Source organism: Dermochelys coriacea, chromosome 13 (assembly GCF_009764565.3).
Source record: "Dermochelys coriacea isolate rDerCor1 chromosome 13, rDerCor1.pri.v4, whole genome shotgun sequence".
Classification (NCBI taxonomy): Eukaryota; Metazoa; Chordata; order Testudines; family Dermochelyidae; genus Dermochelys; species Dermochelys coriacea.
The window spans coordinates 33,929,007-34,001,095 of record NC_050080.1 but is presented as its reverse complement, the minus strand read 5'-3'; the positions used below and the strand labels follow the sequence as shown (position 1 = coordinate 34,001,095).

At 42.6% G+C, this 72,089-nt stretch overlaps 2 protein-coding genes and 2 pseudogenes across 2 annotated transcripts; 2 read left to right on the top strand and 2 right to left on the bottom strand.

Moving 5' to 3' along the window:
- Positions 1-12,529: 12,529 nt before the first annotated feature.
- Positions 12,530-13,428, bottom strand: LOC122456545 (annotated as a pseudogene).
- A 15,015-nt stretch (positions 13,429-28,443) lies between these two features.
- On the top strand, positions 28,444-44,522 carry LOC119842195 (olfactory receptor 10K2-like). The gene is made up of 4 exons (XM_043496149.1): positions 28,444-28,709; positions 28,992-29,157; positions 42,982-43,185; positions 44,499-44,522. The coding sequence occupies exons 1-4, from the start codon at positions 28,444-28,446 to the stop codon at positions 44,520-44,522; spliced, it is 660 nt and encodes a 219-aa protein (XP_043352084.1).
- A 4,129-nt stretch (positions 44,523-48,651) lies between these two features.
- LOC119842354 (olfactory receptor 502-like) lies at positions 48,652-52,577 on the bottom strand. Its single transcript, XM_038370361.2, has 2 exons — positions 52,355-52,577; positions 48,652-50,085 (listed from the first exon to the last, which is right to left on the bottom strand). Exon 2 carries the CDS (start codon positions 50,074-50,076, stop codon positions 49,123-49,125), a length of 954 nt encoding a protein of 317 aa, XP_038226289.1. The 5' UTR covers positions 50,077-50,085; positions 52,355-52,577; the 3' UTR covers positions 48,652-49,122.
- Positions 52,578-58,213: 5,636 nt separating this feature from the next.
- LOC119842165 lies at positions 58,214-59,053 on the top strand (annotated as a pseudogene).
- Positions 59,054-72,089: the final 13,036 nt, after the last annotated feature.

The window sequence follows — 72,089 nt, the reverse complement described above, 5'->3', positions numbered from 1 at the left end:
GCAAAAATTGGGGAGTGGTTGTGCTTTGAGCAGGGGCTTGGATTAGATGATCTCCTGAGGTCCCTTCCAACCCTGATATTCTGAGATACCACTAAGCAAGGGAGTTTTTTTCCTTCTAAACATTCTCTCCAGCTAAAGGGAAAGGGAACAAGAGAACTAACAGAACTTACCAGATCGCAGGCCCTGTTCTCATGGGAGACTTCAATCACCCTGATATCTGCTGGGAGAGCAACACAGCGGTGCACAGAGAATCCAGGACGTTTTTGGAAAGTGTAGGGGACAATTTCCTGGTGCAAGTGCTGGAGGAACCAACTAGGGGCAGAGCTCTTCTTGACCTGCTGCTCACAAACCGGGAAGAATTAGTAGGGGAAGCAAAAGTGGATGGGAACCTGGGAGGCAGTGACCATAAGATGGTCGAGTTCAGGATCCTGACACAAGGAAGAAAGGAGAGCAGCAGAATACGGACCCTGGACTTCAGAAAAGCAGACTTTTCAGAAAAGCAGTTCCTCGGGGAACTGATGTACAGGATCCCCTGGGAGAATAACATGAGGGGGAAAGGAGTCCAGGAGAGCTGGCTGTATTTTAAAGAATCTTTATTGAGGTTAAAGGGACAAACCATCCCGATGTGTAGAAAGAATAGTAAATATGGCAGGCGACCAGCTTGGCTTAACAGTGAAATCCGTGCTGATCTTAAACACAAAAAAGAAGCTTATAAGAAGTGGAAGATTGGACAAATGACCGGGGAGGAGTATAAAAATATTGTTTGGGCATGCAGGAGTGAAATCAGGAGGCTTTTTTTGCCTCTGTCTTCACGAACAAGGTCAGTTCCCAGACTGCTGCACTGGGCAGCACAGCATGGGGAGAAGGTGACCAGCCCTCTGTGGAGAAAGAATTGGTTGGGGACTATTTAGAAAAGCTGGACGAGCACAAATTCATGGGGCTGGATGCACTGCATACAAGAATGGTAAAGGAGTTGGCGGATGTGATTGCAGAGCCATTGGCCAATATCTTTTAAAACTCATGGTGATCCCCTCGATCCCGGACAACTGGAAAAAGGCTAATGTAATGCCCATCTTTAAAAAAGGGAAGAAGGAGGATCCGGGGAACTACAGGCCAGTCAGCCTCACCTCAGTCCCTGGAAAAATCATGAAGCAGGTCCTCAAGGAATCAATTCTGAAGCACTTAGAGGAGAGGAAAGTGATCAGGAACAGACAGCATGGATTCACGAAGGGCAAGTCATGCCTGACTAATCTAATTGCCTTCTATGAAGAGATAACTGGCTAGTGGATGAGGAGAAAGCAGTGGACGTGTTATTCCTTGACTTTAGCAAAGCTTTTGATATGGTCTCCCACAGTATTCTTGCCAGTAAGTTAAAGAAGTATGAGCTGGATGAATGGCTTATAAGGTGGATAGAAAGCTGGCTAGATTGTCAGGCTCAACGGGTAGTGATCAATAGCTCCATGTCTAGTTGGCAGCCGGTATCAAGTGGAGTACCCCAAAGGTCAGTCCTGGGGCCGGTTTTGTTCAATATCTTCATTAATGTTCTGGAGGATGGCATAGATTGCACCCTCAGCAAGTTTGCAGATGACACTAAACTGGGAGGAGAGGTAGATACGCTGGAGGGTAGGGATAGGATATGGAGGGACCTAGACAAATTAGAGGATTGGGCCAAAAGAAATCTGATGAGGTTCAACAAGGACAAGTGCAGAGTCCAGCACTTAGGATGGAAGAATCCCACGCACTGCTACAGACTAGGGACCGAGTGTCTAGGCAGCAGATCTGCAGAAAAGGACCTAGGCATTACAGTGAATGAGAAGCTGGATGAGTCAACAGTGTGCCCTTGTTGCCAAGAAGGGTAATGACATTTTGGGCTGTATAAGTAGGATCATTGCCAGCAGCTCAAAGGACATGATCATTTCCCTCTATTCGGCATTGGTGAGGCCTCATTTGGAGTACTGTATCCAGTTTTGGGCCCCACACTACAAGAAGGATGTGGAAAAATTGGAAAACGTCCAGCGGAGGGCAACAAAAATGATTAAGGGACTGGAACACATGACTTATGAGGAGAGGCTGAGGGAACTGGGATTATTTAGTCTGCAGAAGAGAAGAATGAGGGGGGATTAGATAGCTGCTTTCAACTACCTGAAAAGGGGGTTCTAAAGCGGATGGATCTAGACTGTTCTCAGTGGTAGCAGATGACAGAATGAGAAGTAATGGTCTCAAGTTGCAGTGGGGGAGGTTTAGGTTGGATATTAGGAACAACTTTTTCACTAGGAGGGTGGTGAAGCACTGGAATGAGTTACCTAGGGAAATGGTGGAATCTCCTTCCTTTGAAGTTTTTAAGGTCAGGCTTGACAAAGCCCTGTCTGGGATGATTTAGTTGGGGATTGGTCCTGCTTTGAGCAGGGGGTTGGACTAGATTAGCTCCTGAGGTCCCTTCCAACCCTGATATTCTATGTCGCTAAAATAAAAGCTTACTTAATTCTTCAGATGTCAAACGCTTTCAATGTTTTTCCTTCATTTCTTCACACAATGTACAGGGAATCTGTGGAACTCTTTGCCAGTGGATGTTGTGAAGGACAAGACTATAACAGAGTTCAAAAAAGAATTAGATAAGTTCATGGAGGGTAGGTCCACCAATGGCTATTAGCCAGGATGGGCAGAGATGGTGTCCCTAGCCTCTGTTTGTCAGAAGCTGGGAATGGGTGACAGGGGATGGACAACTTGATGATTGTTAGGGTTAGGGTTAGGGTTACCTGTAGCTCATGAAAGCTTATGCTCAAATAAATTTGTTAGTCTCTAAGGTGCCACAAGTATTCCTTTTCTTTTAACTTGATGATAGTCCCTTTTCTTCGTTCCCTCTGGGGCACCTGGCATTCCCTTTGGGGCACCCTCTGGGGCACCTGTCAGAAGACAGGATACTGGGCTAGATGAACCTTTGGTCTGACCCAATATAGCCATTCTTATGTTCTTATATTCTGAATACTAAAAAAGTTTAAAAGGATTTTTAATACTGCATTTGTCATGGGACTAAGCAGGGTGAGGTCTGTTTATTACCAAACTCCAGAACTTGTTTAAAACTTTAATGTTGGACAGTGACTGAGTCAAGTGAACATTTTTGGCCCATATATTACATCTAAATTAATAACAGGTTTCAGAGTAGCAGCCGTGTTAGTCTGTATTCGCAAAAAGAAAAGGAGTACTTGTGGCACCTTAGAGACTAACAAATTTATTAGAGCATAAGCTTTCGTGAGCTACAGCTCACTTCATCGGATGCATTTGGTAGAAAAAACAGAGGGGAGATTGATATACACACACAGAGAACATGAAACAATGGATTTATCATACACACTGTGAGGAGAGTGATCACTTAAGATAAGCCATCACCAGCAGCGGGGGGGGGGGGGAAGGAGGAAAACCTTTCATGGTGACAAGCAAGGTAGTCTATTTCCAACAGTTAACAAGAATATCTGAGGAACAGTGGGAGGTGGGGTGGGTGGGAGGGAGAAATAACATGGGGAAATAGTTTTACTTTGTGTAATGACTCATCCATTCCCAATCTCTATTCAAGCCTAAATTAATTGTATCCAGTTTGCAAATTAATTCCAATTACATTCCTACAACTACAATACCCACCTGCTGAAGTGAAGAAACAGATTGACAGAGCCAGAAGAGTACCCAGAAGTCACCTACTACAGGACAGGCCCAACAAAGAAAATAACAGAACGCCACTAGCCATCACCTTCAGCCCCCAACTAAAACCTCTCCAACGCATCATCAAGGATCTACAACCTATCCTGAAGGACGACCCATCACTTTCACAGATCTTGGGAGACAGGCCAGTCCTTGCTTACAGACTGCCCCCCAATCTGAAGCAAATACTCACCAGCAACCACACACCACACAACAGAACCACCAACCCAGGAACCTATCCTTGCAACAAAGCCTGTTGCCAACTCTGTCCACATATCTATTCAGGGGACACCATCATAGGGCCTAATCACATCAGCCACACTATCAGAGGCTCATTCACCTGCGCATCTACCAATGTGATATATGCCATCTTGTGCCAGCAATGCCCCTCTGCCATGTACATTGGCCAAACGGGACAGTCTCTACGTAAAAGAATGAATGGATATAAATCAGACGTCAAGAATTATAACATTCAAAAACCAGTTGGAGAACACTTCAATCTCTCTGGTCACTCAATTACAGACCTAAGAGTGGCTATGCTTCAGCAAAAAAGCTTCAAAAACAGACTCCAACGAGAGACTGCTGAATTGGAATTAATTTGCAAACTGGATACAATTAATTTAGGCTTGAATAGAGACTGGGAATGGATGAGTCATTACACAAAGTAAAACTATTTCCCCATGTTATTTCTCCCCTCCACCCCACCCCTCACTGTTCCTCAGATATTCTTGTTAACTGCTGGAAATAGCCTACCTTGCTTGTCACCATGAAAGGTTTTCCTCCTCCCCCCCCCCCGCTGCTGGTGATGGCTTATCTTAAGTGATCACTCTCCTTACAGTGTGTATGATAAACCCATTGTTTCATGTTCTCTCTGTGTGTATATCAATCTCCCCTCTGTTTTTTCCACCAAATGCATCCGATGAAGTGAGCTGTAGCTCACAAAAGGTTATGCTCTAATAAATTTGTTAGTCTCTAAGGTGCCACAAGTACTCCTTTTCTTTTTATCTAAATTAATACAACACCTCCTATGTGCACTAATCATACAAATAATAAAAATAATCTAATATTTGATCCCCTGTACCACTCACTGTCAGAAGTTTCAAAGGAAAGTGCACATTAATAGCATAATGGCACGAACTGCCCATAAAGAACTCAGACTGCAGAAAGCCTGCAAGTTTCCAGGCAGGTGATAGAAAGAGCAGTCTTTGCTGATTAAGAAAAAAATAGGCACAGAGTAAGTTCCAAAGATGCTCAGAATGGTAATTTCCTATGTTGTTTTCACAGGGACCAATCTGTGTTTTCTGTCTCACAGTAAATGTCTGCCTCTGCTAAGTATTGATAAAGGGCTGAGATTCTGCATGTGTGGAGAAAGAAGATGGCATGAAGGGACTGTACTGTTCAGCCACAGATGCATAGTGTATGTTAGACTTATAGTGATAGATAGATAGATAGATAGATAGATAGATAGATAGATAGATAGATAGATAGATAGATAGATAGATTAAGGAGATTTCATGCCTGGAAGTTTCCGTGCCATTGAGCAACAGTGAGTTATTTTTAAAGAGATGATCTTTTCTTTAGCAGGGCAGATTTGCTTCTCTTTTCAACTGGTATCAACCAAAGTAACTCCTTGCCCCACACTGAGGACTCAGAAGTTACTCTGGAATGACCTGGTGGGACTGACATCAATGCTAACAAAAATTATGGTTTCTCTGTAGGTTGCTCTTCTCCTCCCCCTGCACCAAACAGAATAGTAAATGGAAAAAGAAAATCCAAAGTTCATTTCCCAGAACTTACATTTCCTTGTCAATCAAATCCGATTTACAAGATCATTTGTTACCTTTGTCTCCTCAGTGCCCTTGTTTTAAAGACAAGAACATTCAGCAAATAACACCGATTTGACTGGGATTTTCAAAGCAATCAAACAGGAATTGGGTGCCTCATCTCTGAAAATCCTCACTGCAGGCTTTGCTCTCTTTAATGGGGCTCGCTCTTCTCTCACACCTCCCCGCATACATCAGGAGTAACTCCACTGGAATCAGTGGGGTTGTTTCCCCTTTTCATTTATATGGGTGCAAAACACTATTAAATGTAACCTGCTAACCTTTTGCCATTTCAATCCGTGGCAGAACACTAACCAACGTACTATGCAGCTTCCTTCACAGCTTCTGGAGAGTGGCTTTATCAAGTTTGTTTTGGCAATCCAAATACATTTGATGTACTCCTGTCATCCACCTCTTGCTTGACTCTCTGTCTCTCTCTTTCTTACACAGCACACATAATGTGCTGAGGTACATTATGATGTTATAGAAGCCATACATCATTCTTCTTATCAAGTGCCATTCTTCTCAGTGTTCTAGAACTCTCTCTCTCATTATTGCTTTAATTAGTGTGCTGGTACTGAACAGTGTCACTGGTCTATAAGACCCTGGGATGGCCTTTTGCACTGCTTTGATAAGGATTGGCTAGGAACAACATTGTGCAAATATAAACAAGCGCCAAGTGGTGCCAATTTTTCCAAGCAACTTGTTGAATGATCCCTTTCAGAAATAAACATTCTGAAATGATTTTTTTCGTCAAGAAAGTAATTCATAAGCATATGTCCCATGCCATCAGTTCCACAGCTTATGAGTTTGCACCTGCCAGCACTAAATGCACTGTGTTGTCCTGGTCTCCTGATAAGCACAAAACCTGGTTGTCAGTGCTGATACACCTGAACCATCTGATATTGCACCTGAATAGTATCAGGTCAAGAAATCCCTGAGTGACGATAACAGAGTTATGTGAATAGATTGACATGGCATGTACTTGAATCATTGATTGATTCTCATATCACATTCCCAGCCATTTAAGCCATCCACGCCTCCTGTTCTTCTACCCAGTGGTGGCTAGATACTTATCAGATATGTGTGGAGCTGCCCCTGATTGCTGCTGCTGCTAGCGAGAGGAGAATCATGCTAGCTGATTTCTTTTAGAAGCACTGGGATTGCCAGCTGATCAGATCCAAGGTTCAGATAGCCTAGTATCCTGTCTCTGAGAGAGGCCAGCACAAGATGCTTTTTGCATTAAGCAGATATCAGATAATCTGCTTCCCTGGTGGTCTCTATTATTAGAGATTGCTTTAATCCCTGCAACAAGAGGTTTTCTATCTCTTCCAGATCTGTTGTTACCCTGAATTGTGATAGCCGTGAAACTCATTGTCCCAATAATAGAGGCAGAACCGAGAAGCTTTTACCCATTTGAAAAGGCAACAAAATTGCTTTTCCACCTACCTGGGGAGCAGAGCTGTGTCTCTTCAATTCAATCCAAAAGCCAGATGTTGGAACATAGGCAGAGACCTTTTATCTGCTTTGGCGACTGTTTGAGGCTTAGTGTCTGAAGACCTTTCCATGATGCATGCATGACACATGGGATTATAGTGCAAAGTGTATCTCACGGAGAGTTTGTGAGGTCAAAGTTAAGGAGACATGGTTGATGGAAAACAACATGGCAATGAAGATCTAAAATTACACCTCCCTACGGAAGAGGGAGAGTATATTTCTCTGTGGTCTGCAAATGGCTTGGATGAATTTTTATGGGACTTTATCAGCTTAGGCACAAACTTTCCTATGAAGATAGAGATTCATCCAAATCCCATGGAAGTCAATGGCAGCCTTTCAAAGGATTTGGATAGTGCACATGAAAATATGAATATACCTTTAGATATTTTACTAACAAAATAAATAATAATAAAATAAAATAATTATACTAAAATTAGGTGAAGAATTTTGATGGTATTTAGGTGTTGTTTCACTCAGTGTTGCAACATGTAAGTGATTTAGGAGCCTAAATCTCATTTTAAAAAGGGATTTAGGTACTTCAGAGTCAAGGCCCCATCAACAGTCAGTGGGATTTTGGCTCCTAGGTTCCAAAATCCTTTCTGAAAATGTGAGTTAAGCTGTAAAATAAGTTAGGCATTCCAATGCTGAGCATAGCTACTCCTGCATATGTAAGCAGAATAATGGTCCTGCTATTGTGGGGAACTTTCCTCATAGACTACCTTGGTGAAATGGGCTAGCGAAAGGAGGTGAGGGCTCGCTCCCACTTCCTTTACCCAGAGGTCTGCCTGACCTAGAGGAGCCCCCTTCCACTCTCCTGTGCAGCAGAGTCCTCGTAACCCCAACAAGGCAGGGCCCAGGATTCCTGAGGGGCTCAACCCCCAACATTGTCATGGTCATCTAGAGCAAGGGCTAGAGTGTCCCCACTCCGGGGTGCTCTCTCTGCACCGGATGCTTCCCTGACCCCCTGAACATTACATGGAGTTTATTAAACAGCAACCAAATTTAAAAAAAATAAGGAAAAAATAGTAAAGGTGAAAGGAAAACACGTCACCCCTCTCTGTGGCATGGGGACATCACAACCAGCGTCTCTGGAATGTCAGGGCACCTCAGTCTGTTCCTCACATGTCCCATGCCTTCTTCTCAGGTCCTGGCTGTGCTGCAGGGATGCTGAGGATCGGACATTTGCTCTGGCGGTTGCCACATGCCTTCAGGCTCTGGGTGGCAGGACCCGACTTCCCAGCATCACCCCCATCCCGTCGGGGTTATGATCCCCCTCCACGTCTGGCCTGCAAGGCCTCTCAGCTGGGGGCATCTCCCTGTGCTCAGCCCACTGCCCAGGGTCCCCCTTGCTCTCCCCAGCTGCTCACCGCACCTGGTTCTGGACTGCTTCAGCCCCAGCTCCAGCTTCACCGCTCTGCCTCCAGCTCCCTGGGCTGATTCTCTGGCCCTCCTGGCTCTGGTTGCTGCCTCTCTGCTCCCAGCATATGTCTGCTCTGTGGGCTGCTTCTGTGACTCTGCTCCTAGCACTGACTTGCTTCCTGGGATGCATCTCTGGGTCTCTCTGGATCTGGCACAGCTCTGCTCCCCAGCTCAGCTCGGGCCCCTGCTTTCTCCTTACCTCAGTCCCACTCTGTCTGACCCACGTAATTCCAGCTCCCATGGCGGACGAGCACCCCTCATTAGCCTGCCCACCCTATCAGTCAGGCTGAACTGAAGCATCGACCTCTCCCCATTGTTCCTGGGGACTGTCAGTCTCAGGGTCCTGATTTCCCATCGACCTTTCCCCTTCCTTTTAGTACTGGGAGCTAGCCAGCCAAAACACCCTCACTGAGTTTTAGTAAGAGACCAGCAGTCCCCTTACACATAACTTCAAACATCTGGGCCTCAGTCTTGCAATTTACACTGTGAGGCACTGAATTATATTACTACTATTATTTTATTGCTCTTGTAGTGTATATGACTCCCAGTCATGGTGAGAACCCCAACAGGCATGGTGCTATATAAACATTTGGTGTGACATATCTGGCAAGTAGCTACCATATCACTGGAAGATCTTACTGAGATAAGTTTATGTATCACTGTAGACCGGGAACTGTGTGTAATTCCATGGAGAAGGGTGATTACAGCCGTCCAGGAACTAAGAAAAGGTGGATGGGGGGATTTATACAAATTCACTCAGTCTGTAACACCTCCAGAGAGGTACCCTCATATACTGGCTCAGACTGGATTCTCCTGAGGCTCACAGACAATGGAAGGACTTCTGGAGAACTAGCCTGAGTTTAAACTGACACGGGGTCTGATTTCTGATCCAGCAAATGGACAGGACCTTCTGTCCTGTGGAGGCCACGATCCTTAGGGATTGGTTGGAAGGATTCACCTGGACCAGAGCCCAAGGTGGGAGTTGGGGTGATTTCTGCTAACCTTATTAGCATGCTCATAGGTTCTTTTCTTGTTTTGAAGAGGTTTTCTCTGCAATGTTTTAACTGTGCTTGCCGCATGGTGACTTATAACTGCTCTCAATTACAGTAGTTCATAGCCTTGGAATAGAAAGCCAAGCCAAGACGCCAACCTGGTAAGGCAGTCTGGCTTGCTGGGAGTAACATAGTGCAGGCAGGGGACTGTGCAGCCTGGAAATACCCCAGTCAGGAGGGAGAGAGACATGCAGCTCTTCAAAGAGCATCCTCCATGCAGTAAGACCTCTCGCGTATGGTGCATGTGAAGTCATGTCATGCAGAGGATGCCATTTTGAGCACAACATGGCGTTCTCCATGTGGCAATATTACCGGTATGCTGTTTTGATGCCATCTGGCTCCACTACAGCACGTGGGGCGGGGGGGGAGGGGAGGCCAATTTCATGGCTCTATAGAAAAAATGTTGATGACCATGATGATAATGGTGAAATCTTATTATTATTATTTATTTAATACCAACAATTAACTCAGTGTTAGTACAGGTGACATAAAACAAAGGCATTCCTCAAGCAGGACAGATAACAGAAGAAATGGACGCTATTCTTTTAATCAAAATAGGGTGAGATTTTCCAAAGTTACAAAGACCTGTTAAGTGCCTTTGGATGTTGCATTGTTCTTTGTGCCACCCACATGGTGTTTATTTTTCTCTAATGGCTGTTTCAAACTACAGTTTTAAGGCTGGGATGTCCAAAGGGCCTAATGGACACAGAGAGGAAGTTCAGAAGACTGCATTGTTTTGGGAGACTTCAACACCATGCAAACTACCCCTCTAATAAAATAGCCCAGCATCTCCTGTTCAATTAGCCTTTGTCACTGATTTCAAAAGATTTCATGCAGGCCACAATTTTCAAAAGTGACTGTTGATTTCAGGTGTCTTCATTTTAGCCCACCCAATGTATTGTTCTGGGGTATAGGCATCCAGATGCCTAATGTGCAGCAGCAGTGTACATACCCAGAGGCAGAAAACTAGATGTTTAAGAGCTTTTTTACTGCAAAACCTTGGATGCTAAACAAATTTAGGCACTTACAGTATTCAGTGGTAACTGAGGGGGGCTTTGTGAATCCCAGTAGGGACAGATTCTGAGATTTAGGCACCTAAACCCCATTGTGAATCGAGCCTGAAGCCTCTTTTGAAAATAGAAGGCATGCACTTTCATTTTCCCATAGGTAACTTACACAAAGCCACACATAGAGTCTGTATCGGAACCAGGAACTGATCTCCCATTTCCTGAATCCCTGGGCAATTCCTGTCGACTAGATAGACCTCATTTCCTAATGACAGAGTCCTCTATCCCTCGAGCCAAAGAACAACTTCAGTGGCAGTGAATATAAGGGGGATTCTTCATGGAGGCAGCTGAGAGACCCAGCAGCCTACTCACTAGTCCGTCCTTTCTATCCATAAATATTAAAGACATGGCCTGGGATATTCAGGGTCCCAGAGGAGTTGGATGCCTTGCTCTGCTGACATCCAATGGGATTTGGGATCCAGACTGGCCTCTTCTTTGAAAATCCCATCCTTAATTATTTATTACAGAGTAAAGCTAAAATTAACATACGTCCACAGTTCCCAGTACAGGTGTTTCACCCGGAACTCTAGGCATACAAGCGAGCAGTGGCAGGACCAACAAAGGAGATGAGACACTACTTGGAGACTGAGTCATGGAGCAGTAGAATGGTGAATGAGGCCATAATGTTGTAGACAGTGTTAAATGTCATCATGAAGAGAAGTGCCAGAACCAACAGTTAGGTGTTAGGCCAGAAATGAGATGCAAATCCAAGAGAGGATGAGATTGATAGCATGAATCCATTCCACATGGGACCTGAAAACCCTCTCCAGGATGTTAAGAAAAAAGAAACAAAAGTAGAATAAAATAACCATTTTATTATCTCTCCTCTTCTGAGCGGTAGCAGAGATAGGGTCCTTCCAGTTTAGTTGGAGGAAAAGTCAGTAATGTGGAGTCTGGATTTATTCTCATTGTAATTTGTTTGTGTACGTTATATGCACCAGTCATGGAGTAAAGGTGGTCACAAACGGCATATAGACAATCCCCTGTCTCAGAAACTTCTGCCCAGATTTCAGTGCCCATTTTCCAGAGAACAACAAATATAGGATTGAAAAGCATTTTCTCCATAGCTGTTTTTCGTATTTTTACTTGACATTGCTTTTGTTGTTGTTGTTATAAAGAGATGTTCTAACAAAACAAACAAACAAAATAATCACATCACTTATTTATTTATTTTGATAGCCAGTAATCTGTTAAGGAACTTTTACGCTTTTTAATCATTGCAATAGAACATATATTTAGAAAGACCAGTACAGTCTTCCCACATGTAAAATTATGCAGCATTTGGGAATCCAGGACACCAAGAGGAGACAAAATATGATAACAAGCCACACCCACACCCAGGAATGCAAGACTTGTGCCATGTAAAATGTGCCAATCAAACAGAGCAGAAAAGCTGATAAAACACATAACTAAAATCTTGAATTGCCCTGTGTAGAATGCAGAGTTATTGATAGCCATTGAGGGACTTATTCTCCAGAAACCTATCTCATTCTTTTTTTAACATGCCCCAAACTGTACCTGGGTTTAAAAAAGAATGAGATAAATTCTTGGAGGATAGGTCCATCAATTAATCTCCGTGACCAGGGATGAAATTCCATGCTCTGGTTATCACTAAACTTCTGACTGCCAGATTCTGGGCCTGGACAAAAGGGGATGGATAACTCAATAATTTCCCTGCTCTGTTCATTCCCTTTGAAGCACCTGGCATTGGTCACTGTTGGAAGACAGGACATGGAGCTAGATGGACCATTGATCTGACCCAATATGGCCATTCTTATGTTCAGAGTATATGAGAGTTATGATTCTGGTTAGGGCTGTAGCATATATCAACTAGGAATGTCACTATCCCAAAATTTACTGTGTCCTCACATTCCCTAAGGAAGCTCCCATTGGCATGAACTCAAGACAACCTAGATGTCAACTCTCTTGCTAGTTAAGCCAGATTGAATCATTCCCATACCAGTCACTCCTTCTCATTTTACAGGAGCACCATATATTTACTGATGACTTTTCTCAGTGCTTCCTTGACCTCTTTGTTCCTCAGGCTATAGATGAGGGGATTGGCCAGAGGAGTCAGGACCATGTAGAAGACAGAGAACACTTTCTTGAGATCTCTAAGTATGTCAGTATCTGGTAACATGTCGACAATGATTACAGTCCCATAGAAAATTGTCACCACCATAAGGTGAGAGGAACAGGTGGAAAAGGCCTTTTGTCTGCTGGTTGTGGAAAGGATTTTCAGGATAGTGGGGATGATGCAAACATAGGATGCCAAGGTTAATACAAATGGGGGTAGGGTGTCTATGGAAGAGAATATCACGGTCGCTAGTTTAATCAGGCTGGTGTCACTGCAAAAGAGTTTAATCACTGGGTTGAAATCACAAAGGAAATGGTCAATTTAATTGGGGCCACAGAAATATAACTGTGACATTAAACACATCATTATGGTTGTTGTCAGAAATCCATTCATCCATGATCCAGCAGCTCGCTGGAAGCAGATTCTGCCATTCATAAGAGCTGCATAGTGAAGTGGTTTATGTATTGCTAAATATCGATCAAAAGACATTGCTGCTAGGAGACAACATTCTGTAGCTACCAGGAAACCAAAGAAATAAAATTGCACAATATACCCACAGAATGAAATAGTCCTGTTCCCAGTCAGGAGTCTGGCCAGAACCCTGGACAGGATGGTGGAGGTGCAGCAGATCTCCAAGGAGGACAAGTTCCCAGGAAGAAATACATAGGGGTGTAAAGGTGCTGATCAGCCACAATTAGCACAACGAGGATGTTCCCAGCCACAGTCACAATGTAGACCACTAAAAACAGCAGGAAGAGGCAATATTGCAGTTCCCCAAATCCCAGGAGGATGAATTCCATTATATCCATGATTTTTCGTTTCTTCTTTCTTCATGAGCTTTCTTCATGCAGGGTTCCCCTTTTCCTATTCTCCATGTGATTTACCTAGCGATAGTTTAAAAATAATGAGCATTGAAACAATTTACTGTACAGTTAAACTCATTAGATTTCCAGCTGTTTGATTCAAGGAAAGTTCAAAGTGCAAATGGAGAGTATGGTTATATGCTCTCATTAAGACAAGAAACTCCTTATATCCCAGATTTTACACAAGATTTTCAAATAGAGATTCCCCACTCGCCAGCCCCAAAGAGCAGCTAAGCCATTAATTTCTCATTCTTCAGCCCCCAACTTTGTTCATTCATAGATTTAAAAGCCAAAACAGACCATTGGATTTGAAGGCCATCACGTCTGACCTCCTGTATAACACAGAACTTCCCTGCATTAATTCTTATTTATACTACAGTAGATCTTTCAGAAAAATAGCTGGAAGGAGCCATTGTGCCTCTTGTATATTGCAAGCTGTCAGGGTTCCCTCCCCACTCTGAACTCTAGGGTACAGATGTGGTGACCTGCATGAAAGACCCCTTAAACTTATTTTTACCAGCTTAGGTTAAAAACTCCCCAAGGCACACTTTGTACTTTGTATTATTTGTACTTTGGATTACGTAAACGCTGCCACCACCAAGTGATTCAAACAAACATTTAGGGAGGGCCACTTGGAACCCTATCTCCCCTCTAATATCCCCCCAAACCCTACACCGCCTTTCCTGGGGTGGCTTGAGAATAAACAAGATGAGCACAGACCAACCCTGGGATTTGAGGGACACTAAAAACCCAAACAGATTCTTAAAAAAACAGAACTTTATTAGAAGCACAAAGAAAAGATAAAAGAATAACTCTGTAAGATTAGAATGGAAGATAATTTCACAGGCAGTCATTCAAACCATAGAGAATCCCTCTAGGCAAAACCTTAAGTTACAAAAAGACACAAAAACAGGAATACACATTCCCTCCAGCACAGTGAATTTCACAAGCCAAAACGAAAGAAAATCTAACACATTTTCTAGCTAGATTACTTACTAACTCTATAGGAGTTGGATTGCTTGCTTTCTTGATCTGTCCCAGGCAGAAGCATCACACAGACAGACAAAGCCTTCCCCCCCACACCCCCAGATTTGAAAGTATCTTGTCCCCTGATTGATCAATTGGGTCAGGTGCGAGCCAGGTTACTTGAGCTTCTTAACCCTTTACAGGTAAGAGGATTTTATAGTACTGTATCAGAGCTTCTTAACCCCTTCCCTTTATATTTATGACACAAGCCATATCACTTCTCCAGTTGCCCCTGCACTGAGACCAATAACTTCTGGTTGTGCAAAGCAAAGGTGACAAACGGGAAATAACTGCATTATTTTGCATGGCTACTGTGCATCACTCTCTGTGTTAATTTATGATGAATGATTTGCCATGGGGTGAGATCAAATAGAGTTGTTAGAGGAAATAGACATGAAAGGAAAATCAACAACCTAGATAAGAAGTATCCAAGAAAACAGTCATACACAACAACCAGAAAAGTTTCACAGTTGTTTTAGCAAGGCCAAGAAGGGAGAGATCAAAATATCTGGCCAGGTAAAGGATTCACCCGGAGACACAGAGACAGGGTCTGCAGGGAGGCAAGCTATCCCTCAGACTCAGAAGTCAGATATGGAAGAACCTGAGCTAGGAAGAGAGAAGTTAAGCTTAGGTAAGACAAGAGCTATTAGGACTCTTTGTTGTTTTAACCCATTTTCCTAAATGCTGTGTTCAGTTGGGCATATAAATCCCACATTATTTTGAAGAAGGTGTTTCTGTGCCCTGCAAACTCAGTCTGTTACAGGCTTTGGGAGGGAAATCTATAGCAGAACCAATTTCCACTTAGACCTGCTGGGGTAACAATGCTGTCACCAAAGGGGTGGTAATGTGGTGACTTGGAAAGTAGTTGGATTGCAGGATCCCAGCCAAGAAAAGGGGAAGCATAGGCCAGCCATTTGGAAGAGGTGTGCTTGAGGGACTGAAGAAGGGTCCAAGAAGGGGCAGCCGCCACAGGACCATGAGAGCAAATCTTCCAAAAAGGCAGCTGGTCTTGATTTTGAAGACATCGAGAGATGGTGACTCCATCACTTCCTTTGGCACTTGGTTCCAAAGTTTAATTTCCCTCACTCTTAAAAAAATTGTGCCTTATTTCTAAAATGGATTTGTCTGACTTCAGCATCCAGCCATTGGTTCTTGTGGCTTCTTTGCTAGATTAAAGCACCCATTAGTATCCAGGGTTTTCTGCCCACAAAGCCACTTATCCACTGTAACCAAATCACTTCAGAATCTTTGTTCTAAAAAGCTAAACAGGTTGAGCTCCTTAGCTCTCACTGCAAAGCATTTTCTCCAGCCCTCACATATTTTTGTGCCTCTTTTTTACACCTACTCCAATCTTTCACTAGCCATCACCTTCAGCCCCCAACTAAAACCTCTCCAACGCATCATCAAGGATCTACAACCTATCCTGAAGGACGAGCCATCGCTCTCTCAGATCTTGGGAGATAGACCAGTCCTTGCTTACAGACAGCCCCCAATCTGAAGCAAATACTCACCAGCAACCACACACCACACAACAGAACCACTAACCCAGGAACCTATCCTTGCAACAAAGCCCGTTGCCAACTCTGTCCACATATCTATTCAGGGGATACCATCATAGGGCCTAATCACATCAGCCACACTATCAGAGGCTCGTTCACCTGCGCATCTACCAATGTGATAGATGCCATCATGTGCCAGCAATGCCCCTCTGCCATGTACATTGGCCAAACTGGACAGTCTCTACGTAAAAGAATGAATGGACACAAATCAGACGTCAAGAATTATAACATTCAAAAACCAGTTGGAGAACACTTCAATCTCTCTGGTCACTCGATCACAGACCTAAGAGTGGCTATACTTCAACAAAAAAGCTTCAAAAACAGACTCCAACGAGAGACTGCTGAATTGGAATTAATTTGCAAACTGGATACAATTAACTTAGGCTTGAATAGAGACTGGGAATGGATGAGTCATTACACAAAGTAAAACTATTTCCCCATGGTATTTCTCCCCCCCACCCCACCCCCCACTGTTCCTCTGATATTCTTGTTAACTGCTGGAATTAGCCTACCTGCTTGTCACCATGGAAGGTTTTCCTCCTTTCCCCCCCCTGCTGTGGGTGATGGCTTATCTTAAGTGATCACTCTCCTTACAGTGTGTATGATAAACCCATTGTTTCATGTTCTCTGTGTGTGTGTATATAAATCTCTCCTCTGTTTTTTCCACCAAATGCATCCGATGAAGTGAGCTGTAGCTCACGAAAGCTTATGCTCTAATAAATTTGTTAGTCTCTAAGGTGCCACAAGTACTCCTTTTCTTTTTATATTTTTTAAATGTAGACATCCACCAGGACTGGATACAGTTGGTCTCACCAATACCTAATAGAGAGGTAAAATCACCTCTGTACACCTGCTCACCATTCCCCTGTTTATACATTATAGGATTGCATGAGCTCCTTGTGTCACAGCATCACGCTGGGAGCTCAGGTTGAGTTGCTTGTCCACTGTGACCCCTAAATGTGCTGCGATGGTGGTGAGGGTCACACATGTGAGCTACTCCAGAGAGGAACGTGAATGTGATGGCATCATGCTAGTGCCAGTGGCACTGACCAACAGCACAGACGAGAAGATGACTCTGCCCCAGGCACAAAGGGAATGCCCTGAGCAGACTCCACAGATGCTTTATCCCCTCAGTGACCCTCCAGAAAACCCTGGGACACATTCCAATCGCAGCTGCACACAGTAACTCAGCTCATATGTGTGCTGTTGGCAAGGAACTGCAGGCCGATTCTGTGTTGCTGTTCTCACAGCCACTCTCTGGAGGGTCCCAGTTCAGCAATATTCAGAGCAGTGATAAAACATATTGTGGGGAGAATGGGGAATGATACAGAACAATAAATGCACAAACCAACTCTGTACCCAAGAGATGGTTCAGGCTTCTCGGCTTCCTAATATAGCCGTTTCCCCCCCCTAAGAACCTCAGGATTTGACCCAGAAATGATCAGATTTACCTTTAATCCTCAGCATGAAATGACAACCTCTCCATTGATGGTGACTAGGTGCGGAAATCAGAATCTGGGTCCTACCATTGCTCTGCTCTCCTTAGTGTCTCACTCACTCTCGTTCTCTCTGAAAAGACACCTACATTGTGCTACTGGGCTGGGCTTCTCTTTCTTTCCGGCTTGATACACATGCTTGTATCTGTAACATAGAACCCTAATGCCTCCTGCTCTGGACTCTTAAACAGTTTAAAAGGGAGAGCTGCTTCATTCAGATTCATGCTGCTACTGGTATTTCCCTTGTGGCTGCTGCTAATGGTCATTTTTAAATTATCGTCCCAGGGAGTTAAATCCCAGGTTGCTTGTTAAACCAGTGCGCATGCCAAGGCCTTTGCAATGCCCATTGCAGCCTCCAGGGACATCTCCCTTTTTGCCATGCCCTGTATGTGGTATATGTGTCAAGAGTCTGAGGCCCAGATACACACAGGGACTTAGATGTCCAAACCCCAGTTTTAGGTCCTAAATTCCAGACTTAGGTGCGACTGTGATCCTCATAACCCCAGCTTGGCTGCCATCCAACCCTGCCAGTGCCCAAACTCACTCTGCCCCTAATTTTCCACTCTAAATGTTCCCTAGACACCTACATAACTGCCTCTGGACACATGCACTGATCCCTCACTCCAGGCCTTCGGACACCCATCACCCTCCGTGATCCCCAAACCATGCCTTCAGCATACGTTAGAAGATAGAAAGTTGTATAGGAAGGCCCCTCCTGACTGAGTTTTAATGTACAAACAAGCCCTTTTTCATTCATTTATTTCTTCTAGCTGTTTAAATGATGAATGAGTTGTGGATTAAAAAAGTCTAATCCTGAATTATTTCATCAGTGTTTAATGAGCTAATGCTAGAGCTAGCTGGGATAAAATGTTTTGGTCTGTGGAAAATGGGAAATGTTTTAGTTCTCAAATTTTCTGACAAAAAGCCAAAACCATTTCAAGGAAATCAGGTGCATTCCAGGAACATATTTATACATTCATTCATTCAAACCCCCAATTTTCCATCAAAACACTGTGCTGATGGGAATCTCTCGACCAGTTCTGTTCATTAACGCTTTCTGTGTCATTATAACTGAAGCCGCTCAGCAGATTTCTTTGACATTCTGCAACAGAGCACGGGTGTTTCAGACAGCTACCAATGCAACCTAGCTCTCTGCGAGTGAGGGGAAACCAAGGACCTATGGGAACTGGAACCATTCAAATGCAAGCTCCATTTGAGCTGAGTCATATATTTACATTGATCTTGCCCAGCACGTTCAACATCTAGTTTGCTTACCCAGCCTCGGAGGTCACCACCAATTCTCTGCCTGGGGACCATGTTGTATCTGAAGCAGCCAACACCACACCTCAATGCAGGTCTGCTCCCTGAAAACATCACTAGCCACACCCTTACACAGAGTACAGTGACACACGTCTTCCCCAAATGCAATAGCCTCCTGCAGACAGTACTCTAGATACCCGGTACAGTATTCACACTGTGTAGGACTGTACTCCTACAGCATGTCTACATTGAAATTAGACACCCATGTCTGGCCTATGCCAGTTGACTCGGGCTCACAGGGCTAGGGCTGCGGGGCTGTTTCATTGTAGTGTAGACATTCCAGCCTGAGTTCTGGGACTCTTCCACCTCACTGTGTCCTAGAGCCCGGACTCCAGCCTGAGATTAGATATCTATATTACAGTGAAACAGCTCCACAACCTGAGCCCTGGGAGCCTGAGTCAGCTGGCATGGTCCAGCCACAGGTGTCTAATTGCAGTGTAGACATACCCTTAGAGATATCCCTTTGAAATCAATGGAAGCTTGGGTGAAGTTAGGCATAACTCAACCTCGGCTGAGATTTATCTTCCAACCATTAAGTATTATGGTGGTGAGGGACAAGTAAGCAACTAGGATGGATAGATAGATAGATAGATAGATAGATAGATAGATTAGATGGGGATAGTGTGATCCTACACACCCCTGTATTCACACCCTACATACTACTGACATTATTTTGGTACAAAATATGTCTTGTAAGGTGTCTTTTGGAAATTAAAACCACACTGGGCAATAATATCATTGTAAAATATGTAGTATTTTATATTATTTTATTTAAAGTGAATTTAGTGATGCTGTATTACACCACCATGGGTTGGGCTCTGGCTGATACTGTTTCTAGCTCAACAGAGTGAAATTGCTCTGGCGCTTGTCTCAAATTTGGAGGCTCTAGGAACACATGCAATCCAATGATAATTACCACAGACACAGTCTCTAAGGTGCCACAAGTACTCCTTTTCTTTTTAATCACAAGTACAAAGTCTTATCTGTGCTAAAAGTTTTATTAAAGCAATGAGTAAAGTTACAATATAGAAATCCTATAAAAACCTGTGCAATAATTATAACTGTAGTCATACATCCTCAAAGATATCCTAGGGTCCAATGGCCCTCTCAATAGACAATCACTGGTAAAGGGATGGTTCCTGCTGGGGTTTCCTGTTGGGTCATCCCTTGGGTCTTTCCACTTTTACCCAAGCAGGGAACCCTCATTTATATTGTAATTCTGACCACACCTAATACTTAATGCATATGCATGCCGGTGTCAACCCTCTTTTCCTCATCCCATTTTTCAGAGGTTGTTTGTAGTTCCTCTTATTCTCATTAGCATCTATGCACGGCATGTACCGTGTGATCAAGACAGACATTCAAAGATGTTACAATCAGATGTTGTGTGGCCTTGGACAATACATTGCAGTCTACTGCAATCACCTGTTGGCCCATCTTTACAGTAATCTTGTGACCTTTGGGGAATAGGGTAATTCCTAGGTCACCCTCTCATGTTAAGCATTCTTAAGCCTATGGCATAATATGGCTAAGCTAAATTCTTACAGGGCTAAGCCTGTAGGCCTTGAGTCTCAACCCTGCTTTACTATAACCTAAAACACACTCATCACTCTGAAATATTTATCAATCCTACACTTCTATAATCCTATAAAACTATTTAGCATACATTGATTTTATATATAGCATATGAGTTGACCACAACATCACATAATACAATGATAAATGGACGATAAAATGAACGAATTGGCTACAAATATATCTAAGAATATTGCATGTGAAATGATGGATACTCACTACTATTATGAATTGAAGTCTGTGACTAAAAGGTGGTTAAATCAGGCATGTTAGGGGGAGTTGGAGGTTTTCTCCAGACAAGGGCAAGAGTCTCCGGCCTCTGCTATGCAGCAGAACAGACTATATCTCACTGGTCCCTTCCGGTCTTAAAACAGCTAAGAATCTATGACTCTCCATGAAATTGTGCTTAATAACTATTTAAAAAAGTCATTTAGTGTTATTTGTCCTGCTCCTCAATCTAAATTGCAACCCCCTCTTTTCCCAAATGAACAGATTTAGGAAGAGTTTAGTACAGGATAATTTATTGATAGGTTGATTGGTGGCCAAGATTTTCAAACTTGGAAACCTAAAGCTACTACTAATAATAATTGAGCTAGTATATTCAAAGGAGCCAATGGGAATTAGGTACTGTCATAAATATAAAGAGAAGGGTAACCACCTTTCTGTATACAGTGCTATAAAATCCCTCCTGGCCAGAGGCAAAACCCTTTCACCTGTAAAGGGTTAAGAAGCTAAAATAACCTCGCTGGCACCTGACCAAAATGACCAATGAGGGAACAAGTTACTTTCAAAGCTGGAGGGAGGGGGGGGGGGGACAACGGGTCTGTCTGTCTGTGTGATGCTTTTGCCAGGACCAGGTCAGCAATGCTCTTCAGAACTTCTGTTAAGTTATTAAGTAATCTAGGTAGAAATGCATTAGATTTCCTTTTGTTTAAATGGCTAATAAATAAGCTGTGCTGGCTGGAATGTATATTCCTGTTTTTGTGTCTTTTTGTAACTTAAGGTTTTGCCTAGAGGGATTCTATGTGTTTTGAGTCTGATTACCCTGTAAGGTATTTACCATCCTGATTTTACAGAGGTGATTCTTTTACTTTTTCTTTAATTAAAATTCTTCTTTTAAGATCCTGATTGCTTTTTCATTGTTCTTAAGATCCAAGAGTTTGGGTCTGTGTTCACCTCTGCAAATTGGTGAGGATTTTTATCAAGCCTTCCCCAGGAAAGAGGGTGTAGGGCTTGGGGAGATATTTTGTGGGGAAAACGTCTCCAAGTGGGCTCTTTCCCTATTCTTTGTTTAACACGGTTGGTGGTGGCAGAATAGGGTTCAAGGACAAGGCAAAGTCTGTACCTTGAGGAAGTTTTTAACCTAAGCTGGTAAGAATAAGCTTAGGGGGTCTTTCATGCAGGTCCCCACATCTGTACCCTAGAGTTCAGAGTGGGGAAGGAACCTTGACAGGTACTTAAATCCTATCAGGTTTCAATGGGATTTGGACACCTAGGGCCAGATTTTTTATGGTATTTAGGTGACACAAGAAGCAAGGAAGGGCCTAGTGGGATTTTTAGAAGCACCAAGACACCCAACTCCTATAGATTTCAATGAAAGTTAGGCCCCTACATGTTTTTGAATATCTAACTAGAGGCCAGATTTTTGATGGAATTTAGGCACTCAGTGGGGTTTTCTAAAGTCACCTAAATACCTTTCAAAATTTGACCCTAGATGCCTTTCTGAGTTTTCAGACTTCTACACACCTTTAAAAATCTGGCCCCAGGCTTATAATCTGTTTAAGCATTTTTTTAATACCACTTTGTACCTAAATACCTTTGAAAAGCTGACCCTTAGACACTTTTGTAAATTTTGACTTATTCATGTTCATGCAGGAGGTCACTGGCAGATCTCAGACTGGGAGCTTTTGGGACCCCAAACCTCTTTTTTTGGCCCATGATGCCTCCAATGACTGCACTAGGCTGCTGCTTATTCAAGCCAACTGAAGGATTTGGAGGTCCAATTCCCATTGAAATGAATAGAAACCAGGCATTCAAATCCCTTACGCAGTTTGAAAATCTTAGCCCTCATGTTTCCGTTTAGTGTTGATATCTTTAGGTTGCTGGGCAGCCCTGAATCCCAGCGGGGTCTCTGGGAAAAGCTGCTGCTCAATAACCTTGCAAATTAAGCCACTTTGAGTAATATGGATTTTTGCTGTCTGACTTTAGGCACTTGCGTTTTAAAACTTTTGCCTAAGTGATTTGCCTGAGGTCCCAAAGGAAGTCCCTGGGGGTGATGTTTAAACAGTGTGAATGTGGCATCAGTACGATTACATCTAAGGGGTCACTTTAGATCAGCAGTTCTCAATGTGTGGCCCAAGGGCCGCATGCGGCCCAATTAGCTCACAGCTGTGGCCCAGCTGTGTGCTAAAGGTCGCCAGGCCACATGGCGGGGTCCGGATTCCTGGCTGCCTGGCGTGGCAGGATCCAGGGCTGTTGGCTGGCCCTGAGGGGGCGGGATGCAGGGCTGCTGCCTGGCTGCCCTGCTGCCCGGCCCTGCACGATGTGGTTCAGCAGGTCAGGGCTGCCACTGGTCCCCTCCCCAGGGCTCTGCTTCTGGCCCCACTCTGTGGAGGGGTCTCTGGGTGGGAGGCACTGGGAATGGTGGCCTTTGAAGGGGGCAAGGGGTGTGTGCTGTGGTTCTCAACCTGCAGCCCAAGTAACACATATGTGGCCCACTTCCCAGGTTGAGAACCACTGCTTCAGATTAACACTGTGAAGACTCAGAACAGAAAGAGCAAGGTATTAAGCAGTTTTGTGATATGTGTTGCTATGTGTGTATGTGTCTGTCTGCTGCCCCTCACTGGAGTAAATGAGCCCTGCTCAGTGTGAATGTGTGTGGAGAGGCTGGGGAATGCCAGCTGCTTCGTGGTGCATTAAGACAGGCTCAGCTCTGTCCCAGGCCTGGCCCTGCAGTGTGTGCCACAGGTCAGAACGCATCGGAAATACAAGAGCCCTGAGGATGCTGGCTCCACGCCGGGCTCTGTTAGGCCAGCACTGCAGTGCACTGTCCAGACAACAGGACGCTGCAGGTCACAACATCGGTGCACTGAGAGCCTGATTGGTGTGGTGGGCTGAACTAACAGCAGAGGGTCAGGCTCAAGGGGAATGGTCAGTGTTGTGTGTTTGGAGTAGGACAGCAATGATAGATAGGGTTATCACTCATTGCTGTGTTGTATTGTCAGAGCTGGGGAGCAGAGTGAAGACAGGAATAGGAGGGGTATTGTAAGTCAGAAGGATTGAAGTGCATTAGTAGAACTCTAAGACAGGGCTTGTATAGCAGGGGCTGGGAGTTAGGACTGGGGGCACCAGCAGAGCTCTCTGTGTTGTGGGGCAGCCCAGTGCTGGGATTGCAGAGGGCTGCAGATCAGGATTAAAGCCCATCAACAGAGTGGTGTGTTGTGGGGCAGCCCGGGACAGGGATAGCAGGGGGGGCTGCAGGTTGGGTCTGAGATGCATCATCAGAGCTGTGTGTGTATGAACCTAGAGATGGAATGGTGGAGGGGGCTGTGGGTTCAGACTGAGGGGCACTGGCAGAGCTGGGGTTTGTGGGCAGGACAGCAAAGCCTGTCACGACCCAGATACGCTAGCTGAGCTCTGTCTCTGAGGCCTGGAAACTTGGAATTGCCTGGTCCATGCTGCCTTGGCTAACCTAGTGGGATTCTGAGGTGTGTTTACATGGCAGTTTCCTTGCAGCCATCCATCTCCCTTGCATTCCCTCACTCCCTGGGGTCTGATGGAATTTATGAAGGAAGGGGGCCGGGAATGACTGGCTTGACCCCTTTCACATTAACCAGCAGAGGCTACTTGAACACAGGAACAGACCTGTCCCTTCCTTTGTCTAACATTAATCAGTGCCTTTGACTTTCTTTTCTAATCAGCCCTGATGGGACTGCCTCTGAGACCTGCATTTCCCAACAGTGTTTCCTTTCTAATGGCGCTGGATGGGATCCATTAAAACAAGGAGTAACTTTGTTTCTGCCACTGGCCTGTAACTCCTTGAGAGGTTTGTTAAATCTCCGGTCAGTGCCCAGCTCTCAACTGGGCTGAACACTTCTTGGAGCACTCATTAAGGCATGTGAAGTTACAATGACCTATGTGTCCTGCTGTAGAGCTCCGCAGGGTCACAAGTGCTAAATGGGTAATTGGAAGATATCTTTTTAGTAGGTGCTTTGCTAATGGGAATGGTTTTAACGAGCACATAACAAAGAGGTTTTATTATTAATAAATTATTTTTATTATCTTATGCAAGATTCAATTAAATTAACGTGTTTCAAATGAAATTGATCAGGGTTCCTTCATGCTGGGGATCTGTCACAGCAGATCTGTGATAAGACTTATAGAAACAGCGCATCCTTAAGGTCAAAAACCTTACGCACCACAGACAAACCGTTCATTGCCACTTCTCTGATCAGCCACCAGGGAACAAGATAAGTACTTATTACAGCCTATCCCCTTGCCGCTGCTGTCCTGAGCAGAGTGTTACAATCACTCTGCAAGCCTCTTGTCAGCTGAAATTCCCACCTGCTTTGCCTGTGAAATCAGCTGCACACAGAGGCAGGAGGAATATTCGGTTGTAAGCAAAAATACTGATACAGTTTTCAACTTAATAGAGTGCCTATGACTGCCCCTGCCCACTGAAGTCCACTTTCCACAGAGATGGGTCCATTCATGATAGATAGATAGATAGATAGATAGATAGATAGATAGATAGATAGATAGATAGATAGATGAGGTGACCAGGAAATAAATTCAATGAGATTGTTGGACAGCGAGATGATTAGACAGATGACAAGGCAGATTGACAGATGTTTAGATGAGCCATTAAGATTGCCAGGTGGGTAGATAATTGGATGGACAAATAGAAGAGGGAGGAAAAAATTAACAGACATCTTGAAGGACAGAGACAGGGTGGGTTAGATAATATCTTTTATTGGCCCAACTTCTGTTGTCTCTTGTCTCACTAATATCCTGGGACTGACTCGGCTACAGCTAAATGCATATCTTGATGGACAGATAGACTAGTAGGTGGATGCGCTTATGGTTACGCAGATGGATAGTTAGATGGATGGATAGTGGACAAATGATTAGATAAGGCAGAGGGTATACAAACTATTTCACACACACACACACACACCACCCTCCCTTCAGACAATGTGCTTCAAAAGCAACCCAAGGAGATCCATTCTCTGTGTCAGAACCTCTAAGTGAGTTCACACTCCATGTCGTCTATGCCTGCCAGTGAGGAGGCCACGTGGTGCCATATACAATGTTGTTGTTTTCATGTGGTTGCTCAGGGAGATAAAAGAGGCTATAAAATTTTTAAAGACTCAATAATAATGGGGGATTTCAAGCAAACTGCGAAGAGCTACAAAAGAATTTCACAAAACTGGATGATGGCAACAAAATGGCAGGTGAAATTCAATGTTGCAAAGTAATGCGCATTGGACAACATAATCCTAACTATACATATAAAATGATGGGGTCTAAATTAACTGTTACTGCTCAAGAAAGAGATCTTGGAGTCATTGTGGATAATTCTCCGAAAACATCCATTCAATGTGCAGTGGCAGTTCAAAAAGTTGGGAATGTTGGGAATCATTAAGAAAGGGATAGCTAATAAGACAGAAAATATTGTATTACCTCTATATAAATCCATGGTATGCCCACATTTGTATATAATATAGCATGCAGATGTGATCACTATCTTTAAAAAGAGATATCGGAATTGGAAAAGGTTCAGAAAAGGCAACAAAATGATTAGGGGTATGGAACGGCTTCCGTATGAGGAGAAATGAATAAGTCTGGGACTCTCCAGCTTGGAAAAAAGAGATGACTAAGCGGGGATATGATTGAGGTCTACAAAATCATGACTGGTGTAAAGAAAGTAAATAAGAAAGCAAGTGTTATTTATGCCTTCTCATAACACACCAGCTAGGGGTCTCCAAGTGAAATTAATAGGCAGCAGGTTTAAAACAAACAAAAGGAAATATTTTTCCCCACAATGCATAGTCAACCTGTGGAACTCCTTGCCAGAAGATGTTGTGAATGCCAAGACTAAAAGAGGTTTCAAAAAGAACTAGATAAGTTCATGGAGGATAGTTTGCATATTAATTCAAGCTCAGCATTTTCTCACTGGAGTCTGTTTTTGAAGCTTTTCTGTTGCAAAATTGCCACCCTTAAGTCTTTTACTGCATGGCCAGAGAGGTTGAAGTGTTCTCCTATGGGTTTTTGAAAGTTATGTTTCCTGATGTCAGATTTGTGTCTATTTATTCTTTTGTGTAGAGACTGTCTGGTTTGGCCAATGTACATGGCAGTGGGGCATTGCTGGCACATGATGGCATATATCACATTGGTAGATGTGCAGGTGAATGAGCCCCTGATGGCGTGGCTACTGTGATTAAGTCCTATGATGGTGTCACTTGAATAAATATGTGGACAGAGTTGGCATCGGGCTTTGTTGCAAGGATTGGTTCCTGGGTTAGTGTTTTTGTTGTGTGGTGTGTGGTTGCTGGAGAGTATTTGCTTCAGGTTGGGGGGCTGTCTGTAATTGAGGACTGGTCTGTCTCCCAAGATCTGTGAGAGTGAGGGATCATTTTTCAGGATAGGTTGTAGATCTTTGATGAGTTTGAAACGAGCCTAACGGAGTTAGGCAGCTAAATTCCACCAAAAGGCAATGGGAGTTGAGTGCCTAACTCCCTTAAATTTCTGAAAATTGTGTGGGATTTTCAAAAGTACCTGCATGATTTAAGAGCATAAGTCCACTGCAAAGTCAGTGGTCTCTTTGAAAATCCCACCCAATGACTTCCATCCTTCTCCACCCACCCTGCAGATATGGGGGATGGATTCCACTCTGTTTTCTCCAGTCTCCTGTTCTAGCAACTGCATGGAAAAAACTGTGTAATAGTTTTCCTGCAAGCTTCTCTCCTTGGACTCTGGAGTCTTTATTTCATAGTCACCAGTGATCTCACCACATGCGCCTGGTAAGGAAGGAGATTGCACTCTCCAATCAGTGCAAATCGGGAGTGATTCAGTTCTATTCTCATTCACACTGGAAGTGACAGAGTTACTTTCAGGCATGGGGAGAGCAGCTTCATAGTAGCACCAACAACGAGTGGGTTATTGGGCAAATATTCAAGTGTCTAATAATTCTGGGGTATCTAAGTTTTAAGAAGCCCAGATTGAAACAACTTGAAGTTGCACTTTCTGAAAATCAGATACCTTTAAGATGTATCAAGAAGAACATCCAAAATCTCTAGTCACTTTTGAAAGTCTCGACCATCCTATAGAGAGACATAGGTTAATGTCTACAGAAGAAAAAAAAAGTGATGGGGAGAAAAAAAGGAAATGTCTAAAATAAATCTCTCTCTCTCTCTCTCTCTCACACACACACACACACACACTCTGCCCCCTATAAGGCATGTTAGGCTAGGTGGTCACAATGGCCCCTTCTGGCCTTAGAATCTATGAATCTAAGAACTCAAGTTTGACAAAATAGAAATCTGCAGAGACTAAGTAATAATTAAGTGCAGACATTAGTCTGTTGGTAATTCTTATATGGGAAGAGCAGCTGTGTGCATCTTATTCTATACTATACTCTAGTAGCAATACTATAACAGTAAGTGGGTTATTGGGCAAGCAACACTGTATGCAGCTAAAAGGAATTCAACCATTTTTTCAAAATTTATAATTTTCCACAGGGTGGATAGGGAGAGAACTAGTTTGATCTCTTCTTGGAAAAAGTGTGAAACAAGAATATATATGATCTGATGAAGAGGGTCAGTGTTGCATCACTGTTTGGGATCTTGAAAACATAACCACCAGGGGAGGTGGGGGACTGAGTATTTCTGGAATGAGATCGAGGGATTACACTGAAAAATGACTGGATATTCTTCCCCTGATGTTGTTGTTTATTTTCTTTTCCTCTGATAGAATCCATGGCAAACACAGAATGGGGAAATCAAACGGCCATCACAGAATTCATCCTACTGGAATTCAGGGATCTCCCTAAGTTACAGACTCTTCTCTTCTTGCTGTTCCTAGTGATCTACACTGCGACCATGGCTGGGAACATCCTCATCGTTGCACTAGTTGTGACTGATCAGCAGCTCCATCCCCCCATGTACTTCTTCCTGGGGAACTTGTCCTGCTTGGAGACCTGCTATGCCTCGACCATCCTGCCCAGGATGCTGGCCAGTCTCTGGATTGGGGACAGAACCATTTCTGTTAATAGCTGCTTTGTACAATATTTTTTTGGTGGCTTGCTAGCTGCAGAATGTTATCTTTTGTCAGCAATGTCTTACAATTGGTATTTAGCAATATGCAAAACACTGCACTATGGAACTCTTATGAACGGCAGGTTTTGCCTCCAACTAGCAGTTGGGTCTTGGATCAGTTCTTTTGTGATTGTTGGCATGTTCACATATTTGATATCACAATAAACTTTCTGTGGCCACAATGAAGTTGACCACTTCTTTTGTGAATTCACTGCATTGTTAAAACTCTCTTGCAGTGACACGTATTTGGTGGAACTTATGGCTTTCATTATTGCTTCCGTAGATACCTCCCCCCCATTTCTCTTAAGCCTAGCATCCTACAGCTTTACTGTGGCCACTATCCTGAGAATTCCAATCACCACTGGAAAGCAAAAAGCATTTTCCACCTGCTCCTCTCACCTCATTGTAGTTACATCCTTCTACATGTCCCTTACGATTGTGTATGACCTACCAAAAACATATAAACTGAGAGCCCTGAACAAAGTGTTCTCTCTCTTCTGCAGTCTTGAATCCCCTGGTCAACCCCCGCATTTGTAGCCTGAGAAACAAAGAGGTCAAGGAGACCTTGAAAAAAAATCTCAATAAATTTATTCTAATTTGGTGAATCAGAGTTAATTCCCTTAAGTTACAATGAAGCAGTTATACCCTGAATCTGAGAGGTACCAACTGTATATTGTCCCCTAGCATGGGCCTGGTCATTTTGGTTCATCTTTGAGAAACCATTGAGATTAATTTAATCTCTTTTGCTGTTTAAATATCCAAGTATCATGTGAGCCCTTTTCACCACAGCATCTCACTGGGAATTCACATTTAGTTGTTTGCCTACTATGACCACTAGGTCCATTTCACAGTCCCCCTTATGTTCCAAGATACAACCCCACATGTATGCATTTCCTCCATTCCTGGTTCCTAAATGTACGACCTCGCATTTGGCTGTATTAAAATGCATGTGGCATCAAGTGAGCCTTGCTTACCATGCAACCCAGACCACTCTGTATCAGTGACCTAACCTCATCATTATTTCCCACTCACTGAAACTGCATTATTTGCAAACTGTATCAGCAACAATTTTGTATTTTCCTGCAGGTCATTAGTAAAGATAGTGGATATTGTTGAGCAGAGAACCAGTCCCTAAGGGAACACACTAAAACACATCCACTGGTTAGTACTTCCCCATGAACAACAATTTTTTGAGAGCTATATGTCACACATATTTTAGCCTATTTAATATGGGTGAGATTGATTTGCATACTTCTAATATGTTAATCAGATTGTCTGGTACTAAGTCAAAAGCCTTCCAGAACTCTAAATGTATTATGTTCACATAGTTACATCTCTGAACCAGACTTTTAATTTTGTCTAAGAAAGAGTGTTTGACAAGATCTATTTGGCATGAAATCCTGTTAATTGGCAACATTTTTTTTTGTATTCTATTGAAATGGATAAGCTTGTGTATCAACTGTTGCATTATTTTCCTGCTCTGATTTATATTATCTATCACACAGCCTGCTGCCTACTTATCTTTCCATTCAGGTATTAACATTATTATTTATTTTTTGCATTACATTAACACTTAGTATCTTTAGTAGCAGACTTATAAAAATAACACAGAGCTCTGACTGGCTTTTATCAAGCTATTTTGTAATGATTGAGTTGATTTTAATTACTTAGTCTTTCTTGCTAAAGGGCCTGGGAGTTACAACAATGTCCTTCGTGTCCTAAAGCAACTCAAATCTTCATAAGGAATGGTAAGGTCTCCTACTATTTTCAAGAGAAAGCATAAATACATTCCTACAACATTCACAGTTTGCATTTTTACTTTGTACTGGCAGTATCTCCTCCTTTGTTATATTAGATGGATAGATTGGTTTTAGCTTTTCAGCTAAAGCTCATTTGAACTATAAATATAGGCTGGCATTTTTAAAGCAACCTAAGAAATTTAGAGAGCAAACTCCCATTACATTTCAATTTCAGTTTCATTGAATTTCAGTGAGATTTGGGCGCCTAGCTCTTTAGGCTTATTTCAGAATCTCATCCATAACAAAACATTGTCCTTTTTATTTATTTTATTCCTAATACTGTTCTTTATAGACATCTGCCAATGTGCTCAGTGCTGTATGCAACACAGAGGAAAATATGGGTAATTTTGCTCAGATGTAGAGTCAGTTTCTTCTGCAAATAGTTATTCCAGTGAAAGAAAAGGAAAGGAAAGAAAAAAACAAAAAGAAAAGAAAAGGTTTTCCTTCAGTGTTCATAAAACATAAAATCATTATGAGATTATGAATGTCAATTTCTGTATCTTTCTATATTCATTATTAATAGTCCACTGATATATGTCTATTAAGAGATACACTGCACAGATGATAATGAGAATAAATTAATGGACAGTAATGGCAGATATGGCTGATTTTTTTTAAATGAATTTTCCAGTGAATTTAGAACTCCATTTCTCTTGATGAGTTATATGTGGGCCAATCCTGACTTGTTATTTGCAATAATTCACCGAATGGTTTAATAATCTCATGGACTTGAATGTCTGAGTGGTCCCTTATTATCATCTAGTCTGACCTCCTACATAGAACAGGCCAGATAACTTGACCCAGTGAGTCCACAACTTGTAGTTAAGCTAAAGCATATGTTTTAGAAAGAGATATCCACTCTTGATTTGAAGAGATGGAAAATACATCACATCTCCTGGTAAGGTTCTTCCAGTGGTTAATTATGCTCTTATGATTAATTACCCTCAAACTCAAGTCTGTTACGTGTAAATGGAATAATCCATCATGCAGCCACTGTAGGGTTTGTAGTTAAGATATTAGCTATGACTTGGTAAACCCAAGTTAAATTCCTTGCTCTGCCACAGACTTCCTGTCAGACCTTGGGCAAGTCACTTAATGTATGTCTACACAGCAGAAAAAATCCCTGCAGCAGCACATTTTAGAGCCTGGGTCAACTGATTTGGGGTTCCGGGGCTTGAGCTACTGGACTAAAAATAGCAGTGTAGATGTCCAGGCTTAGGCTGGAGCCTGGGATCCCAGATCCTTCCCACAGCCAGGATTTCAGTCTCACGCTCCAGCCTGAGTGAGAACGTTTACACTGCTCTTTTTAGCCACACATCCCAAATTCTATGAGCCCAAGTCAATTGAAGTGTTTTTTTTACAGTATAAACATAACAATAGTTACAATTTTCTAACTTTTGTAAGTCGAAAGAGAGATATAAAGAGATGGTGGGCACTTGGAACTTGGTGAGAAAATGATAATTTTGGAACAAACAGGTTTTGTTTATTGTGGGTTTTGTTTTGTTTGTTTTATTCCATTTTCATTTTTGTTGTTTTCAAAGATTCTGAAGAACTGACTCAAAAACTCCTTTTAGCATCAATGAAACCAATTTTTTTAATTAAAAAAAATCTAGATGACAGCTCTGATGATAATGTCTGATTGGTGACCTAAGACCAGTGGAAGAGGCAATTTTGAGAAAAACTACTCAAACTTCTGCATATTTAAAATCTGGTGACTATACGTTTCTTTTAAGTCCCCGCACCCCCCCCCACACTTTCTGCAGATGGGGAATAATTCAACCATCAGCAAAATTTTCTCTTAGGCAAAAGAGCAGTTCTTTGAGGCTGGCCATTAGCAATTAACGTGTTGTTTATATTGTCTCCAGCATAACAATATAATTAATTCCCTGGTCACAATGACATCAAGTCCCTTTTATCGATGGTATGAAAGAAGGTTCTGCCTATTCCTAGAATGAATATAAAGATGAAGAACAGAAGACTTCCATTTTTCTGTAAGGATAAAAAGCAAAATCAACTGAGTGGTGCAGCCATGCGAGTGCATCTTCTTAGGAGTATGCAAGGTCTCTTTAAACGAGGGAGCAAGATCTATGAAGAATATCAGTTGAACAGACATCCTGAAGAAACCACAACCCAATCATGGAAACCCTGAGAGAGGAGGTTGCATGAGAACTTCCAGATGGTGATCCAGGTAGCATAGTTCTTTGCCAGTGCTGTTAGAACATAAGAATAGCTGTACTGGGTCAGACAAATGGTTCATCTAGCCCAGTATCCGGTCTTCCAACAGTGGCCAGTGCCAGGTGCTTTAGAGGGGAATGAACAAAACAGGGGCAACTACCAAGTGATGCATCCCCACCATCAAGTCCCAGCTTCTGGCAGTCAGTGGTTCAGGGACACCCATAGCATGATGTGTCCTTGACCATCTTGGCAATTAAGCCATAGATGGATCTATTCTTCTGGAATTTATCGAATTCTTTTCTGAATCCAGAAAATAGTTTGGGTCTTTAAAATATCCCCTGTCAATGAGTTCCACAGGTTTACAGTGCATTGTGTGAAGAATTACTTCCTTATGTTTGATTTAAACCTCTGCCTGGGTGACCCCCGAGTACTTGTGTTATGTGAAGGAGTAAAGAACACTCTCCTGTTCAATTTCTACATGTCATTCATAATTTTTATAAACCTCTATCATATCCCCCCTTAGTTATCTTTTTTCTAAGATGAACAGTCCCGGTCTTTTTGACTTCTTTTGTATGAAGCTGTTCTATGCACCTAATCATTTTTGTTGCCTTTCTCTGCATCTTTTTCCAATTCTAATATATCTTTTTTGAGATGGGCAACCAGAACTGCATTCAGTATTCAAGGTATGGGTGTACCATGGATTTATATGGTGGCATTATTATAAATTCTGTTTTATTATCTATCCTTTCATAATGATTCCTTACATTTCATTAGCTTTTTGACTGCCACTTCACATTGAACAGATGTATTCAGAGAACTATCCGCAATGACTCCAAAATCTCATTCTTGAGTGGTAACAGCTAATTTAGATCCCATAATTTTGTATGCGTAGTTGGGATTATTTTTTTCTAATGAGTTTATTAGTTTGCAATTATCAACATTGAATTTCATCTGCCATTTTGTTGTCACATCACCCAGTTTTGTGAGACCCCTCTGTAACTCTTCGCAGTCAGCTTTGGACTTAATTGTCTTGAGTAATTTTGTACCACTTGCAAATTTTGCCACCTCATTGTGAGTGTTTCAATGTCCCCTTCAACTGGTATGATTCAAACAGCAAGAACTGTTTAACAAAAGTTCAAACAAACAAAAAGATTAACAAAAATAAATCTGCAACAAGGGTTTTGGATTTCAAAAGGGCTGACTTTCAAAAATTAAGGAATTAGTTAGGGAAGTGGATTGGACTGAAGAACTTATGGATCTAAAGGTAGAGGAGGCCTGGGATTACTTTAAATCAAAACTGCAGAAGCTATCGGAAGCCTGTATCCCAAGAAAGGGGAAAAAAATTCATAGGAAGGAGTTGTAGACCAAGCTGGATGAGCAAGCATCTTAGAGAGGTGATTAAGAAGAAGCAGAAAGCATACAGGGAGAAGGAAAGCTACCTAATTGAGGTCAGAACATGTAGGGATCAAGTGAGACAGGCTAAAAGTCGAGTAGAGTTGGACCTTGCAAAGGGAATTAAAACCAATAGTAAAAGGTTCTATAGCCATATAAATAAGAAGAAAACTAAGAAGGAAGAAGTGGGGCCGCTTAACACTGAGGATGGAGTGGAGGTTAAAGATAATCTAGGCATGGCCCAATATCTAAACAAATACTTTGCCTCAGTCTTTAATAAGGCTAAAGAGGATCTTGGGGATAATGGTAGCATGACAAATGGGAAGGAGGATATAGAGGTAGATATTACCATATCAGAGGTAGAAGCGAAACTGAAACAGCTTAATGGGACTAAATCGGGGGGCCCAGATAATCTTCATCCAAGAATATTAAAGGAATTGGCACCTGAAATTGCAAGCCAATTAGCAAGAATTTTTAAAGAATCTGTAAACTCAGGAATAGTACCGAACGATTGGAGAATTGCTAATATAGTTCCTATTTTTAAGAAAGGAAAAAAAAGTGATCTGGGTAACTACAGGCCAGTTAGTTTGACATCTGTGGTATGCAAGGTCCTGGAAAAAATTTTGAAGGAGAAATTAGTTAAGGACATTGAAGTCAATGGTAAATGGGACAAAATACAACATGGTTTTACAAAAGGTAGATCGTGCCAAACCAACATAATCTCCTTTTTTGAAAAAGTAACAGACTTTTTAGATAAAGGAAATGCAGTGGATCTAATTTACCTAGATTTCAGTAAGGCATTTGATACCGTGCCACATGGGGAATTATTAGTTAAATTGGAGAAGATGGGGATCAATATGAACATCAAAAGGTGGATAAGGAATTGGTTAAAGGGGAGACTGCAACGGGTCCTACTGAAAGGCGAACTGTCAGGTTGGAGGGAGGTTACCAGTGGAGTTCCTCAGGGATCGGTTTTGGGACCAATCTTATTTAATCTTTTTATTACCGATCTTGGCACAAAAAGTGGAAGTTTGCTAATAAAGTTTGCAGATGATACAAAGCTGGGAGGTATTGCCAATTCGGAGAAGGATCGGGATATTATACAGGAGGATCTGGATGATCTTGTAAACTGGAGTAATAGTAATAGGATGAAATTTAATAGTGAGAAGTGTAAGGTTATGCATTTAGGGATTAATAACAAGAATTTTAGTTATAATTTGGGGACGCATCAATTAGAAGTAACGGAAGAGGAGAAGGACCTTGGAGTATTGGTTGATCATAGGATGACTATGAGCTGCCAATGTGATATGGCTGTGAAAAAAGTGAATGCGGTTTTGGGATGCATCAGGAGAGGCATTTCCAGTAGGGATAAGGAGGTTTTAGTACTGTTATACAAGGCACTGGTGAGACCTCACCTAGAATACTGTGTGCAGTTCTGGTCTCCCATGTTTAAAAAGGATGAATTCAAACTGGAGCAGGTACAGAGAAGGGCTACTAGGATGATCCGAGGAATGGAAAACTTGTCTTATGAAAGGAGACTTAAGGAGCTTGGCTTGTTTAGCCTAACTAAAAGAAGGTTGAGGGAGATATGATTGCTCTCTATAAATATATCAGAGGGATAAATACAGGAGAGGGAGAGGAATTATTTCAGCTCAGCACCAATGTGGACACAAGAACAAATGGTATAAACTGGCCACCAGAAGTTTAGACTTGAAATCAGACGAAGGTTTTAACCATCAGAGGAGTGAAGTTTTGGAATAACCTTCCAAGGGAAGCAGTGGGGGCAAAAGATCTATCTGGTTTTAAGATTCTACTCGATAAGTTTATGGAGGAGATGGTATGATGGGATAATGGGATTTTGGTAAGTAATTGATCTTTAAATATTCAGGGTAAATAGGCCAAATCCCCTGAGATGGGATATTAGATGGATGGGATCTGAGTTATTATAGAAAATTCTTTCCTGGGTATTTGGCTGGTGAATCTTGCCCATATGCTCAGGGTTTAGCTGATTGCCATATTTGGGGTCGGGAAGGAATTTTCCTCCAGGGCAGATTGGAGAGGCCCTGGAGGTTTTTTCGCCTTCCTCTGTAGCATGGGGCATGGTTGACTTGAGGAGGCTTCTCTGCTCCTTGAAGTCTTGAACCATGATTTAAGGACTTCAATAGCTCAGACATGGGTGAGGTTTTTCATAGGAGTGGGTGGGTGAGATTCTGTGGCCTGCGCTGTGCAGGAGGTCGGACTAGATGATCAGAATGGTCCCTTCTGACCTTAGTATCTATGAATCTGTGAATGTATGAACTGGATTTATGAAACAAACTGTAGTTACTTCTTAGAACAGGATCGGAGCTGGTCGGAAACCATTTTTTTCTCCTGAAATTTCTGACTAAAACTATTCAACACCCAAAACTGACCATTATTTTGACAACTCAACCGTCGTTAGCCAAACTTGCCCAAACCTGTACAACTTCAGCTGAGAACTGGCAAAATACAAATATTTTGGATGGAAAATGTTCAGTTTCTGTTCTTTCAGTTTTCCAGTGAAAAAAAAATGAACATTTTGAGGAAAGCAGACACTTCCCATGAAATTTTTCATCCAGCTGAAAACCCAGTCATTCTTTTGGAAAACAAAGTTTGTATGGAAAAAAATTGACAAGCCCCATAAAGGACACAAAAGCCACTCTCCCTCATACAACCCAGCATCTCACAGTTCATATTCATAGCTGGTCCTGTCTTCTCTCCCCCTAGACACTCATCACAATAGGAACTATTTGTTGTTATAAGCTTCCTATATTCTCATCTATCTAAGGTTCTTCTCTGGCCCCTGTTACCACAGTATCTGTGCACCTCCATCTTTTCATGTATTCATCCTCACAACACTCCTGTGAGGTAGGGATGTCTATTATCTCCATTTTTTACCCAAGGAGAAATAGTTAAAAGAACCTAAATACCTTGCTGCTGATTACACAGGAAATCCATGGCACCAAAAGCAATTTAATGCAGATTTCATAAATCCAAACCTAGCACTCTAACCATTGCACCACCCTTCCTTCTTTCAAGCTCTATTTCTCTCAGTTCTTCCAGGCTCTGAAACACAGCTATTGTGAATTGATAGGGATATGTCGATTTACACTATAAGAGAGATTTCACATGGCTTCTAATCTAACTCCCATCTTAAATATCCAAAGTAAGTGTGAGTCTTATATGCCACAATTATTTGGTCATGTATCAGTTAATCTTTAAGATTAATAAAATTAAGGTTGCCAATTTATAATATTCTTCTCAATAATAACTTCTGGCTCATTTTCTCTGGCAAATAATTTATTACTATAATGCCACTATTTTTCTTGTACAAGTAATCTAATTTATCATGATGAAATCCAGTGTTAATGTCCACACACATGCTCTGAATGCATTTTCAAAAAACATGCAGCACTGAACTCACTCTGCTCACAGAGAAATCTGTGGGAATTTTACATTCTTATTTTACATTCTTATTTTACAATTTTACATTATTATTTTACATTCATTTACATTAATAGGAGCAGTGTTAGACTTTGAAAATCTCACTCAATGTCTTCCTTTCTTTCTTTCTTTACATCTAGAACTGGCCAGAAATTTTATTTTTCCACAGAAAATTTTGACAAAACTGTGTGGGAATCGTTTAATAGAAATGTTCAGCAGAACATTGCAACTTTTCATTGAAAATTTGAAAAAAGTTGTCTGCTAAAAACATTTGTTTTAAGGTTAAAGGAAAACAGAGACTTTCTGCAAAATTTTTCATGTAGTTGAAACTCAGTTTACCATTAAAAATAATATTTTATGGAAAAGTTTCAACCTACCCAAATCCCAGACTCTCTGTCTAACTGTGTACCTATCTCTCTGTATGATTCACAAATGTTTGTTTTCCTTTCTTGCTATATTTTCAAAGATTATAATTTCTTCATTATCTGTCTCTCGCTGAGACTGCTGAATTGGAATTAATTTGCAAACTGGATACAATTAATTTAGGCTTGAATAGAGACTGGGAATGGATGAGTCATTACACAAGTAAAACTATTTCCCCCATGTTATTTCTCCCCCCCCGACCCCCCCACTGTTCCTCAGATGTTCTTGTTAACTGCTGGAAATGGCCTACCTTGCTTGTCATCATGAAAGGTTTTTCTCCTTTCTCCCCCCTGCTGCTGGTGATGGCTCATCTTAAGTGATCACTCTCCTTACAGGGTGTATGATAAACCCATTGTTTCATGTTCTCTGTGTATGTATATAAATCTCCCCACTGTATTTTCCACTGAATACATCTGATGAAGTGAGCTGTAGCTCATGAAAGCTTACGCTCAAATAAATTTGTTAGTCTCTAAAGTGCCACAAGTCCTCCTTTTCTTTTTGCGAATACAGACTAACACGGCTGCTACTCTGAAACCTGTTAATCAGGAGTTGCCAATAAGCAAAATCCAGGGTACAAAGCCCTGGGCCTTGCCTTCCCTGACTGTAGCTTCATAAACCTGACTGCAGCCGGGGCCTTTCTTCCAAAAAAAGTTGTTAAGCGGTATATCTGCTGCCAATATCCATATGCCATTAACATTACAGTCAATGGGAAGGAATTTGTTCCCACCAAAAAGTTGCTATTAAACAAAAGTTGTTTTTATTAGGATTGCTATTAAGTGGCATCCATTGTAAATTATGAAGGGCCTAGTAAAAAGTAAAAAGACAGAATTTTTAAAGGGAATGGCCTACTAAAAAGTAAAAAGACAGAATTTTTAAAGGGGATATAAAATCTCATTCTTCAGAGTTTAAATCGATCCAAATTATTAGAATGATGCCTTTCTGGGTTACAGATTATCCCTCATCTGCCTATTGCATGGTTTCTTTCACCGTATTCTGAAACAATATTCTGGTCAGAGACAGGACCATGGCTCTGATCCAGCCTTGCAATTCCTATGTTCCTTAGTCAAGATGTGGACATTCTGATTTTGGTTTAAACCTGGCATATTTCATTTTAATTTAAGTCAATTAGTAATCTACTTAAACTGAAATGAAATAAGACACACAAACCAAAATAAGAAAGTATCTCTAGGGGTTTCACCAGTTTAACCAGTAAAAAAAAACAAACAAACAAAATCTATATAAGTTTCAGTGGTGTAACTTCTCATGTATATAGGACTAATACAGGAATTTTATAAAAGGGCCTAAGGTAGTTAGGTACCTACATTGAAATGGGTTTTGGATACTAACTCTTTAGGCTCCTTTGAAAACCCCAGAGTAAGTACTTTAGGTTCTGTATCATAGCATTAAGAAGACAAAGTACACTGGAACAGGGACAAAGCATGGTTGTCTCAAATAATCTGCTATTGAGACTTGTGTCGTTTAATTTTAAACACGTCAAATTATAGGTCTTCCATCAACTCCTGTAGGAAATTATAGGATGGCCAAGTGGACATCATTCTCCAAAATGTTATTTATGGCCAGTCTAAGATGTATCTTGAACACTTTAGCATCATTATTATACTGGTGCTCTAAATATTCTTTTTTCTCCTTAGTGTAAATAATTCTTTTTTCTCCTTAGTGTTTATGCTACATGTGGACAAATTTGCTTTGCTTAATTTTTGACATTGTTGAATACAGTGGGGCAAATTCAGAGGTGAATCAAAGTGAATGCAAAAGAGATAAAGCTTGGGTAACTTACGCAGTAAACAGCTGGGAGAATAGGTTTAGTGGGACTAGCAAAGTAAAAGTATCATAAGTTCTTATGTGTTAGACATCTGGGGACCAGAGAGAATACTAACACAATCATAAGAAAATTACTTTCCCTTCTGTTCTGTGAATCGAAGTACAAAGAGTAAAAACTTGTCACTGATCATTATTGGACAAGCTATTTTGGTGCCTAAAGATGCAGATAGTCACCTACAAGGAAAGATTGAAAAAAAATCCAAAACCTGGGTTTGTTTCGTCTGGAGAAGAGAAGACTCTGGGGGAGAGGGGGAACATGATAACAGTCTTCAAGTACATAAAAGGTGTTGTAAAGATTAGTTTAATAAGTTATTCTCCTTAATCACGGAGGACAGGACAAGAAGCAATGGGCTTAAATTGCAGCAAGGGAGATTTAGGTTGGACATTAGAAAAAACTTGCTGTCAGACTAGTTAACCACTAGAACAAATTACCTAGGGAGTTTGTAGATTCTCTGTCCTTGGAGGTTTTTAAGAATAGATTAGATAGAAAGCTGTCAGTGATGGTATAGGAAATACTTAGTTGTGCCTCAGTGAAAGTGACTGGACTAGATGACCTTTTGAGGTCCCTTCCAGTCCTACATTTCTGTGATCATTTTTATGACTTCAAAAGTACCTAGTGTAACTGTGCCTTAGTGGGTCAGAACTGAGGTAGCCAAATTCAGGATGAACTCCTGAGAAATAGGGCAAACACAACCCATAACTGGTGGTTATTCTTTTATTAGATATACCAAACCAGCCACAAAAATAAACTCCTGTTTCACCACACTGGCTAACAAGAAAACATAAAAGCAGTTTCTTCAGGCATTCCAGTCCTTATATCACCACCAAAACCACTGGATTCATAGATGAGTGATTCTTTACAACCAGTCTCATGAAATAATAGGTTCTTCTGATCCCAAAGGACCAGCCACATACCCAGGTCAATATATAACTCAGATCTTACCCAAAAATCTCGCTGATGCCAATCGTTTAGTATCTAAAATCTAAAGTTTTATAGAAAGAAAGAAAGAAAGAAAGAAAGAAAGAAAGAAAGAAAGAAAGAAAGAAAGAAAGAAAGAAAGAAAGAAAGAAAGAAAGAAAGAAAGAAAGAAAGAAAGTTAAAATTGGTTAAAGGAATCAATTACAGACAGTAATGGCAAAGTTCTTGGTTCAGGCTTGTATCAGTGATGGAATAAACTGCTGGCTTAAGTCAAGTCTCTGGAGTACATCCACAGCTTGGATGGGTCATTCAGTTCTTTGTTCAGAGCTTCAGTTTGTAGCAAAGTACCCCCAGAAGTAAGGATTGAAGACGAAATGGAGGTGTTTCCAAGGCCTTTTATAGCCATGGGGAGGGCATTCCATTGTTCTTACTGTGGAAAACTACAGCAACAAGATGGCGTTTGGAATCATGTGGGGAAGTCTCGTGCCCATGCATTTTGCCTAGTCACAGCAGGAAATTCCATTAAGTGTAGGTGGGCGTCTCCCATGGTCCATGGTCAGTTAAATGTTCTTTCGATGGGCCACTCAATTTGAACAGTCCCTCCAAGATGTGCTGGCTAGCTACCTTGTGGGCGGTACTCCAGGAATAAACATTTGAAATCCAAGTATAGAGTCAATAGTTATAACTTCAAATACAAAAATTATACATGCATACAGATAGCATAATCATAACTAGCAAATCATAACCTTGTCATAGACACCTCACTTGACAACCTTTGTGCAATATTCGCTGCAAATATATAACCGTGGTTGCAACAATGAGCTATAAGGTCATATTTTAATCAGATAACATCACACCTACATACCTGACTCCTATTCAAATCTGACCCCAAATCCTGACATCCTTACTTTGTTTTTCCTCAAATGTAATTTTTAATTGAGTAAGAGTAAGAAATGAGTAGAGCTGGTTGATACATGTTTCTATAAAGTCCAGCTGATGTTTCCAAATTTAAATATTTTGCAATTTTCATTCCATGGTGATTTTCAAAATCTTGATGGTTATTCGCAACAGAGGAACAAAAAGGAAATCGGAAACGTCAGAATTTCCATCAGGACAGACACGCCATTTTTATTCATTTCTGCAGTGAGTCAGAATAGGAACTTCAGAATGTGTCACTCTAGTTAAAAGGAAAAAAGATCTTATATTCAAGATGAAAAAAAAATCAAATTAAAAAAAATGTCACCAGGGAAGCTGTGAAAAGCATCCAGCATTCTTCAGCCCAACTCCAATGCCCCAGCTGCTACTGTATTGTAAGTCCCAGTCAGACTCGATGCACATCAATATAAATGAAAGGCTGACACAAGAGATGAACATCATCGTATTACAAAGGAAAGAGCCAGGTCCTACATACTTCTCTCTGTTCTCACAGTTTAAGATGATAACGATTAGTCAGTGGTTATTACCTATATATCAGGGAAAGTGTATGACAGTGTTGATGGGCTATGGAATATTAATCAGCTTTCCAGCCTGAAGTGTATCTGGATATTGAGTTTCAGTAAGGCATGTGTCACAAATATAAAGGGAAGGGTAACCACCTTTCTGTATACAGTACTATAAAATCCCTCCTGGCCAGAGGCAAAATCCTTTCACCTGTAAAGGGTTAAGAAACTAAGGTAACTCTCTTGGCACCTGACCCAAAATGGCCAATGAGGGGACAAGATTCTTTCAAATCTGGAGGGTGGGGGGAACAAAGGATCTGTCTGTCTGTGTGATGCTTCTGCCGGGAACAGATCAGGAATGCAGCCTTACAGCTTCTGTTAGTAGGTAAGTAATCTAGCTACAAATTCATTAAATTTCCTTTTGTTTAATGGCTGGTAAAATAAGCTGTGCTGGATGGAATGTATATTCCTATTTTTGTGTCTTTTTGTACTTTAAGGTTTTGTCTAGAGGGATTTTCTATGTTTTGAATCTGATTACCCTGTAAGGTATTTACCATCCTGATTTTACAGAGGTAATTTTTTACCTTTTCTTTAATTAAAATTCTTCTTTTAAGAACCTGATTGATTTTTCATTGTTCTTAAGATCCAAGGGTTTGGGTCGGTGTTCATTTGTACCAATTGGTGAGGATTTTTATCAAGCCTCATAACCACCATCCTGAGAATACTTTCCGCAACCAGGAGGCACAAGGCATTTTCCACCTGCTCCTCTCACCTCATTGTGGTGACCATCTTCTATGGGACCCTGATTCTTGTTTATCTGTTATCAAAAACCCACACACTGAGAGACCTGAATAAACTGTTCTCTCTCTTCTACACTGTCCTGACTCCTCTGGCCAATCCACTCATCTACAGCCTGAGAAACAAGGAAGTTAGCAAGGCCTTAAGCAAAGAAGTTAGAGGATGTATTGATTTCTTTGGAAGGCAGACACTCCCTTACTGTTTTAGATTAAAATAACAAACATGCAAGAGAGTTGATTGTCGAAAGTGGAGTTCAGATTACTGATGATTTTCTATTATGAAATAGAACCAATAAATTTTCCAAAGAGTCTATGTGAATTTATTTTGAGGTTTTATTATTCCTGTTCCATACATCTATCTGGCTATCTACCCATCCATCCATCTGAATTTCCACAGTGTCAGATCTTGAGGTCCATACGCATGCCATCCTTACTCCATGTTCAGTCACATTCCTTCCTCCTTCTTACTGAGTCCAATTCCCATTTGCTTCAGTTGAGTATTTATTGAAGTGGCTGCTGTAGAATTGTCATGTAGTTGCATGCTACATTGACAAAAAGAGGCGTTTCCATTGATATACTTAAACCACCCCTCTGAGAGGCAATAGCTAAGTCAACAGAAGACTTCTTCCATGGATCTAGCTGTGCATACACTGTGAGTTAGATCAAATTAGCTACGTCACTCAGGGTTCAGAATTTTTCATAGACCTGAGTGGTGAAGCTAGGTTGATCTAATTTTTAAGTGTAGACCAAGCCCTAGTTAAAGAGGATGGGTCTGCTAACCAGAGGTCAGAACTCTGTGTATCCCCCATTTTCCCCTTTTGTGCTTTCCAATTTTCATCCAACAGCAATACAATTCTGCCCACTGAGTCCTAGAACATTCCCTGAAGTTTTTGACTGGATCAGATGTGGTGTTCAAACGTTACTGCATTGTGGAACAACAGACAGACAAGCTGAGAAATTCCATTACATCGAGTCCTTGTGTATCAAAGCACTGTGAGGAATTTGGATACTGCAGTGATGAGGGTTATATAGGTACCTAATGCAGACAGACGTACAGACAGACAGATTGATAGATCAATCCCACAGATGGCTTTGAAAATCTCACCCTTACTGTGTAGGATATTAGACTGAGCAACCAAACACCAATGTAAGGATATCAACATCTCCTTAGAGAGATCTTCCTTTGGCTGGAGAAGCTCCAATGACAAGTTATGTGCAGGTCCTAGGACATTTCTTTCCCCAAGCCTTTGGCATGGCAGGGCACACTTACTGTTCAGACCTTAGGTTACTTATGTATTCCAAGCTGAGAAGAGCAAAATGGTGGCCAAGAAGCTGATCTCCACTTGCTGCTTAGCCCAGTATACAAGAGATTTTTTTTTCTCTTTTTTGAGGAAAAATCTTTTCTTTGGGGAAAACAGACATTTACCATGAAAATTGTATTTTACCCCAATCCCCAATTTTCCTTCAGGTGGGTCCAAACATGGGCAGTTAGCCCAAGCCCCCACCACCGCTGCAATAACCACATTGCTAGTTTAAGCATGCTAGCTCAAGCCCTGGTAGTGCACGTCTATCTCCACAGGCTGGGAGGCTGGCTTCCAGCTGCAGTGCAGACATACCATGAAGACCTTCAAGGTGGGGCTTTTCTCTTTCTATGTTTGAATAGCACCTGGGACAAATAGTCCCAATCCTGTCTGGGTCCTGTGAGGTGTTAATAATAAACAATAATGATGATGATAATAAATAATGAAGGATTTCTGCAGAAGAATCCAGTTTATCCAAAACCCAGTTATCTGTCAAACACACACAAAAAATTCTAGTAGATAATAGACTGAAAAAGTCAGATCAGACATAACACTTGTATGGGGATAATTAGATAGAGGAGTATGTATAGGGCTAAATAGATGAGTATACAGGAGAACAGGTAGATAGGTAGATATGCATGGGGATAGATCGGTGAGTATGAATGGGAATAGGAAGAGAGACAGATGAGTATGCATGGCTGGGAGAGAGAATGACACACTGTTTCCTGGGAGATCTGTTCTCTCTGAACTGGAACTGCAGGGACCCACTGACATGGAATCAGCTGCTGAGATTGGAGCTTTAGACCTTACCCTTTTCAGATGGGTCCTTTTAATTTTACTTGTATTTAAGAACCAGCATGATGGGACCCCAAACCTCACTGGGACATCTAAGAACCATTCCTATTGTGTCTGGGCTCAGCTGAGCGTTTACCATAAGCCTTGAGAAATCCACCTCCTGTTTTCCCCTGTGTGCATCCCACTGCAGGGCAGGAGACCAAGTAAAAAGGTAGAAAGTTGCAGCACTAGAAAACATAGTGCCAGTTACATTGTGTGCAAAGGTTGGGATTTTCCACTGAGCTTAAGGCAGTTATTCATCCAACTCTCTTTTGTACCCAGTGGGCTTTGGGCTCCTAACTCCACTGAGCAACTTGGAAAATCCCATTGTCACAGTTATGGGGCTGGCTGCCCCTCAGGTTTCTCTGGGAGCACTCCTGCAATGCCCATGCTCCGACCTTCCTCAGGGTGGAATCTCACAGTTTTTACCCTCTGAAGATCCATCTGAACTGCAGCCAGGGATATGACTGGCAGCTCGTTTAGACATATAAGCACTAGCATTTTGGGCTGTATAAGTAGGGGCATTGCCAGCAGATCAAGGGACGTGATCGTTCCCCTCTATTCGACATTGGTGAGGCCCCATCTGGAGTACTGTGTCCAGTTTTGGGCCACACACTACAAGAATGATGTGGAAAAATAGGAAAACGTCCAGCAGAGGGCAACAAAAATTATTAGATGACTGGAACACATGATTTATGAAGAGAGGCTGAGGGAACTGGGATTATTTAGTCTGTGGAAGAGAAGAATGAGGGGGGATTTGATATCTGCTTTCAACTACCTGAAAGGGGGTTCCAAAGGGGATGGATCTAGACTGTTCTTGGGGGAGGTTTAGGTTGGATATTAGGAACAACTTTTTCACTAGGAGGGTGGTGAAGCACTGGAATGGGTTACCTAGGGAGGTGATAGAATCTCCTTCCTTTGAGGTTTTTAAGGTCAGGCTTGACAAAGCCCTGTCTGGGATGATTTAGTTGGGGATTGGTCCTGCTTTGAGCAGGGGATTGGACTAGATGACCTCCTGAGGTCCCTTCCAACCCTGATATTCTATGATTCTAGCTGTGCTCCAGCTCATGCACTAAAAATACAAGCAAGGAGAGCATAGCATCGCTGACCCCCCGCCCCAGCTATGTACTCCCTTGTGCAGCCTGCTCTGAAACCCCTGCAATGGTATCCTCACTTCTATTTTTATTGAGCTAACTAGAGCACAGGTAGTGAAGCACACACCCAGCAGCAGAGTAGACGTACCCTTGAGACCAGGACCTGGGTCAGGCTACCCCAGGCATAGTAATGGGTTACCACCATGGAAGTCCCACTGGGGTTTTGGCACCTGAATTTCCCTCCCTCTGGGAACCTGTGACTAGTAGGTTCCTTAAAATAGAGTACTTTTATTTAGCAGTTGGAACAAAATGTTAGATAAGAAAGGATTTGAAAACAGAAACCAACCTGTATGCATGTCCGTTTTACTTGAAGTCATGCCATATTATAATGGCAAGCCTAGCTGTTTTAGACAGTCCTGCTGTTCCCCTACAGAGCCCCTTTCCAAAAGACTCTCCTTTCAAACCCTGGAGACTTCTTCAAGTCTTGTTAGGCTTTGGTCCCTCCTAATCAAACTAGCTCTGTAGACTGGTTGGGACCAACCCAGAGTCAGCAGAGCCCATAGTTTGAGTATTTTCCCTTATCTACCCTTAAGGGGAAGCTGACGAGGGAATTATCTTGAGCCATCTCTGCCTTCCTGCCTGGACCATTGCAGACCCTCCCTCACTGGGAAGCACTGAATCAAAAATATTTGCACAAAAAACACCATTGCAAAGCCAGCACAGCATAGTCGTACCTGGCTTGGATTCTCCTGTCACTCCCATACCTTGTTCAACTGCACATGTTCCTGCCAGTGGGTGGTAGATTCACAGGGCAAAAACTTGGCCCCATTAAAGCAAATGGCACCAACTTCAATGGGACCAGGGTTTCATCCATTGATTTTAGCAGAAGCAAAGACAGCATGACCCATCCCCTGCACAGAACAAGCCAGAGAATTCCACCAAGTCATTCCTGTATCAAGCCCATGACATAGATTCATAGATACCAAGGTCAGAAGGGACCATCTAGTCTGACCTCCTGCACAATGCAGGCCACAGAATCTCAACCACCCACTCCTGAGAAAAACCTCACCTATGTCTGAGCTTTTGAAATCCTCAAATCGTGGTTTAAAGACTTCAAGAAGCAGAGAATCCTCCAGCAAGTGACCCGTGCCCCATGCTACAGAGAAAGGCGAAAAACCTCCAGGGCCTCTTCCAATCTGCCCTGGAGGAAAATTCCTTCCCGACCTGAAATATGGCGATCAGCTAAACCCTGAGCATATGGGCAAGATTCACCAGCCAGATACTAAAGAAAATTCTTTCCTGGGTAACTCAGATCCCACCCATCTAATATCTCATCACAGGGGATTAGGCCTATTTACCATGAATATTTAAAGATCAATTAATTACCAAAATCATGTTATCTCATCATACCATCTCCTCCATAAACTTATCGAGTTTAATCTTAAAGCCAGATAGATCTTTTTCCCCCACTGCTTCCCTTGGAAGGCTATTCCAAAACTTCACTCCTCTGATGGTTAGAAACCTTCATCTAATTTCAAGTCTAAACTTCCTGATGGCCAGTTTATATCCATTTGTTCTTGTGTCCACATTGGTACTGAGTTTAAATAATTCCTCTCCATCTCCGGTATTTATCCCTCTTATATATTTATAGAGAGCAATCATATCTCCCCTCAACCTTCTTTTAGTTAGGCTAAACATCTGGATGGGTAAAACATAGGTGTTAGGAGACATTTCATCTTGTATTTTACTTACAGCTAGGTTGGAACTTCTTGATATTTAAGCAAAAGCCTTCAGTTTAGACAAGTACACCACGGGCTTAAAGCTTATGTGAGTAGACAATGGTTTGAACTGATGGATTATTTGCAGACTAGTAGTTGAAATCCTATGCTCTCATGAAGTCCTATGTGTAAAAAAAGCTGAAAGTGTCTGAGAACTTAAAAATGGGATGAGACCAGACCATGAACACCAGTGATGACTGAACGTGGTGATATACCAAACAAAAAGAGTTCTCTACCAATCTTGTGGCTGTTTCCATCCCTTCACACTGACTCAATAGACATTCTAGGCTTCTGAGTGACAATCATGGAATCTGATAATATAGATGAGAAGGAAGAAACTATATTTGGGTTGTGTGTGTTTGTTTTGCTTGTTGACCTTTCGCCAGAACCAATATCTGAAAATGACTTGATAGAACAACCTGAAGAAAAGCTCTGTGTAGCTCAAATGCTTGTTCCTTCCACCAACATAAGTTGGCCCAATAAAAAGGTATTTCCTCACCTATCTGATAATGAATGCATGTCACTTCACAGACTGTGATGGGTACATTAAAAGAAAGAGACCACAAATGAGATACTTTATTTTTTTTTCATTTTTAATGGAAATTTGACAGAATATTAAAATGCTACATACACAGACGCTATGGACATCCATCAGGTCAATTACCTTTTCACCTAGTTATATATTTCAGTATACTCAGTCCTGGCATAGATCTTGTCCTATGCAATTTGGTCAATTTTCCTACCCCCATTCAGATTCTCCACTTTGAGGGAGAAGCTGGGACATTAGTTGAATTACAAGAAGCCTGAACCCCAGAGACTCCCATGGCCCCACACCCCAAACACAAGCACTATATTTGAAGAAGCTGCCACAGAACTCACTACATCCTCACAGTCTCCTATGATGCATCATGTGGTTTAAGTATGGAACCATCAACATGCAGCCCCATCAGAGCATTTAAAACAGATTGATTAATCCTCATGATATTATACCCAGCCGAATTCTGGCGATCGCTACAGACCAGATAACCACCTGGAGTAAATCAGCACAGTTGCATTGACTACCGTGGAGACACACCAGTTTACACCTACTGTGAATATGATCCTGTGAACTTAGTCAGAGCTTTTCTTAGGGCCATATTTACATGCTTATTTCTTAGGCTGTAGATGAGGGGGTTGAGCAGAGGAGTCAAGACTGTGTAGAAGACAGAGAACACTTTATTTAGGTCTCTCAGTGTGTTGTTTTTTGGTACCATGTAGACAATGACTAAGGTTCCATAGAAAACGGTCACCACAATGAGGTGGGATGAGCAGGTGGAAAAGGCCTTTTGCCTCCCAGTGGTGGATGGGATTCTCAGGATGGTGGCGATGATATATATGTAGGATGCCACCGTTAATAGAAAAGGGGGAAATGTATCAAAGAAGGAAAAGAATAAACTTACCATTGAAATCAGTTGCGTGTCACTGCAGGACAGTTTAAGCAGTGGAATGAAATCACAAAAGAAATGGTCTATTTCATTGGGGCCACAAAATATTAACTGCAACATCAAAAATATAATTACGGTAATAGCCAGAAAGCCACTTATCCAAGAGCCAGCTGCTAGCTGGAGACAGAACCTGCCATTCATAAGGGCTGCATAGTGCAGGGGTTTGCATATCGCTAAATACCTATCGTAAGACATTGCTGCTAGGAGAAAACATTCCGTCACCACTAGGAAACCAAAAGAATAAAGCTGTATGATACAACCACTAAATGAGATGGTCCTGTCCCCAGTGAGGAGACTGGCCAGCATCCTGGGCAGGATGGTGGAAGTGTAGCAGGTCTCCAAGCAGGACAAATTCCCCAGGAAAAAGTACATGGGGGTGTGCAGGTGCTGATCAGCCACAACTAGTGCAACAATGAGGATGTTCCCTGCCATGGTAACAATGTAGATCACTAGGAAAAGCAGAAAGAGAAGAATCTGCAGTCCAGGGAGATTCCTGAAACCCAGGAGGATGAATTCTGTGATGGACGTTTGATTTCCCCATTGTCTTTTCTCCATGCAATTTAGCTACTTTAAGAAGAGATTATGAAAAATAATTAGAACATAAAGCATGATTAAACCAGAATAAATATTCAACCAATTAGCTTTAAAAATCCAAAGAGCAAACTGAAATGAGGATTTATATTCTCTTACAGAGTCAAGTAATTAATATGTTGAAAACTTTGTAAGAAACAAGAAATACAGCAATTTTTACATCTGACCAGCCCACTCTTACATCCAGTCTTGTACCCTATCTCTGACAGTAGCCATGAGCAGATACTAGAGATCAGTGTGGAAGATCGCCAAATGGACAATTCCAGCTCATGCTGACAAGCGGCTGCTCAGCATAGGTCCCGGAACTAGGGGTTGGGGGGGGGGGGTTGCAGCACCTCCTGGCTTGAAGGGGTTTCTGTTATACACTGGGTTTACAGCTTGGTTCAATGGCTTTCAGCACCCCCACAGTACAAACTGTTCCAGCCCCCCCCTGCTGCTCAGGCTAGCTGCCAGCCACAATCCCACCTAACCCCATGGATACATACTTGTGTGGTTAGCTCAAGTCTCTGCCAGTGCCACCAGGCTTATTTTTAGGCAATTTGTTGACACAATCAGTGAATTCCCACAGGCCACTTTATTGAGAAATTAATACATTTTTAAAAGCCCTTCCAAAAACAGATTTTCAAAGGAACTCTGGGCTAGATTTCTTAGGGCCCGGCAATCAAAACTGGGGCCAGATTTTCAATAGGGCTCGGTAGTTTCCTCTCCGAAAATGGAGGATCCAAAAGGAATTTGAAATTTGCAATTGTTTTCACCCCCACCCCTAAAAAAAATATTCCCTGTTTCAAGCAGCTCTGATACATGCACTTTGCTGCTCAAGTGCTCCCAGCAGCTACTCCTTGTTCTGTGGCCTCTGCCCATCCATGGGCGTAGGGCACTGTGCCTTGTATCTGCCCAGTGATCCCTGGACCCTTGACAGTGGTCACTCCTCTGTACTGTTCTCCCACCAGGCTACTTGTTCTCCAGGGCCCTGCACAGGCATCTGTGGGGTGAAGAAGAAAACTCCCCAGCAAAGCCACCAGGCTGAACTAGGCTTCCATCACTCAGTCATTCCTTTCAGGGCCTGGGGCAGCAGCAGAAGCTGGTGGAGAGGGAGGGGGCAGCAGGGGGCTCCAGGTTCATGTTGCTTTGCTCTGCTCTGCCACATCCATGCAATGGGGGAGGGTCTGTGCCTTACATTCTCCCTAGCTCAGGAAAAGCTTGGTACATCTCAGCTTCCTCTCTGCTCCCCTCCCAGGCTCCTGCAGGGGTGAAGGGAAGAGGAAAGACCCTACCCTACAGCACTGAGAACCAGAGTCGCTAAGGTCCTGTCCCATTGATTGGGAAGCAAATGGTTTGCAATCTACCCCCAGGTGACCAGTGCCACAGGAAAGAGGGCAAACCTGAATCTGACTGGAGCCCTGCACAAAGAAAATATCCCCATCAGACACATGCACAGCTCACTCATAGACTTTAGGGTTATCATAATCATCTAGTCTGGCCTCCTGCATGTTGCAGGCCACAGAACCTCACCCACCCACTCCAATAACAGACCCATAACCTCTGGCTGAGTTACTGATGTCCTCAAATCATGGTTTAAAGACTTCAAGTTACAGAGTATCCACCATTTACACTAGTTCAAACCTGCAAGTGCCCCATGCTACAGATAAGGTCTCTGCCAATCTGAACCAGGGGAAAAATCCTTCCTGGCCCCTCTCAGCTCCCCACAAACTGGCCAGCAAACCCTGAGCATCCATCTGTCCCCGGTTGCACACTGCAGCCCGGCTGGTAGGAGCCTGGAAATGCAAATTGAGTCTCTGCTGTGTCCCTGCTGCTATGTAGTAGCCATGACTCACTGCTCCCAGCCCCTCTCTGCAGCCTTGCAGCACAGCAATATCAGGAGGCATTAGGAGACATATCAAGAGGAGAATAGGAAGTGAGACAGAACAGTAATGGCACAGTTAAGATCCATGCCACAGTGACAGATGAGGCTGCTGTTTCCTGATCTGCATGGATTTTCCATGCACCATGAATGCCTCTTAAAAGCTACTGAATGCCCCCGTCTCACTCACTGTAGGGGATAGCAAAAATGAAACATCTCTATTTAGCTAAGCAATAACCCCAACAATAAAAAAGCACAGATCCTGAAGTCCAGACTCAGGAAAAGCTCCCATTGATCCTGCTCAGTGGGAGTTTTACTGGAGAAAACACTGAGCAAATGAATCAGAGCCTCAGGATTTGCCCTAAGGATTTTAGCACTTACTTTTAATCCTGACCATAAGTGGCAACAGCTCCACAGAAGTGGACTGAGCTTGGGGAGCTGAAGTTGGTTTTCACTGTCTCTGCTTTCCTCAGTCCCTTTGCAGGGTCTGCCTCTGTCTGCTGAAATGTCTCTATGCACCAGAGGGGCACCTGGTTTCTGCTGCTCTGCTTGACTTCATGCATGACACCAAGGCTTAGTGCCACCTAGCCTGGGCTCTAGCAGCTAAAGCAGCCTGCCCTGAGACTGCTGATTTTAATGATCACTTTTAAGTGACGGTGATTTGGGGAATTAGATATATGTACCTGTTAAATCAGTGTAATGCAGTGGGTGTTCCTTTCTCCCTTTTCACCAGCGCACCTCCCATTCCCCCGAAGGAATGAGAAGTAAACAGGTAGTTAGGCACTTAATTCCCCTTAAATTGGGAAGTTAAGTGCCTAAACATCTTTACAAACCTGGCGGTGGCTTAGAAAATCATCCTATGGAGCTAGGAGAACTAAGGGATGAGCATTTAAGAGAAATCTGCGATTATCTGGTCATTTCTGGGCTAGGTTATAGTAACAGTACTGCAAAAAGCCAATACATTTGAATTAAATTAGGGCTGTCAAGCAATTAAAAAAATTAATCATAATTAATCGTGCAATTAATCACAATGTTAAACAATAATAGAATTACTTTTATTTAAATATTTTTGGATGTTTTCTACATTTCCAAGTATATTGATTTTAATTACAACACAGAATACAAAGTGTACAGGGCTCACTTTATATTTATTTTTGATTACAAATATTTGCACTGTAAAAAAACAAAATAAATAGCATTTTTCAATTCCCATATTGCAATCTTTTTGTCAAGAAAGTTGAACTTACAAATGTAGAATTATGTACAAAAAACCTGCATTCAAAAATAAAACAATGTCAAGACCTTTCAGTCCTATTTCTTGTTCAGCCAATCGCTCAGACAAAGAAGTTTGTTTACATTTGCAGGAGGTAATGTTGACCTTTTCTTGTTGACAATGTCACCTGAAAGTGAGAACAGGTGTTCCCATGGCACTATTGTAGCCAGTGTCACAAGATATTTACATGCCAGATGTGCTAAAGATTCATATGTCCCTTCATGCTTCAACCACCATTCCAGAGGACATGCACCCATGCTGATTCTGCTTGATAACAATCCAAACAGTGCAGATCGATGCATGTTCATTTTCATCAGCTGAGTCATATGCCACCAGTAGAAGGTTGATTTTCTTTTTTTTTGGTGGTTCAGGTTCTGTAATTTCTGCATCAGAGTATTACTCTTTTAAGACTTAAAAAAAACATGCTCCACACCACATCCCTTTCACATTTTGGAAGGCACTTCAGATACTTAAACCTTGGTTTGAGTGCTGTAGCTATCTTAAAAAATCTCACATTGGTATCTTATTTGCATTTTGTCAAATCTGCAGTGGAAGTGTTCTTAAAATGAACATGTGCTGAGTCATCTTCCAAGACTGAAATATATGAAATATATGATAGAATACAGATATTCAATTCTCCCCCAAGGAGTTCAGTCACACATTTAATTAACACATTATTTTTTAACAAGTGTCATCAGCATGGAAGCATGTCCTCTGGAATGGTGGCCAAGGCACGAAGGGACATAAGAATCTTTAGCATATCTGGCATGTAAATACCTTGTGATGCCGCTACAAAAGTCCCATGTGAATGCCTATTCTCACTGTCTGGTGACATTTTAAATAAGAAGTGGGCAACATTATTTCCCATAAATGTAAACAAACTTGTTTGTCTTAGCGATTGGCTGAACAAGAAGTAGGACTGAGTGGACTTGTAGGGTCTAAAGTTTTACATTGTTTTGTTTTTGAGTGCAGTTATGTAACAAAAAAAATCTACATTTGTAAGTTGCACTTTCACAATAAAGTGATTGCACTATAGTACTTTGAGGTGAATTGAAAAATACTGTTTCTTTTGATTATGATTTTACAGTGCAAATATTTGTAATAAAAATAATATAAAGAGAATAATGTACACTTTGTATTCTTTATTGTAATTGAAATCACTATATTTGAAAATGTAGCAAAACATCCAAAATGTTTAAGAAATTTCAATTGGTAGGCTATTGATTAACAATGTGAATAAAAGTGTGATTAATCGTGATTAATTTTTAATCATGATTAATTGTTTGAATTAATCACATGAATTAACTGTGATTAATCATCAGCCTTAAATTAAATTTATCAGAAACCATTTAAATTGTGAAAAGCAGGAGGAATTACAAGGTCAGGGACTGTCTGCCTTGCAGGCTCCAAAGGATAAATTGAACCCCCCACTGCTATGCATTTGCACCATGACCTAAGGGTTATCTGATCTGGGTTGTTTTAGATAAGCTTGGGGAGCAAATTCAAAAGCTGAGGCAGGACCCAGCAAACCTAGACCATCCCTGACAGGTGTTTGTCCAATCTGTTCTGAAAACCTCCAGTGATGGGGATTCCACAACCTTCCTATGTAACCAGTTCCATAGCTTAACTAGCCTAAGAGTTAGAAAGATTTTTCTTAATACCTAACCTGAATCTCCCTTGCTTCAAATTTAGCTGATTACTTCTTGTCCTACTCTTGGCAAAAAGAAAGAAGGAAAGAAAAAGAAGAGTTAGTTAATTCTGCATGGCCGCATCCATACACAGAAGTTACAGCAGTTTAACTACAACTGGTTTTTAAAACAGTTTAACTAAAGCTACATTTTTAAACTGATTTAGTTAGCCTCCTGGGTGGGCATTTGTAACAATTTAAACCTGGAATGATCAGTTTAGTTTGTGCCTGTAAATTTACCAGTGTAAACTCTGGACTAATATTACATCATAGTCCTGAGGGCTGGTTATTTAACTCATTAGGCATCTTTTTCTCCATGGATCTTAAAAGCACAGAGAAAATATTAAGACATATCAGTTCAGAATCTAATCTATCTATCTATCTATCTATCTATCCTACATACAGACATGTCCCCCATCACCATATTAGGTGAGGGTCAGATGTTAATACTCTCCTGATGTCCAGAAATGCCTAATTGTGCCTGTTCTTCCACTGGTTTCAAAGGGATAACTCTCAGAGTACAGTCCTATACAGTGTGAATAGCATACTGGGTATCTAGAGAAGCTGTATACAGGAAGGTATTCTATGTTAGGGGTGTAGCTCATGATGTTTTGGGGAATGGGATTGTGTGGAGGTGTGGAGTTCACTGCTTCAAATACAACATGACCCTGAGGCAGAGAATTGCCAACTGAAGCTGGGTAAGGCAAACCCAACACTGAGTTGGGCAAAATCAATCTAGACATATGACTCAGATCACATGGTGTTGGCTTGTTGCAAGTACATGTGTGACAGGGTGGATTAGCTCATTCTAGGTTCTGGGTGTCATCCTGCCTCGGTTTCCCCTTCTTCACCGAGTGTGAGGTAGACTCGGAGCTTTCTGAAATTCTGGTGCTCTGTTGTAGAATGTCAAAGAAGTTTGCTGAGCTGCTTCAGTTATAATGATACAGAAAGGGTTAAGGAATAGAACTGGTCAAAAAAAATCCACTCAACCTGTTTTGTGACAGAAAGCTGGGTTTTGACTAAATTAAAATTTTCATGGAAACAATCTGGTTTTGACTTTTTCTCAAGAAATCTGAAAACCAAAACAGTCTTAAAAATCCAAGGCTGGTTTGTGCTCATCTTGTTTATTCTCAAGCCTCCCCAAGAAAGGGGATGTAAGGACTTGGGGGGATTTTGGGGGAGAAGACATCTCCAAGTGGGCTCTTTCCCTGTTCTTTGTTTAAGATGCTTGGTGGTGGCAGCATACTGTTCAAGGACAAGGCAAAGTTTGTAGCTTGGGGAAGTTTTTAACCTAAGCTTGTAAGAATAAGCTTAGGGGGTCTTTCATGGGGGTTCCCACATCTGTACCCTAGAGAGTTCAGGGTGGGGAAGGAACCCTGACAGTACCTGTCAACCTGACATTAAAATGCCATATAACTACTACACCAGCATGTATGTAGCGAGTAGTCAATTATGCTGTTGGCCCTGTTTCTCATTTACACTCAGGTCACTTGAAAGCATTCTGGGGGTTTTTTAGGGGTATTAAAATAGGAGACAATTCTGTTTACGGTATAAAGGAGCCTCATTGTAAATGTGAATCAGCCTTCTTATGCATTTGCCTCACTTCTCAGATACTCATATATATGTATTTTTGATTGTTCAAGGTTAAAAAGTGTGTCTATTGGTTTGTTGTTGCTATTCATATCACCTAATACACACAATTAACACACAGCATTGTCCAGTGAATATGCTACATGTGCTGAGGTCAGGAGTCCTGGGTTGGATTCCTGCCTCTTGCAGTGATCTGTTGTGTGATGTTGGGCAAATCACTTCCCCTTCCAGTGTCTCATTTTCCCCACCTTTAAATGGCAATATTGATCTTTACATGCCTGTGAGAAATGCTTTGAAAAGTTTGGACTGAAACTGTATTGGTCAGAACAAGTATGTAAGTGATAGATGTGTATTTTTATGTCATGGACCTACAAAAGGATTGTGGCACAGATCTTCACAATGCCTAACTTTTAGATGCCTACAAAATACCTGGAACAACAATTGGATCCGCGTAATCTGAGTTAGCCACCCAGGCTCCCTACACAATGCATGGAGAGAGAATAGAATTCACAAAAGCCAGTATGCTAGGCAGGGATCTCCCTCAGCTAGCAAAATGACCTCAATGCCACTCTGTCAGAAAATTCAATGCCTAAGGCTATGTCTACACTACAGTCTATGTCGGTGTGACGTTGTGCCCCATAATGCTTATGAAATATACATATGAGTGTAAATATGACATAACTAGAATAATTCTATGATAGATATGCCATGTAACGTATCTTTGCAAAGGTTACGATCTACTAAATATATTCATCCTATTTGTATTCATGTATCATTTTTACATCTGAAGTTATGAGTGTTGGCTCTATGCTTGTATTTAAAGTGTTTCCTGGAGGAAACACATAAGGCAGATTTGGGCAACATAGTCTGAAGGGGTTATTCAAGTAATTGGGAGTACTTAACTAACAATGGACTTTGGGAGATACCAATCCACATCTGTGCTTTCCTGGGAATATTCAAACTAACATGTAAACAATGGCGTCGGCCTGCAAAAAGTTGAATCATCCATAGACATGTGACTTGCTCAGGTGGCTACAGACTCCATATTGTTGCTGTGATCTTGCACAGGAGAACAAAGGGGGTTCCACCCACAAGAGAGAGAATATATAAGGCCCTGGAAAACCCTCCATTTTGTCTTCAAAAGAACCTATGGGAGTTAGCTGCCAACCTCATATGTTAGGTCAACAGGATGTGGTCTCCTAACTCCTAACCCTAAATCCTTATTTAGGCACCTACCTGATTTTCACTCAGTAGTGTTGTGCTGGAGATAGACCCTATTTCTTCCTGCGTCATAGTGGAATGGAAAAAGCAGCCCCATGTTAAAAATCCAGTGGAAGCTCCTGCCTTCTCCCCTGTGAGGCCAGGATTTTCAAACCAGCCTATCAGGGTTAAGTGTCTGACTCACATTAACTTTCAGTGGCATTTGGGTGTCTAACCCCCTTAGTTTGCTTTAAAATCCCAACCTCCATCCACAAGGGGAAACCTCTCCTTGTGGATCATCATATCAGGAGAGCTAGTTGTCTCTCTGTGTTCATACACACTCCACTCTCATGAAGAAGTCATGAAGAAATGCAGAGCTCTATAATTCTTCTTCTTTGTACTACTCTGACTGGGTACAGAAGGCCCTTATAGATGCAGCCAGAAAACACCACCCCTAAATGTGATTCCATCCTGTCCCATTGCATCAGGAATGCTCTACATGACCAGCCTGCTGGGCAACAGGGCCATCATAGCTGTGGTGCTGGCTGAGCCCCAGCTCCACACCCCCATGAACTTCTTCCTGGGCCACCTCTCCCGCCTGGACATCTTCTACAGCACAGTCACCATGCCCAAGATGCTGTCTTCCTCTCGGGGCACCAGACCATCTCGTTTGCCAGCTGCCTGGCCCAGCTCCACTTCTTCCACTTCCTGGGCAGCAGTGAGGCTTTGCTGCTGCCCATCATGGCCTATGATCACTACTTGGCCATCTGCAACCCGCTGCACTACAGGCTGGTCATGAGCCCACAGGCCTGCCTGCTTCTAGCAGAAGCCACCTGGGCCACTGGCTTCCTTCATGCGCTGATGTACACGGTCATGACATTTCAGAATTTGTGCATTTCTGTGGCCCCAATGAAATCCACCACTTCTTCTGTAATATCAAGTCCCGCTGAGCCTGGCCTGCAGCAGCACCTGCCTCAACCTGACACTGCTCAGCTTCATCACTGGGAGCATCGCGCTGAGTCTGCTCATCCTCACGCTTCTCTCCTACCTCTATATCATCTCCTTCCTCCTCCTGAAGGTCCGCTCTCAGGAATGCAGGAGAAAGGCCTTTTCCACCTGTGCCTCTCACCTCCCCATGGTATCTATTCTATATGCCGGTCCTTGGTAATTCCATGATTGCCTCTCCAGGTTCCCCCTCCGAAAGAGACATGATACCCGTCCTCATGTATAGCATCGTCACCCCAGTTCTGAACCCCCGATCTACACCCTGAGAAATGAGGAGGTAAAATCTGCTCTGAAGAAATGTCTGAACAGAAAACTTTTCCCTTAAAGAAAATGAATTAAACGAAGGCAAATGCTGTTCAATTAAAATTAAAGCATTTTAGTCTTTGTTTTTTTAAAAACCCTTTGCATTTTTTTCATTTTCCCCACTTCCTGGGGGCCTATTGGCTAGAATAACATCATTTCTCATAAGATGGTTGGATTTTCTTTAACTTTAATGGTGAATATCCTGTGTGTATTGTGGGAAAATTTCAACATCCTTGTAATAAATTTATCCTTAAATTACTGAGATGTACTCATGTCAGTTGGAAATTTTCAGTTGCAAGTGGTCAAGGTTCCTTCCCCACTTTGAACTCTAGGGTACAGATGTGGGGACCTTCATGAAAGATCCCATAAGCTTATTTTTACCAGCTTAGGTTAAAACTTCCCCAAGGTACAAACTGTTTTACCTTATGTCCCTGGACCTCATGCTGCCACCACCAAAGTCTCTAACAAAAATAACAGGGGAAGTGCCCACTTGGAAACGTCTCCCCACAAAAAATATCCCCCCAAGCACTATACCCCCTTTCCTGGGGAAGGCTTGATAAAATTGTTCACCAATTTGCATAGGTGAACACAGAACCAAACCCGTGGATCTTAAGAACAATGAAAAAGCAATCAGGATCTTAAAAGAGAATTTAATTAAAGAATAGGTAAAAAAAAAATCCTCTGTGAAATCAGGAAGGGAAATACCTTACAGAGTAGTCATATTCAAAACATAGAGAATCCCTCTAGGCAAAACCTTAAGTTACAAAAAGACACAAAAACAGGAATATACATCCCATTCAGCACAACTTATTTTATCAGCCACTTAAACAAAACAGAATCTAATACATATCTAACTAGATTGCTTACTAACTTTTTACAGGTGTTCTGAAGATCATTCCTGATCTGGTCCCGGCAAAAGCATCACACAGACAGACCCTTTGTTTCCCCCCCACACAACCTCTAGCTTTGAAAGTATCTTGTCTCCTCATTGGTCATTTTGGTCAGGTGCCAGCAAGGTTATCCTAGCTTCTTAACCCTTTACAGGTGAAAGGGTTTTGCCTCTGGCCAAGAGGGATTTTATAGTTCTGTATACAGAAAGGTGGTTACCCTTCCCTTTATATTTATGACACGCCCCTCAAATCACCGATAGGGTGAAACACTGGCTGTGATTTCTTCCTGGAGCTCTAGGAGAAAACAGAGTTAATAAGACACATGCACCTCTAAATATACTACCAAGTGTATAAAGACTAACAATATTTTCCACATCTCAAGGATGATTTTAATCAGTTGACTCTGGGAAACTTTCATGGGAGAGTGCATCAACCACTTTGTTAGAAGCTCCTGAGATGTGTTGGATGTCAAAATCAAAATCTTGGAGAGCTAAACTCCACCGAATAAGTCTTTTGTTATTTCCCGTGCTGGTATGGAGCCACTGTAGCGCAGCATGGTCAGTTTGCAGGTGGAAACACCGTCCCCAAATGTATGATCGTAGTTTTTCCAGAGCGTAGACAATGGCGTAACATTCTTTTTCACTGACTGACCAGTTGCTTTCCCTCTCAGACAGGTTCTTGCTGAGAAATACTACAGGATGGAATTCTTGATCCGTCCCTTCCTGCATGTAAACTGCTCCCACAGCACGCTCGGACGCATCTGTGGTTACTTGGAACGGTTTGTCAAAGTCTGGGGCCCTCACCACATGGTCAGACATGAGTGTTGCTTTAAGCTGGTTAAAAGCCTTCTGACACTCTTCGGTCCATTGAACGGCATTTGGCTGTTTCTTTTTGGTTAGGTCTGTCAGTGGGGCGGCGATTTGGCTCTATTGCGGTACAAATCGACTCTAATATCCAGCCAAGCCTAAGAAGGATAGGACATGTTTCTTTTAATTTGGGACAGGCCGCTTTTGGATAGCATCCACTTTGGCCTGTAGGGGGTTGATAGTTCCTTGACCCACTGGTGTCCAAAGTAAGTCACTCTGTTAGGCCTATTTGACACCTCTTAGCCTTAACAGTTAGTCCTGCCTCCCTTATGCGCTCAAAGACTTTTTGTAGATATTCCAGGTGTTCTGCCCAGGAATCCAAAAATATGGCCACATAATCAAGGTAGGCAACTGCATATTCTCCTAATCCCGCTAGGAGACCATATACAAGTCTTCGGAAGGTGGCGGGTACATTCCGCAGCCCAAAAGGGAGTACATTAAATTCATACAGCCCCACATGTGTGGTGAAGGCTGACCTTCCCTTGGTGGATTCATCGAGCGGTACCTGCCAGTACCCCTTGGTTAAGTCCAAGGTAGAGATGAACTGGGCCCGTTCCAGTTTCTCCAATAGTTCATCTGTGCGTGGCATTGGATAGTTGTCTGGGCGAGTTACAGCATTTAGCTTACAGCAGTCTATACAAAAACGTATGTCCCCATCTGGTTTGGGACCTACAACCACTGGAGATACGCATGCACTGCTGGAGGGGCGGATTACATCCATCTGTAGCATATCTTGGCTATCCCGTTCTATAACAGTTTTAGCTTGAGGAGACACCCGGTAAGGTTGGGCTTTAATTGGGTGAGCATTACCTGTGTCAATGGAGTGGTATGCCCATTCAGTCAGTCCTGGGGTGGCTGAGAATGTTGGCGCATAGGTAGTGCACAGCTCCTTGATCTACTGTCACTGCAGGCACCCAAAGGTCATGGAGAGGTTGACCTCTTCTTCACCACCATTGCTTTTCCCTTCATAGTAGACACCTTCAGGCCACTCAGCATCATCTGTCCCTGAGCTGTAAACTGACAAACCTTTAATTCTCTGGAATAAAAGGGCTTTAGAGAATTAATATGGTACAACTTAGGCTTTCAGTTGGAGGTGGGGAATGCTATGAGATAATTAACAGGTACCAGGCGTTCTTGGACTGTGAATGGCCCTTCCCACCATACTTCCATTTTATGGGCCTGGAGCACCTTTAAGACCATGACCTAGTCCCCTACTTTGAAGGACCGCTCTCTGGGATGTTTATCATACCAAGCTTTTAGCTCTTTTGGAGCATCTTTTATGTTTTCTTTAGCAAGGGCTAAAGAGGTTTGGAGGGTGTTTTGTAGGTTGGTTACAAAGTCCAGAATGTTAGTTCCTGGAGAAGGTGTAAACCCCTCCCATTGCTGCTGCACCAACTGTAATGGCCCCTTAACCTTGTGGACATATACAAGTTCAAATGGTGAAAACCCTAAACTGGGATGAGGTACAGCTCTGTAGGCAAAGAGCAATTGCTGCAACACTAGATCCCAATCATTGGAGTGCTCATTTATGAATTTTACGTATCATGGCACCCAAAGTTCCATTAAACTTCTCCACCAGGCCATTTGTTTGATGGTGGTAAGAAGTGACAACCAAGTGATTTACCCCATGAGCTTCCCAAAGGCTTTCCATAGTTCCTGCCAGGAAATTAGTTCCTGCATTTGTGAGGATGTCAGAGGGCCAACCTACCCTGGCAAAAATGTCTGTTAGTGCCTGGCACACACTTTTAGCCCTGGTGTTGCTTAGAGCTACTGCTTCCAGCCATCGGGTGGCAAAATCCATGAAAGTCAGTATGTACTGTTTTCCTCTGGGTGTCTTTCGGAAAAGGACCCAGAATATCCACAGCTATCCGCTCAAATGGAACCTTAATGATGGGGAGTGGCTGGAGAGGGGCTTTGACCTGGTCTTGGGGTTTTCCCATTCTTTGGCATACCTCACAAGACCGGACATAGGTAGAAACATCCTTGCCCATTCCCTTCCAGTGGAATGGCCTCCCCAAACGGTCTTTGGTCCTGTTCATCCCAGAATGGCCACTAGGATGATCATGGGCTAAGCTCAAGAGCTTTACCCGGTACTTAAGTGGAACTACCAACTGTCTCTGAGGATGCCAGTCTTCCTGGTGTCCACCAGAAAGAGTTTCCTTGTATAAAAGTCCCCTTTCTACAACAAACCTAGATCGATTAGAAGACCTGAGAGGTGGTGGGTTACTCTGTGCTGCCGTCCAAGCTCTCTGGAGGCTTTCATCTGCTTCCCGTTTGGTCTGGAACTGTTCCCTTGATGCTGGAAACATCAGTTCCTCGTTGGATTGTGGACCTGTGCTTGGTCCCTCTGGAAGCGATGGAGGTGATGGGACTGTTTCCGTTGACTGTGAACCGCTCTCCGCTGGTGCTGGAGTGTTGGGGTTCAGGCTTCGGCTGAGCCTCTTGTGTAGGGCTGCTGCCGGTTCAGGTTTGGTGGGGGCCCTCTGGTGTTGGGGTTGCAAGTACTAGATTCAGTGCTGCCAATGGGTCTGATGCTGGTTGTTCCACTGGTTCCAATTCTGGGACTGTCTCTATCTGGGTCTCTGGGACTGGATTCACTACTGCTGCTGCAGATGTTGGCATGGGGTCCGGTTCCATTACCTCTGACCCGGTCCTGGTAGAAGTTTTCGGAACAGAGCTAGGCGTGATGGCTTGCTTAGCTTGGCTGCGGGTGACCGTTCCCACCCTCTTGGAGAGTTTCACCTGATTGGCCAAATATTCCCCTAACAGAATGGGGATAGGATAATCATCATAGACTGCAAAAGTCCACGTTCCTGACCAGCCTTTGTAGTGGACAGGCAACTTGGCTGTAGGCAAGTCAAAAGAGTTGGACTTGAAGGGTTGAATTGTCACTTGGATTTCTGGCTCAATTAAATTGGGGTCCATTAAGGAAGCATGGATTGCCGACACTTGTGCTCCAGTGTCCCTCCACGCGGTGACCTTTTTTCCACCCACACTCACAGTTTCCCTCCATTCCGAGGGTATCTGGGAGGTATCTGGGTCTGAGGACCTCTGGGGTGATTCCGGTGCAATGAACTGTAATCTGTTGGGGTTCTTGGGGCAGTTGGCCTTTACATGTCCTGGCTCGTTACATTTAAAACTTTGTCCAGCTGACGGGTCACTGGGGCTTGGTGGGTTGCTGGAGAATGGTGTGGTGGGATGATAAGGTGGCTGGAGGGTTCCTTGGGGGGTAGGTGGGGCCTTGGGCAGCCCCCGGTAGTAGGCTGTGGTCTGAGGTTGTCCCTTCTGGTATCCGCTCCAACTGCGACCAGTTTTTTTCTTCTCTGCCACCTCCACCCATTTGGCTCCAATCTCCCCTGCCTCAATTACAGTTTTGGGTTTCCCATCTAGGATGTATCTTTCTATTTCCTCAGGAACACCCTCTAAAAACTGTTCCATTTGCATTAGGAAGGGAAAATCTGCTGGAGAGTTAACACTTGCTCCTGATATCCAGGCATCCCAATGTTTCACAATGTGGTAGGCATGTCGGGTAAATGACCCATCTGGTTTCCACCTTAGGGCTCTGAACTGCCGACGGGAATGCTCAGAGGTTAGCCCCATTCTGACTCTCGCCTTGGTTTTAAACAGTTCATACTGGTTCATGCGTTCCGTAGACATTTCAGCTGCCACCTCAGCTAAGGGTCCACTGAGCTGCGGCCTCAGCTCTACCATGTATTGGTCTGTAGAGATGCTGTACCCAAGGCAGGCCCTTTCGATGTTTTCTAAGAAGGCCTCAGTATCATTGCCTGCCTTGTAGGTGGGGAACTTTCTGGGGTGGGATGTGGTACCTGGAGAAGGATTGCTAGGGTTTGTTGGTATATTCTGCTGAGCCTTTGCCTTCTCCATCTCCAGTGCATGCTTCCTCTCTATTTCCTTCTCCTCCTCCACATGCTTCCTCTCTTTTTCTTTCTCCTCCAGTTCTTTGGCCCTTGCCTCCATTCCCATCTGCTTGAGTTCTATCTGTCTTTCATGGTCCTTTTATTTTTCCTCAGCCTCAAATCTGACTAATTCCAGCTTTTGTTGAACAGTGGAGTCTGTCATCCTAACCTCTCCGTTTTTAACTAACTTTACACCCGAGAGTTAGACAGAAAACCAAAACAAAAAAAACTTGGCTTGTAAAATTTTGCTGTGCTGAATATGATACCTATATGCTCTGACAGTGACTGTCAACCTAAAGAGAAATCCTAACACCCCCCCCCCCCAACACTAACATCTTTGTCTCCAGGCAAATAGGCCTGCACTTTTTGTGGCATTGAAAGGTGAGTTCAAAGTTTACCAAGCCTTCATATTATCTAGCTAGCTAGCTATCACTTTCTACAGAATTTACTATCATGTGGAAAAAAAACTATTTTGCCTTCAGTAGGATGAGTACTGTGAATAAAGATTGCTCTCCTGAGTCAAGGTTTGTAAAATCATCCCCCAATCCTGCTTTTTATGGTTTTAAAAAAGATTAATATTTCTAATAGTACTAAATACCTGTCTGTGTTTTTCTACTGGCACCCATAACCAGTGGTTACTTACCCTCATTGTTAAAAAAACCTTGCTCCCCATTTCCAGTTAAGGTTAATCTAGCATGCTTCCAATCATTTGATGTCATTACACTTGGGGCTGCTCTATAAAAGAACACAGCCTTTTGAAAAAAAAGATAAGTATATTTCATGAAAGAAAACAGAAAATGTTTCACTAAAATTTTCTTTTACTTTTTTTTTTTGGTGGGAAAAAAGAATACTATATCTTTCACTCTTTTCCTCTTTGGCCAAAGGAAAAGATGTGGGGGGAAGAGCAGAAAGATGAGAGAGTGTTTCCCCCAACATCCACTATTTCTCAACCTTTTTTAAAAAATCTTTTCCCTACCTTTTTTTTTCCAGTGCAAAAGTGAAGTGAGACAAATTCAAATTAGAAAAAACACACACACTTTTAACTATTAGGATGATTTAACATTGTGTAAGTGGGGGAATAGTTCTGCTATTGTGGGGAACTTTCCTGGCTTCTGCACTATCCTGGTGAAGTGGATAGTAAAAGGATCTGAGTCCTTGCTCCCACTTCCTTTACCCAGTGCCTCCCTGCCCTTGAGGACTCCCCTTCCACTCTCCTGTCTGACAAAGTCGTCGTAACCCCAACAAAGCTGGGCCCAGGATTCATGGGGGGCTTGACCCCCAACCCTGCTGTGGTCATCTAGGACAGTGGCTAGGGTGTCCCCACTCCGGGGTACTCTCTCTGCACTGGCCACTTCTCTGACCCACTGATCATTACATACAATTTGAAGCAAATGCAAGTTATTTAATCAACAATTAATTTTAAAAAGAATAAGGGAAAATGGGAAAAGTTAAAGGAAACACTTCAACCCGCTCTGTGGCAGGAACATCACAAACAGTGTCTCTGGATGTCACGGCAGTTCACAGTCTATTCCTTGTACCCAGCTCCGGACTCCTCCAGCCCCAGCTCCACCACTCTGTCTCAGCACTGCTGCTGCTGCTCTGCCTCCAGCTCCCTGGGCTGCTTCTTTGGCCCCTCTGCCTCTGGTTGCTACAGCTCTGCTCCCAGGACAGGGTCTGTTCTCTCTGGGCTGCTTTTCTGGTCCCTATGGATCTGGCATAGCTCTGCTCCACAGCTTAGCTTGGGTCCCTGCTTTCTCCTTAGCTCGGCCCCACTTTGTCTGACCCAGGCAATTCGAGCTCACACAGAGGACAGGACTGCCCTGGCCTCCTGACTCCCTGATTAGCCTGCCTGCCCTGTCATTCATAGAATCATAGAATCATGGAATATCAGGGTTGGAAGGGACCTCAGGAGGTATCTAGTCCAACCCCTTGCTCAAAGCAGGACCAATCCCCAACTAAATCATCCCAGACAGGGCTTTGTCAAGCCTGACCTTAAATCTTCTAAGGAAGGAGATTCCACCACCTCCCTAGGTAACACATTCCAGTGTTTCACCACCCTCCTAGTGAAAAAGTTTTTCCTAATATCCAACCTAAACCTCCCCCACTGCAACTTAAGACCATTACTCCTTGTTGTGTCATCTGCTACCACTGAGAACAGTCTAGATCCGTCCTCTTTGAAACCCCCTTTCAGGTAGTTGAAAGCCGCTATCAAATCCCCCCTCATTCTTCTCTTCCATAGACTAAACAATCCCAGTTCCCTCAGCCTCTCCTCATAAGTCATGTGTTCCAGACCCCTAATCATTTTTGTTGCCTTCTGCTGGACGTTTTCCAATTTTTCCACATCCTTCTTGTAGTGTGGGGCCCAAAACTGGACACAGTACTCCAGATGAGGCCTCACCAATGTCGAATAGAGGGGAACGATCATGTCCCTCGATCTGCTGGCAATAGTCCTACTTATACATCCCAAAATGCCATTGGCCTTCTTGGCAACAAGGGCACACTGTTGACTCATATTGATCTTCTCGTCCACAATAACTCCTAGGTCCTTTTCTGCAGAATTGCTGCCTAGCCATTCGGTCCCTAGTCTGTAGTGGTGCTTGGGATTCTTCCATCCTAAGTGCAGGACGCTGCACTTGTCCTTGTAGAACCTCATCAGATTTCTTTCGGCCCAATCCTCTAATTTGTCTAGGCCCCCTGTATCCTATCCCTACCCTCCAGCGTATCTACCTCTCCTCCCAGTTTAGTGTCATCTGCAAACTTGCTGAGGGTGCAATCCACACCATCCTCCAGATCATTTATGAAGATATTGAACAAAACCGGCCCAAGGACTGACCCTTGGGGCAGTCCACTTGATACCGGCTGCCAACTAGACATGGAGCCATTGATCACTACCCGTTGAGCCCAACAATCTAGCCAACTTTCTATCCACCTTATAGTCCATTCATCCAGCCCATCCTTCTTTAACTTGCTGGCAATAATACATTCAGGCTGACCTGGAGCATTGGCCTCTCCCCATTGTTCCTGGGGGGCTGTCAGTCTCAGGATCCTGATTCCCCATTGACCCTTCCCCCTTTTTAGTACTGGGAGCTAGCAACAAAAACACCACCACTGAATGTTGGTAAGGGGGCAACAGTCCCCTTACAATTGGAAGAAATTACCAAGGGAAGTGGTAGATTTTCCATCTCTTGATGGCTTCAAATGAAGACTGATACCTTTCTGGAAGATATGCTTTAGCCAAACACCAGTTATGCTTTAGTCTAATCCAATCCTTTCCTCATAATGACTGGGTATATGTCACCTTAGGAAGGGATGTAGAGTCAAGTCTCTACTTGATGACTGCTTCCTGGAGCAGCTTGTCCTGGACCCCACAAGAGTCTGAAGTTGAACTGAGGATCTGGTTGAGGAAGTGAATACATCTGAACCGCCTGATAATATCAAGCATAACACCATGAAATGCTGGGGAGAGACAGCTCAGTGGTTTGCGCATTGGCTTGCTAAACCTAGTGTTGTGAGTTCAATCCTTAAGGGGGCCATTTAAGGTTCTGGGGCAAAAATTGGGGATTGATCCTGCTTTGAGCAGGGGGTTGGACTAGATGACCATGATCTCCTGAGATCCCTTCCAGCCCTGATATTCTGTGAAATGTAAATCCTTGTACAAGGTAAAATGCCACAGAAACCCACCACAATAACATTTAACTTTAAGAGGGGAACTGCACAAAAATGAGGAAGCTAGTTAAACAGAAAATAGAAGAAACAGTATTGTTGCTGGCACAAAAGCCCGAGGCAGGTAACAGCTGGATTCGTTACCCAGTGTGCGTCGCCCAATTATCACAACGGGGTGGAGAAGTAGAAAAGTTTATTTGAAGCTTCAAGCGGTACAGGGAGACAACAATCTCAAATCCTGCACACCACTGCAAGCAGTTACACATATTTTATACATTCATTCTTTAACATACTTATCCAATAGCAAACTGCCCTGAGTATCCATATAGCCAATCCGGTATACCAGCCAGTTCCCCTTTTTCCTCTTATCATCTATTCCCCCATATATGGAGCTGTTTGTTCAGCATTATCTAACATTCCTGTCCTGCTTGACCTAATCTTGCTCCAGCCAGTCTGCGCCTGCAATACACTGTTGCAAATTTCTCAGCGTGACTGCTGTGAGTGTCTCCAGGGAGAAAAGGGAAGGGGGGGCCATCTGGGCCTAGAGCGAGGGGGCTTCATCAATACTCGTGGTCTTCCATCCCCTTGAGTTACCTAGTGGCCATGCCCGGTGTCCCCAACAGTCTCAAGGGTGATTTGTCAGCAAATTTCATGGAAGCTTCTTAAAAAAAGCATAATAAAGCTAAAACTAACTGTATACCCCAAATCAAACAAACAGCAGGAGGACTAAAACACAACACATGGCTAAACAGCAGAATAAAAAAGGTGGTTAGAGGCAAAAAGACATCCTTTAAAAACTGGAATTAAAATCCTAGATAGGAAAATAGAAAGGAGCATAAACTCTGGCAAATAAAGAATAAAGTATAATAAAGTATGTCAAGAAAGGATTTGGAGAGCAATTAGCTATGGACAAAAAACACAACTAAGCACAATTTTTAAGCATATGAGAAGTGGGAAATCTGCAAAACAGTAGGGGGGGGAATGGATGGTCAAGTTGCTAAACGAGCACTCAAGGACAACAAGGTCATTGCAGTGAAGCTCAATGAATTCTTTAAAAAAAGAAAAGGAGTACTTGTGGCACCTTAGAGACTAACAAATTTATTAGAGCATAAGCTTTCGTGAGCTACAGCTCACTTCATCACGAAAGCTTATGCTCTAATAAATTTGTTAGTCTCTAAGGTGCCACAAGTACTCCTTTTCTTTTTGCGAATACAGACTAACACGGCTGCTACTCTGAAACCAATGAATTCTTTGCATCAGTCTTCACTTCAGAGGATGTGAGGAAGATTTGTTCAAGAGTTCTGTAGTAACTCACATATGAAATTGCAGAAATACTAACTGTGGTATGTAATCTATCACTTAAATCAGTTTCTGTGCCAAATGACTTCAGGGTATCTAATGTAACTTTTTTTTTAAAGTCTCCAGAAGTGATCCAGGCAGGTACAGGCTGGTAAACCTGACTTCAGTACCAGGCAAATTGGTAGACTCTAAGAACAAAATTAGCCAATATATGTATAAACAGGATATTGTGGAAAAGAGTCAATATGGCTTTTGTAAAGGCAAATCATCCCTCACCAATCTATTAGAATTCTTTGAGGGGGTCAACAAGCAGGGGGATTTGGTGAATATAGTGTATTTTGACTTTCAGAAAGTCTTTGACAAGGTCCCACAGCAAAGGCTCTTAAGCACCATTAAGTTGTCATGGGATAAGAGGGAAGGTCCTCTTATGTATCAGTAACTGGCTAAAAGGTAGGAAACAAAGGGTAGGAAAAATGGTCAGTTTTAACAATGGAGGCATAAATTGCAGGGTCCCTCAAGGATCTGTACTGGGAGCACTGTTGTTCAGCAACTTCATAAATGATCTGGAAAAGGGGGTGAACAGTGAGGTGGCAAAGTTTGCAGACAATACAAAGTTTCAGAGTAGCAGCCGTGTTAGTCTGTATTCGCAAAAAGAAAAGGAGTACCCGTGGCACCTTAGAGACTAACAAATTTATTAGAGCATAAGCTTTCGTGAGCTACAGCTCACTTCATCGGATGCATTTGGTGGAAAAAGCAGAGGAGAGATTTATATACACACACACAGAGAACATGAAACAATGGGTTTATCATACACACTGTAAGGAGAGTGATCACTTAAGATAAGCCATCACCAGCAGCAGGGGGGGAAAGGAGGAAAACCTTTCATGGTGACAAGCAAGGTAGGCTAATTCCAGCAGTTAACAAGAATATCAGAGGAACAGTGGGGGGGGGAGGGAGAAATACCATGGGGAAATAGTTTTACTTTGTGTAATGACTCATCCATTCCCAGTCTCTATTCAAGCCTAAGTTCATTGTATCCAGTTTGCAAATTAATTCCAATTCAGCAGTCTCTCGTTGGAGTCTGTTTTTGAAGCTTTTTTGTTGAAGTATAGCCACTCTTAGGTCTGTGATCGAGTGACCAGAGAGATTGAAGTGTTCTCCAACTGGTTTTTGAATGTTATAATTCTTGACGTCTGATTTGTGTCCATTCATTCTTTTACGTAGAGACTGTCCAGTTTGGCCAATGTACATGGCAGAGGGGCATTGCTGGCACATGATGGCATATATCACATTGGTAGATGCGCAGGTGAACGAGCCTCTGATAGTGTGGCTGATGTGATTAGGCCCTATGATGGTATCCCCTGAATAGATATGTGGACAGAGTTGGCAATGGGCTTTGTTGCAAGGATAGGTTCCTGGGTTAGTGGTTCTTTTGTGTGGTGTGTGGTTGCTGGTGAGTATTTGCTTCAGATTTCAGGCACTGTGATGGGTACCCGCATGGCCCCACAGTATGCCAACATTTTTATGGCTGACTTAGAACAACGCTTCCTCAGCTCTCGTCCCCTAATGCCCCTACTCTATTTGCGCTACATTGATGACATCTTCATCATCTGGACCCATGGAAAAGAAGCTCTTGAGGAATTCCACCATGATTTCAACAATTTCCATCCCACCATCAACCTCAGCCTGGACCAGTCCACACAAGAGATCCACTTCCTGGACACTACGGTGCTAATAAGCGATGGTCACATAAACACCACCCTATATCGGAAACCTACTGACCGCTATTCCTACCTACATGCCTCTAGCTTTCATCCAGATCATACCACTCGATCCATTGTCTACAGCCAAGCGCTACGATATAACCGCATTTGCTCCAACCCCTCAGACAGAGACAAACACCTACAAGATCTCTATCATGCATTCCTACAACTACAATACCCACCTGCTGAAGTGAAGAAACAGATTGACAGAGCCAGAAGAGTACCCAGAAGTCACCTACTACAGGACAGGCCCAACAAAGAAAACAACAGAACGCCACTAGCCATCACCTTCAGCCCCCAACTAAAACCTCTCCAACACATCATCAAGGATCTACAACCTATCCTGAAGGACGACCCATCACTCTCACAGATCTTGGGAGACAGACCAGTCCTTGCTTACAGACAGCCCCCCAATCTGAAGCAAATACTCACCAGCAACCACACACCACACAAAAGAACCACTAACCCAGGAACCTATTCTTGCAACAAAGCCCGTTGCCAACTCTGTCCACATATCTATTCAGGGGATACCATCATAGGGCCTAATCACATCAGCCACACTATCAGAGGCTCGTTCACCTGCGCATCTACCAATGTGATAGATGCCATCATGTGCCAGCAATGCCCCTCTGCCATGTACATTGGCCAAACTGGACAGTC

Bases quoted from the DNA above. Each gene is read 5' to 3' on its own strand.
- LOC119842354 (XM_038370361.2), bottom strand. From the start codon at position 50,076: ATGGAGAAAAGACAATGGGGAAATCAAACGTCCATCACAGAATTCATC.
- LOC119842195 (XM_043496149.1), top strand. From the start codon at position 28,444: ATGGCAAACACAGAATGGGGAAATCAAACGGCCATCACAGAATTCATC. The intron at 28,710-28,991 runs GATTGGGGACAG...CTTTTGTGAATT, and splicing joins AGGATGCTGGCCAGTCTCTG to CACTGCATTGTTAAAACTCT. The intron at 43,186-44,498 runs GTTAGAGGATGT...ATTTTCCTTCAG, and splicing joins GCAAGGCCTTAAGCAAAGAA to GTGGGTCCAAACATGGGCAG.